The 72089-nt window shown below is 39.4% G+C and overlaps 1 pseudogene; it reads left to right on the forward strand.

Moving 5' to 3' along the window:
* Positions 1–9790: 9790 nt before the first annotated feature.
* On the forward strand, positions 9791–44756 carry LOC115654533 (annotated as a pseudogene).
* Positions 44757–72089: the final 27333 nt, after the last annotated feature.

Genomic DNA, 72089 nt, shown 5'->3' on the forward strand with positions numbered 1-72089 from the left:
GTTATCGCTATTTCTAAGCAACTGACAACAGTGCCAAGATATGTAGCAGAAGAGATTAAATGATAGAGGAGTAATTCTTTGCTCCCTGAAGCAGATTGCAGTGAGGTTTAAGTACAGTCAAACAATCCTTTGGCTTTAAAGCTGAGGCACGTAAAATATTCCACATTAATTATCACAGAGTGAAGGGGACTTTTGTATGTGCTTGCCTAGTTATGTGTTTCTAAAATGCCTATCCTCATTTTGTTTACTGTCTATAGGATCATAAATGCTGTGAAAAACAAGTAATGTAGATATGGATAGGGAATAGGGCTCACATAATCTGTTCATGGAATGGGAATGATACTTGAGATTTGCTTGACAACACTGTAGTCTTCTAATGGGAGTCTTGGCAATATCTCCTAATAGGAAGAGCTATGCAAAATTCAGTGGTATCCACTTGCAGGGGATTGAATTAACATTTTCTTTGTGGTGATTCACATATTTTCTCACCCCCACAGGGTCCACTTTGTGTTTTGAAACTGTCTCATCCAAGTGGCTTTGCATCAAAATTGTAATGTGACCCAGGTTCACTCAGATTGGTCCCATGTTTACTCAAAATGCTTGCAAGCCTTTTGACAAAGCTGAATTGAATTTCTAGCCTGTACTAAAATCTGTCAAGTTTCAAACAACTTCAGATTTTATAACCAATTTCACACAACTCTTCTAATCAGCCCCATGTAATATTTTGCTACATTTTTTTTGTGTTTTTGAATTTTATTATTGGATTGGTTTCTGTGGTTATTCTTGTTCTCCTCCCCTACCCCCCTTCCCGATTGTTTCTCTCCTATTGTGCAGGCTGAAATCCCTGTGTTGTTTGCTATGGTGATTTTATGTTATGGCATCTATGGGGAGGAGTGTTTCTTGGGAATCAAGAAGTCATGGAGATAAGAATCTCCAGCTATCCAAAGTCACAATAAAAACAAGGAAATTGTAGTCTTAGACATAAAACATACAGTATATAAAATTGAAGTGACCAGGCTTGGTACAATACATTTGCACAGAGCTCAATTCATTTCTGGAATAGGTTTGGTCGCAGCAATTCTTTGCCCACTCTTACCCCTCCCCTGCCTTGTATTTCTGTAAATACATCAGACACAACAGGAAGCATATCTTCAGCTGGGGCACATCAACGTAGCTCCATTTATATCAATGGAACTTTGCCAATTAATATCAGTTGAGGTTCTGGCCTTAGGTTCTTATAGAGTCACAGAATTCCTGTCCCTCCAACAGTTGTCGGGGGGGGGGGGACCTGCAGTGTCCTTATATCTCTGATCATCTGGGCTTTTATAGGCAGTATTTGAAGCTCACCCTCAAAACAAAAATTAACAAAGGGTGTCAAGAATAAGATTTTTTAAAATGTATCGGGGGGGGTGAGGATGGGGCTTAATTAGTATTGTAATTCTAAAACATGCAAATGTCTGAAAGCCAGGAATTTCAAATGATACATTAACACCTTTGTCCCCATACCAATCGTCCTTCCCAAATATTGGAAGATCTGCAAATGCTAAATTAAGATATCATGAGCAATCCCAAATCTATTCCTATTCACACCACTCTGTCTAAATTCTAGACAAGGTACAGACATGTCAATAAAAGTACAGCTGGTCATGAAACATTCTAATGAAAACTTTTCTCTGTTTTCTTCAAGATTTGTCAACAAGCACTCATCACAAATTCTATGTTTAGGGCCCTACCAAATTTGTGGCCATGAAAAATGCATCATGAGCCGTTAAATCTGGTCTTTTGTGTGCTTTTACCCTATACTATACAGATTTCATGGGGGAAAACAGCATTTCTCTAATTGTGGGTCCTGACACAAAAGGGAATTGCAGGGGTTGACACAAGGTTATTTGTGGGGGTGGGGTCACGGTTTTGCCATGCTTATTTCTGTGCTGCTGCCTTCAGAGACAGGCAGCCAGAGAGTGGCGGCTGCTGACTGAGGGCCCAGCTCTGCAAGCAGCAGGACAGAAGTAAGTTGCCAATACCATACCATGACACCCTTACTTCTGTGCTGCTGCTGATGGCAGCACTGCTGCCTTCAGAGCTGGGATCCTGGCCAGCAGCTGCTGCTCTTCAGCTGCCCAGCTCTGAAGGCAGCGCCGCCACAAGCAGCTGCTTAGAAGTAGGGGTAGCAGTATCGCAACCACCCACACACAGTAACCTTGTGACCCCCTCCCAACTCCATTTGGGGTCAAGACCCCTACAATTACAATACTGTGAAATTTCAGATTTAAATAGCTGAAATCATGAAATTTATGATTTTTTAAATCCTATGACTGTGAAGTTGACCCAAATGGACTGTGAATTTGGTAGGGCCCTAATTATGTTATACCATAATATTGACCTATTATAGTTTGTACCAGGTTATCCATAAACCTGGCAGATAGGGTCATCTTAAGTCCTATATACTTTTTGGCCTTTCATCTACAGCTCTGAACATCTTAAAATTAATCTTTACAAATGCCTTATTTGAATTTTCTTAAACTTTCCAGAAACATTGTATCCTGACATAAGCTCCCACATATGAAATTTCTGGCAGGTTAGTTTTGGTGAAATCAGGAGGTGGAAACGACTGGGTTTACAATCAAAAGCTAACTTTAGCTCCCACTGTGGCGAAATAAGAATCTCTCTATAATTAGATAAGGTTAAATTGCTTGCTGATGCTCTCAACAAACAGAAGGGAAATATTCGAAGGGATTTTATAAAAGATCCTACAGTGGTCTGGAAGAGTACAGAACACCCAAAAATCCTGGCCAACATTTCATCCACCAGCAAAATAGGCAAAATGTCTAGGTGCTTTCTGAGCTATTGCTCAGTATGTATTACTGCTGTTTGTCTACACCATCATTGACTCCACTCTGGAACCTAACTTATTGATTTGTAAAGCACTTTGGATTACTTTAAATATGAAACAATATTTTAGTTTATAATGATTTAAAGAAGTCTTGCAAGAAGTCTATTCAAAACCTTTTTGCTGAAAGATGCTTTATATGGTACTGCTAAGTGCAGGGCGGTTTCTGAACAACACTGCAGAACACTACAAGTCACATCATTCAAAAGATAAAAAAGTATTTGTGTAAAACATAGAACTACAAGTTAATTAGTCAGCATTGTTGAAGTAGTTCAAACAAACAACTCTGGTTATCCTGACTGCAAAGGAAAGCAATGTTATGAGCTAATTCAAGGGAAACCTACTTAGAGCTGGGCAAGAAACAGTTCTCCCATCCCATGAAAATTTGCAAGATTTCAGAAGTGTTCCCACTCCAAATCAAGACAAAACAGACAACTTTCAAAATTTTGGTGGAAAGCCAGAGAGAGAGAGAGAGACCCAGAATAGTCAATAGCCCAGTGGTCAGGGCACTTCCATGGGATGTGGGAGACACAGACACAAGTCTCTACTTTGCCTGATTCAGAGCAGGAACTTGAATTGGAGTCTCCCACAATCCAGCTGAGCGCCTTAACCACTGGGTTATGCTGGGCTGTGAGTCGGTCTCTCTCTGTCTCCCTCCCCCAACCGCAATTGGAGAATCCTGCTCAGAAACCTTTCCCAACAAAAGTTTGAGCAAAACCATACGTTTCTAAGAAAAGTTTCAGTTTTTACAAGTGGGCATTTTCTGACATCCACTTCCCCCCAAAAAAATCCCAGAAAACTCTACTCTTGATTAAACATCTTGCATCATACTAATAAATTATAATTTCCTCAGAGAAGTTTGTTCTGTAGAAAATGGATAATTTGTTCTGCTATGGTATAATATTACTTCAACAGCACTTATTTATCCCCTGCACAATGTTGATAGATTCACTGACTACTAACCATGAAATATCCCATTTTTAAAGTTTAATGAAAACCTAGATTAATTTTTCCAACATTTGAACCAACAAGTTTGCAGTATGCAAATACAGAAACATGGAAGAAATTCAAATGGAGGGTAGAAACTCCTACTTGTGGGAATGCTTACTTAAACTTTCTGATATAGTCTTCTGTCTTCTTTGCTCCTCATATCATCCTTGATTCATCCTTCCTCTCCTTTCCGATCCCCACCCCACCCCACCCCACCGCAGGTGTTGAAGACCCTGCAGCTCTTTCATAGACCATGGTTCACTGCCTCCTTCTCTCTACACAAGTCTCTCTCACACTAGCCCTCCTTTAGTAGATTTCTCCCACACTACTAATGACTATCTGAAAACAAGTGGAGTTCCTACCCTGGAATGTATCAGAGGGGTAGCCATGTTAGTCTGGGTCTATAAAAGCAACGAGTCCTGTGGTACGTTATAGACTAACAGACGTATTGGAGCATGAGATTTCGTGGATGAATACCCACTTCACTGGATGCACAGACGGAATGGACAGACTCTACACAGATTTGGGCTGATTCTGCCCTCAAACTATTTTAAAACACATTGTGGAAGCTGCTGGAGTTAGACAGGTGTATGTGAGAAGAAAATCAAACCTCCTTTATTTAGTTCACACATATCTCTTTTGTAGTGCTTTGTTTCACTCATAATTCACATAATAATGAAAATGTAAACTTCACACTAAATTTTTGCCCTGAGCTTGGCAGTTCTAAGGATTTCCCTGAAGATACTTCCTTTCCCAGACTCCAGTTCCCCCACTCTGCCACACACCTGCAGTAATTACATAGCACCCTCCGGTATTTTACTGTCTCTGTGACCTGCATGTTTGTTGTTGCAGAGAGCAAAGGAAGTCTTAAATTTTGAAAGGCTTGGGTTTTGCCTAATGTTTAGGTTAAGGTTTTGACTCATCCATACAATTTTCCTAGTGATTCAGTCATCTCTAGAAATAATTTAATCTGATATCTGAATTCACCACCAACCACGCCTTTCTTAAAAACCAGCTATGGGCCTGATCAAAAGCCCATTTAACTAAATTGAAAGATTCCTTTTGATTTCACTGGGATTCAGATCAGGCTCTATAAGACATATAAGGAAATACTAAGCTAATAAATAAATTAAATTAGCTATGCAAACATCTCTTCCACTCCTCCATCAATGGAAAACACTGGAGATATTTATTCATTACAAATATGGTAGCTCTAAACCAAACAGTTTTACCAGAGCATGATCATTGTTTTTAGAAGAGCAATACATTTAGTATGATGGGGACAATAATATACCAATATTCCCATAAAGTAAACAGAATTACCATGTTAAAAACTGCTCAATCAGCTTTTTAAACAATGATCTCTAAGTAATAGAAATTAAGCATCATATATTTTTAGTGTCACATATTTTGATTAACTATTAACTCTCTGTGCAGATTCCAGTGCTAGATTGCAGGGAATAGTATTTTTAATACAACAAATTGCTATGCAGACATTTCACCCATTACATGGAAAGGATTCAATTATTTTGGATTCACACTGCAAATGGTGCAATGAATAATGAATAATTATTTTAACAGTTGGTTGTTTCAATTAATATTTTCATGTTGGCATCATGATGCTGAATCCAAATTCTTTTTCTGTAATGTAAAAACTATAGTTTTATATCCCATTGATCAGCAAATGAAAAAGCTAATTCCCCCTATTTTTCATCATGGAAAAGTTTCCTTATCTTTAGAATGCTAAAGAACATCATCCAGACTATGGCTAATACAATCTAAATTATAAAAAAAACACCACCTCAAATCATAGATGAACAAGAATAACTACAGTGCACCCTCGAAGGAAGAAAACCACAGGTCAAGACAGGAGCCTAAATTTAGGTTCCTAACTCTATATTTAGGTTTTTCAGAGGTGGTGTGAGCAAGCAGTCTGACTAAATTAGGAGCTGTTGAGTCTGAAATTCTGGAAAGTCAGACAATTTATTTATGAGCCCTAAGTTTGGTTTCAGGAGCCTGCCTTTATGCTCCTGTTTTTGACACATCTTAGTCTAACTCAAAGTGATTTACAGTTTTTGTGCTTCAGTACTGGACTTTTGATTGGCCAGTATCTGACCTGCATTCTTTCAAAATTTGGTAAGCTTTAAAAGCTTTTAGTTTGGAGCTCCAACTTTGGCTGAATGGGAATAGTGATTTCACTTAAATGAATCTTTCCCACTTGTGTACATATCCCTATTTCGGAGAACCAGACCTAACTGGCAAATAAATAAATTAAAGGAGATATCCTGTCTCATAGAACTGAAAGGTCATGGAGCCTAGCCCCCTGCCTTTGCTAGCAGGACTAAGTACTGATTTTGCCTTGGATCCCTATACTGCTGCCTCAAGGATTGAACTCACAACTCTTGGTTTAGCAGACCAATGCTCAAACCACCGAGCTAACCCTCCCCCCCCAGGCAATAAGGTTAAATTAAAAAATATATATCTTGTTTAAGTTTGCATTTTTGTTGAGAAGCCTGAGCTCTCAAAGTCACTCTAACTGTACATACATACATATACACACACACGCACGCAGTCTTTTACCACTTAACTTCCCTCATCTGATAATTGAATCGAAATTTGCTTTCCTATTAATTGTTGTATTCTCATTTTTCTAGATTTAGAAGGTTTCTCCCAATAGAATGTACAAGGAACAAGTGTTGAACCCTTTTCCCAAGGACATCTGCCTAGCTCATAGACTCAAGTGATATAACTGGCCATATAACATAATCATTCCGTATAAAACCATAACAATGGCATACATATCCCTGAAAATTCTACTTGACTAAGGTTAATTAAGGGGAAGTTGGAAACATTGCAAGCCAGTCTTATAAAGCTTAGACCTGAATTGTGATTAGATACTGCAGGTGCTGAATCATTGAGCTTCCACAGCTAGCACCCACAAGGCTGAAACCTTTAGATCAATAAAAATCACAGAACTTTGATAAACCTATTAATTTAGGAAATTCAACTAAGTTGAAATATTAACCTAACACTGAGAAAAAAGGCATTCCATTTCCGCTCAGCTTTAATATACAAAGCTCTTTTTCTTGACTACTGTTTCTGCCTGAATTATCTGTAGCACTTGAAAAAAGATCTGAAGCAGGGACTTGGCTGTCCTCCATCTAATACACGATTTCGGAATAACTTTTTACATGATAAAATCATTTCACTGCCTGTAGTGCTACATTAAAAACTTTGCAAACCTAAGATCAATGTTTGAGGAAAACTTGCCACAAAAGTAGTAGTACATATCTGCACACCTAGAAATGATCAAATTAAGAGTATTTTCTCTCATACAATATGTGAATTTGACAGGTTTCAAAATTCATAAACCACTGCTTTTTAACATACATGAGGTATAACTAATACTTCTAATTATTGAAACAGTTCTCAACATTTATACAAATTTAAAATTTGACTGAAACGTTTCTATAAATCACCACTATGACTGGTTTAAATAATTAACAGATCAACAGCTGATCTGCTCCAAATTTCTGGTACTGCAATTATAAGGTAGCTGGAGTTAAAGGTCCAGATTCTATTGCTATTGGAAATACAAAGCATATGAACAAATTTTGCTTATGGTGATTCCCCAAAAGAAGCATCACTAAGTCAGGAACAATATTCAAATATGAGTCAGAATCTTGCTCTATGTAGTAAAACCATTTTAAGCACTTGAGTTCTACAGGACTACTCACACTTGTATAAGGTTACTCACAAGCAAAAGCACTTTCTCTATGAGGCAAAAGGATGTGCTACATAGGCACAACTCCCACATTCACTCAACTTTCTTATTCAAGTGCATACACATTTTGCAAATTATTATAAGAGCATTTAATTAAAAAATATGCAACCCTTAACTTGTGGGGGGAATAAGAAATTGACTTCAATGGGAATTGTACTTTAATAAAGACCATATAATTTCTTCTGTAATATTTTTGTTTGTGAAGGTAGAGAGGAAAAAAAGATGGATACTCATTCCATTTACTTAACTTGGTATACGTTTTCTCCACTAGTGTTAGACAATTTGTATGACAGATAAATTATGTGGCACATTGAAATAACTTCCTGAAGAAATAAATCAGTAAAATACTAAAAAGAATTAATTCTGGTCAGAATGCTAATTTTTAGAACATTACTAGGAGCAATCTAAGAAATAAAAGGGGTTTTAATGTGTCATCTTTCTAATGCAAAAAAAAGAAAAGAAAAAAAAGAGCATGTCTTTATCTAAATACATTTGAAATTTGATCAGCAATTTAGACTGCTAGATATTTTATACTTAGCTGAAATAATTTGGAAATTTTAACATCATCCACTGAAATAAAACAAAGTATATATATTTTTTTATTTCTCTTGAGAATTTTAATAAACCATCAGGAAATGAAGTTGTATTTGCTTAAGCTATTTAATTTTGAATAATACTTAACAGTAAATAGGACTGACTGAATACATTAAAAGAATATTCAGGAACATTTTTGCAAATAAAATGAACCAATTTGTGACCCCTTTTATTCATTATGTGGATGAGCAGTAATTATTTGAAATAATATTGATGGGAAAGTAAAAACACTGTGAATTCTAGTGTGAATAAACATTTGTGAATATTCATATTGGAACTGTCCAGTAATTTTGAGAGACACTTTTTATTATCTGCTCAACAGATTGGACGAGTTCACAAATAATCACAGATAAGCTTCAATCCTGAAAAAAGGCTTACTGGAAAAGTTAAAATAAAACCCCATACCATTAAAATATAATATTCCTGAACCATATTATATTTTTCCTCAATAAACATTCATTTAAAAAAAGCTAACAGTAGTTAACTTCAAAATTACTATGCTATTCCATGCCTTTGAGGTCATACTATCTTATAGAACCAAAATAACCTTTTCTTCATTAAAATAGTCTCACTATCACTTCTTTTCATTTGTGGTGGTTTTCTGTCATCATCAATTAACTTCCTTCTAGCAATGTCCTGCTGAAGTTGTTTAAAATGCACATCTACAGAGGAATCAGCATCATGTCTTCCAGTAGCACTTTTGTACCAATTAAATCTTGGTTTGAGAGTGAGATTGGTTTTGACAATATACATTAAATCACCAGGGCACTTTAATATATAAATTAGATTGTCCTAGTCCCATATAATGAAGTAGCAGATTCTACATTCTCTATCTCTTGAAAGAGTAAATAAACTATCTGCCCAGAACGTGTTATTACTTTAAGTATAATATCCATTCCTCCTCCTGGTCATTTTCCTTTCTTTTCTGGAGCGATAGCGGAAACAACAGGAGCCAACACACAGGCCACATGCAAGGCCAGTCACCAGCTGAGCTTTTTGATCAGAGGGCAGAACTGAGGCCATTGTAATCCCTTAATAGAATTCATTTTGGTAGAGGGTGAAGTGATCCCTGTAATGTATATAGAGTTAAAACTCTGAAAAGTATCTTGAAGATTATATTAATAACACCTCAGCTGGTGTGTTCTAACTACTATGAATCAAACCTCTCTCTATTTACACATTGCTATCTCTCCATGAAAATGGACTGCAAATGGTTACAATTAGTTAAAATTTGCAAAAGTTTCAAAATTGTCAGGAGCATTTAGAATTTTTTTTAAAGTAGTGTTTTGTTCAAAATGACTTCTTGGTTCAAAATTTTAATTAATTGTTACACTTTAAAAAGATATAAAAAATTAAAAAGGTCAAAACCTAACCAAAACCTATCAGTTGACCTGATCCTAAAATTATTTTGGATTATCTGTTCACAATTTTATTTTATTTTAAGATTTTTTTTCATCTTGACTTGGGACAGGAAATTTTTCAAAACCTCAAAAAGTCTTAAGAATGGGAAAACTGGCTCTCAGCCAGCTCTAATGCAGAACTGTAGGGATGAAAAATGTCTTCAGTGCAAAAGATGTGAGGCAGTTCCCACACCTGAGACATTCAGTTTAGGTGACAACTCTGAAGAACAGTCTCAGATTGAGGTGTCAATAGAGGAGTTTTTACAAATTGCTAAAGCAAACAATAAGAAGTCACTAGGATCATATGGTATTCACCCAAGAGTTCTGAAGGAACTCAAACATGAAATTGAAGATCAACTAACCCATGGTATGTAAGCTATCACTTAAATCAGCCTCTGTATCAGATGACTGGAGAGTAGCTAATGTAACACTGATTTTTAAAAAGGCTCCAGGGGTGATCCTGGCAAGTAGAGGCTGGTAAGCCTAACTTCAGTACCAGACAAATTGGTTGAAACTATAGTAAAGAACAGAATTATCAGACACATAGATAAGCCCATTTTGGGGAACAGTCAGCATGACTTTGGTGATGTTTGATTTTCCTAAACTAATCTATTAGAATTCTTTGAGTGAGTCAACAACCATGCAGACAAAAAGATGATCTTGTGGATTTAGTATACTTGGACTTTCAGAAGACTTTTGACAAGGGGGTAGGTTTAGAAGATAAAATAGAAAAAGAGCAAGTTAAAAATACTTAGAAAAGTTAGATGCCTGCAAGTCACCAGCGCCTGATGAAATGCATCCTAGCATACTCAAGGAGTTAATAGAGGAGGTATCTGAGCCTCTGGCTATTCTCTTTGGAAAGTCATGGGAGATGGGAGATATTCCAGAAGACTGGAAATGGGCAAATATAGTGCCCATCTATAAAAAGGGAAATAAAAACAACCCAGGAAACTACAGACCAGTTAGTTTAACTTCTGTGCCAGAGAAGATAATGGAGCAAGTAATTAAAGAAATCATCTGCAAACACTTGGAAGGTGGTAAGGTGATAGGGAATAGCCAGCCAGACAAGAACAAATCTTGTCAAACCAATCTGATAGCTTTCTTTGATAGGATAACGAAACTTGTGAATAAGGGAGAAGCAGTGGATGTGGTATACCTAGACTTTAGTAAGGCATTTGATATGGTCTCGCATGATCTCCTTATCAATAAACTAGGCAAATACAATTTAGATGGGGCTACTATAAGGTGGGTGCATAACTGGATGGATAACTGTACTCAGAGAGTAGTTATTAATGGCTCCCAATCCTGCTGGAAAGGTATAACAAGTGGGGTTCCGCAGGGGTCTGTTTTGGGACTGACTCTGTTCAATATCTTCATCAACGACTTAGATGTTGGCATGGAAGGTACGCTTATTAAGTTTGCGGATGATACCAAACTGGGAGGGATTGCAACTGCTCTGGAGGACAGGGTCAAAATTCAAAATGATCTGAACAAATTGGAGAAATGGTCTGAGGTAAACCGGATGAAGTTCAATAAAGACAAATGCAAAGTGCTCCACTTAGGAAGGAACAATCAGTTTCACACATACAGAATGCGAAGAGATTGTCTAGGAAGGAGTATGGCAGAAAGAGATCTAGGGTCATAGTGGACCACAAGCTAAATATGAGTCAACAGTGTGATACTGTTGCAAAAAAAGCAAACGTGATTCTGGGATGCATTAACAGGTGTGTTGTAAACAAGACACGAGAAGTCATTCTTCCGCTCTACTCTGCGCGGATTAGGCCTCAGCTGGAGTATTGTGTCCAGTTCTGGGCACTGCATTTCAAGAAAGATGTGGAGAAATTGGAGAGGGTTCAGAGAAGAGCAACAAGAATGATTAAAGGTCTTGAGAACATGACCTATGAAGGAAGGCTGAAAGAATTGAGTTTATTTAGTTTGGAAAAGAGAAGACTGAGAGGGGACATGATAACAGTTTTCAGGTATCTAAAAGGGTGTCATCAGGAGGAGGGAGAAAACTTGTTCACCTTAGCCTCTAATGATAGAACAAGAAGCAATGGGCTTAAACTGCAGCAAGGGAGATTTAGGTTGGACATTAGGAAAAAGTTTCTAACTGTCAGGGTAGTTAAACACTGGAATAAATTGCCTAGGGAGGTTGTGGAATCTCCATCTCTGGAGATATTTAAGAGTAGGTTAGATAAATGTCTATCTGGGATGGTCTAGACAGTATTTGGTCCTGCTACGAGGGCAGGGGACTGGACTCGATGACCTCTCAAGGTCCCTTCCAGTCCTAGTGTCTATAAGGTCCCTCACCAAAGACTCTTAAGCAAATTAAGCAGTCAGAGAATAAGAGGGAAACTACTGTCATGGATCGGTAACTGGTTAGAATATAGGAAACAAAGGGTAGGGATAAGTGGTCAGTTTTCACAGTGGAAAAGGTAAACAGCAGGGACCTTTAAGAATCTGTGCTGGGACCAGTAATGTTCAACACATTCATAAATGATCTGAAAAAGCAAGTGCACAGCGAGGCGGAAAAGTTTGCAGACAATACAAAATTACTCTAGATAGTTTAGTCCAAAACTGACTGTGAAGAGTTACAAACGGATCTCATTAAACTGTAGGATTGGGCAAAAAAATGGCAGATGAAATTCAGTGTTGATAAATGCAAAGTAATGCACATTGGAAAATATAATCCCAACTATACATACAAAATGATGGGTTCTAAATAAACTATTACCAGTCAAGAAAGATCTTGGAGTCATCATGGATAGTTTTCTGAAAACATCTGCTCCATATGCAGTGGCAGTCAAAAAGCTAATAATGTTAGGAACCATTAGGAAATGGGTAGATAATAAAAATAAAATATCATAATGTCGCTATATAAATCCATGGTACACCCACACCTTGAATACTGCATGCAGTTCTGGTCACTCCATCTCAAAAAAGATACATTAGAATTGAAAAAAGTATGGTGAAGGGCAACAAAAATGATCAAGGGTATGGAACATCTTCCACATGAGGAGAGATGTAGAAGACTGGAACTGTTCAGCTTAGAAAAGAGAGGACTAAGGGAGGTTATGATGGAGATCTATAAAATCATAAATGGTGTGGAAAAAGTGAATAAAGAAGCATTATTTACTGCTTCACATAAGATCAAGGGGCTATCCAATGAAATTAATAGGGAGCTGGTTTAAAAATAAAAAAAGTACTGCTCCACACAATGAACAGTCGACGAGTGGAACTTGTTAACAGGGAATGCTGTGAAGGCCAAAAGGATAACTGAGTTAAAAAAAAAAAAAGGATATAATAAGTTAATGGAGGTCCATCAATGACTATTTGCCAAGATGATCAAGGACACAACCCCATGCTCTCCGGGTGTGCCTCAGTCTCTGACTGCCAGAAGCTGGGACTGGATGACAGGAGATGTATCACTTGATAATTGCACGGTTCTTTTCATTCCTTCTGAAGCACCTGACACAAGCCACTGTTGGAAGACAAGATAATGGGACTAGATAGACCATTGGTCTCACCCAGTATGGTCATTTTTAGATTCTTAACATTCTTATTCTTTTGAGGTACATAGGGTAATCCAAATTTTCTACTGGCCCTATCAGAGCATTTTAATGATATTCTTGAACATCACTTCAGCATCTTAGTCACACATCCTTCTGTCTACAAATCCATCTGTGATGTATCTTCACCCTTCTTCTCCTACTTAAATGCATACAACCCCATTAATTCTAGTGAACAGAGAGGCTAGGTGTAACTGACAGTAGAAAACGTCTATTTCCCCATTTAAACTTTCTTTCCTCCTCTGACACAGTTATCAGGATGTAATGAAAATGCCCAGTCCTGCAACTGACTGCATACAAGTGCACCCCTGACCCTACACAGAGTCAGCTGCTAAATCCTAAGTACTTACGTCTGTTTCAGACTAGCCTTTATTCATTGTCATTGAAGCCAATGGAATTTGTACAAGTAAAACCTGAGTTTTGGCTCATAATATTTATTTTGAATTCACTAGCGATGTAGCCTGCTTGAAGAAAGAGCATGCCTATATGAAGGGGGCTGGAGGTAGTCCACATTAAATCGAGTTAGTCCCGTGTGAAAATGCCTGCATACACACAATGCAATTCATTACATCACATCAGCTCTGCTCTTATCACGAACTCTGGTATCATCTTTCAAAGTGCAGAAAGTTTGATGCAAATTGAGTTAGTTTAGTCTATTGTTCTTGTGCATTCAATGTTGCAGCACGCTACTTTGGTACTCCTCAACTGCTGTCCCACAATGCTTTTAAGGCATCCATTACAGACCAGTCTGTTTACCTGTATGCCCTCCACTGGGGTCATGTTGACTGGATATCCCCTCCCCCAATTAAAAGCTGAAGCGGTGTCATAATTTCGTTTGCTCATGAATTCATATATATATTAGCACTATTGTGATATTACTCTAAGAGCCTTACAATGTGCCTCGAGCTGCCACTTGGAGCCATGCCAAGGCCATATATCTCTGGGCCATCTGGGGGAAACATCAGTGCAGCAAGTTCTAAGGGCCAGCCACTGCACTAAAGATTTGTTTGTGGACACTGCCAATCAGATGTCCCTGAGGGGGTCACAACCAGTATGTCAACTAGTGCTAGATAAAGAACTAACAGCTCAGGGTAACTTACATTCAAACCAGGGATGCCAAGAGACAGTCCACCTCTGGAAATGTGACCTGTCCATTTTTTGAGAAGCTGGACAAGATTTTGAGCAATTATGCCAAGGAGCTTGTGGATCCTACTACACCACTGGAGGTGCCCTCCTAACTTGATGCCCTTGAGGATGAGCAGCAACACTCATTGAGGACAAACACAAGGAGGGTAGTGAAGAGCTCTCTCCAGAAACTCAAGATCTCTTTGGGACTCAGCACCCAGCCATGTAGGAAGCCAGCTCAATTCCCTGGCAGAAACACAGGAATCAAAAAGACAGATGCTATGCAAGGAACCTCAGCATATAGGTATCTATTGTCACAGTCAATTATTATACTATACTGCTCTGCTACCTTCTGTTATGGCTGCAGCAAGTTTGGAACCCTTTTGTGTCTCCAGCCCCCATCTCCATTCCTCCCTCAGCCTTCTCTGTACACATTTTCAAAATGGCATCTGCTCCAGCCAAGCAATTGGCTTCTCACACTAAAGTTCTGACTATTGACTGTGTTCAAGCCTGTTGTCCGATACTACCAATGTGGTGCTCTGCTGTCTCCTTGTTGATATCACTCAGCTGCGTGCGTGTGTTCCCTCTGTGTGCTGCCCCAGCTCTGCGCAGATAGCTGACACAGCAACCAGAAGAGAACCCCCAATGACCACAGAGTCTAGTAAGGTACGAAGGCAGGTCGGCCAGGTTTATTGCCGTATTGGACGCAACGATAGTTCCCCGTAGATTACTTAGTCTACCAGGCTTACTACTAATACGTGCCCACGGTCAATGGACTCGACTCAGTTAGTGGCGGGACTTTCCACTGGCCCCTAAGCCAGACAAAGACACCGCCCCAGGGATACATTCTTACACACAGGTACAAACAAGTTACACATCACTCCTGACGTATTAAGGTGCAACACTTCTACGCAGCAAGGTACAACCCTTCTACGTAGTAAGGTGCCACCTCTCACCTTGTACATGTTGGTTTGAACAAAACAACTCTATCTATCACATTACCCTCTTGCCTGTCATTGGGATGGGTCAGTCTGTTCCTTGTTATCTGTGTGGAATGTATAAGCATGTTAATGTTCTAATAGTGTTCAGTACCTTTTAGGTACGTATCTTCTTGCAGCATCAGCCCTTTCCTTGCCAGCTTCTGTGAGCAGGGCCTGCGTCTGGCTCACAGCTTAACTTTGCTTTATGTTAGCAAAGTCTTGACCATTACTTTAGTTTAGGCCTCAGGCCTCATACCAGGCCTCTGATACCAATGTTTATATTTTAAGGCCTCCTCTTACTACAAAGCCTATACCACAGAGGGCACATAACTTTCTATTTATTTCCCTCTCCCTTCCTCATATCTGTCTTGCCTGGTGAATGCCTCCCTACTCCCAACCCCATTTGCCCACTCAAAATGATGACCAGCTGTCGAGTGCAGCCAAAACATCTAATCTGCTTCCCCATCCCTTCCCTCGCTTCCCATGGAATAGTCAAATTGTGAAAACATCCAGTGTGTGAAATTCAACGGTATATTGAGATAGGGGTTACAGCAGGAAAAGGAGTTTGGTTGGTATTCTCAGTTTACATGAGGTTGGTGTCGTGTATTTAGTTGTCGCGGTAACAGAATCTTGTGTTGCTATGGCAACCGAGTTAGATTATTAGGGGATAGCCCAGCCAGTTTTGGCTGTTTTTTGGTTAGTTCAGTGAGTGGCAATAACTGGCTGCTTTCAAGGTTTACAACTCTCTGTGTTTCCAGTGATTTCTTCCTAAAACTGTTGCCTCAAGGATATAACAGTCGCCATAGGTATTGCATGCAAGTAAAAGTACTAAGACTATAGCTCCATGCTGAGGTATAAAAGCCCCATAGCACGTTTGCACAGGACAAGAAGTTTACCTCTGGGATAGCAAGGTGATGCAGCCCTTAGTGGTTTTTCACAGGCTTGCACAGAGAAAGACGTTATGAAGCCTTAACTACTCCCAATCAGTGCAGAACCCAATCTAATTTTCTCTGCACTTTTAACATATTTACAGGGGAGAAAAAGCAGAATATAAGATTGAGAAATTGTTCACTTCTGGCATGGACATTATATGGTGTAGTTGCTTGATCACAACCCCCAGTATAGCTGACAATTCCCTTCCATTCCTGCAGCACTTCTAGGGGTTGCAGGGGTGTCATCTCAAGTGAATAACCTCACCAGGGCTCTGACTGGTCTGCCTTTTGCTTTTTTAAATAAGGCTATTCTCTGCCTCCTAGTTACCTACCTCAGTGTAACATCATTGAGAGTCAGGACAGCCTAAAAGGGATGCAGGGGAGATTATTATCCAGCTCAGCACCAGGTGCCTCTTGCTAACCCCTCTGATACCATACAAGCACCTCCAAGGTACAGCAAAAGTGCAAAGCCAAACCAGGAACATAACTCCCAACTCCCACAATGGCAAACCCAAACAGCTTATACTGCACAGACAAAAATCCCATTCTAGCCCTCCTTATGCACACAACACTTATGGTCTCTGAGGTTCCCTCATGACTGGGAATAATCTCAGGGCGGGAAATCATAAATACATGCCAAAAATGCTATAGTAATTTGTCTGCAATATGAACACTGTCTATTTGTTTTATTACCCCAGCCATGGTACCTGCAGAGGCCAGACCCTCAAGGACAGGGCCTTTAAAAATAGCTGAGTGGCCAACTAACTTGAGATGGAAGAAGTGGAAAACTCAGGATGGAATGTTCACAGACTACATTTCAGACTCCCTCAGAAAAATTGAAAACAATGGAGGAGCGCAGATTGATTTTGTTCCTACATGCTCATGCTATTCTTTTGTAACCCTCCTTAGCAATTTGTCCATGTTCCACTTTTTGTAGGATTCCTTTTTGATCTCGAGGTCATTTAAGAGCTCCCAATGGACCATGTTAGCCTCTAACTGTTCTTCCTATCTTTCCTTTGCTTCAGGATAGTTTGAAATTGTGCCTTTAATATTATCCCCTTGAGAAACAGCCAGCTGTCCTGAACTCCTTTATCTCTTAGATTTTCTTCCGAGGGGCAGCTTACCTAGCTATTTCTTTGAGTTTGTTAAAGTTTGCTTTAACTGAAGTCTGCTAGCTAACATGTGTCAATTCACTATGAACTAAACTCCCTGCACAGACAAGGCCAAAGTTTCTCTTTCTTGTATCAGTGAGTTTGGGAGCCTTGGGGCAGCGGAGGTTTATACAAACAGTTATAGTATCTGGCTGTCATGAACATATCCTAGTTGGTAATTCATTGCTATCATCTATTTCCTGGAATCATTTGCAGACACCAGCTGTCAATGGGACTTTTACACTTAGCCATAAGAAACAAAGGCATCTAGACACCAGATTCCTTGCAGCTTTCCTTGGCATTCATCATAATACTTTCTGAAAAGAAATGTATCCAATTAGGCTTTTTTTGGTAAAATTGTTTCAGATAATTTTATATGTTGCAGAGATTTCTTCCCTCCACCCCCACGTTCCCTCTTTTTCTTTTATGTGACTGAGGATATTGTCCAGATATTCAATCGTGTTTATTGGTGCTTGACAGTAGGCTATGAGTTTTCAAATAAAACTCCCAAGACAGAGATTGACATCAGAACCACTTGACACACAGATTTCTAAATAGTGCAGGACAGAGTAAATTGGTAAGAAAATAGCAATACAATCATAGTGCTGCTTAGACAATTCTTGAAAAATCTGGTTATCATACATACGTATGCAAGACTATTTATTTAGGGCTACTCTGTACAACTGAATCTTTGAGGGAACACTTGCTTGGAATCCCATTTACATCAGTTGCATTGTATGAGCATCGGGTAGATTCAGATGCAGGATCTAGTCTTATTTAAACCATTTTTTTCAAGCTTCAGTGCCTAAAAAAAGTTAGGTTCCTTAACCTACAGACACCTAAATAGAATGGCCCGATTTTCAAGTGCACTGGGCAAAAACGTGTCCCATTGATTACAATGTGATTTATAAGTATTCAGAAGTTTTTTTACAGGGAGGATAAAGCCTCTTCACACCAATTTAATTTCAGTCATGAAGACTATTGGTCTCCTTTTAGCAAACGCACCTGTCATAAAATCTCTGTGCACATACACTTACTGTAATATATATTCTGGAAAAAACAAAAATTGTAACAGCAAGCCAGACCTGAATCAACCCTTATCCACACACTACATCAGACAAACATTTAAATTGTAATGGACACAGTAGAATGTGCGTAAAGGTAATTTGGGGAAAAAAGCATTCGGAGACTGAGTGCTTGCTTCTCCATCCAATCCTCTCTCTCTCTCCTTCTGAACCTTTGTATGTTTTTCTAGGATAATGATGATTACAGATTATCTATGTAACACCCAAAATTAGCTAGGTACTGACATACAGAAAGATACACTACCTCCCCTAAACGCATGCAGTCTAAGGCTCCGATCCTGTGATGCTATATATCATTACAGACCTCTGTGCCCACGTGAAGTCTCAATGGACTTCAGCAGGACCATGCTAACAAACCACATTGCAGACTCAGGGCCTAAACAGACAAAACAGGTGACAGGAGGAGGAACAAATATAATATGCAAGTAAAGTGATCAAGGTGATGGTAGGCACATGTCATGCTACTTCTATTTTTCTTAAGAGTATAAACATTAAATTTTTTCAGGCAATGATGCAGAAGCAATTTTTAGGAAATGTTTGAATGAAGGGAGAATGGAGGGTTGGCAAGCTCATTTCAGCATGAAACAAGAGATGGAGATGTCTGCAGGAGACACAGATAAAAGGGGTAGTAAAGAATATGGATGTACTCTAACAAGAAAATCCATGTTTTATAATGTAAATATTTAAACCTGCTGTAGAACTACTCTGGTGTTGTTAATCATTACTTGTTATAATTTGGTTGCAGACGACAGTTTGGTATTATATGCATGAGTACAGCTCTTCTACTCCTACTTGAGGGAGTATTTTATCCATTGTATTATATTTGCCTTCTGGTTGAGCTATGTATCAATTTAATGTTTGTAACTGAAAAATAAAGATACAATAAGAAGAAAATTCAAACACAAACACTCATATTGGACCAAAAATCACCCAGCTGTATCCACACTGGAGTCTTGGAGACCCCTAGTATATCAAAACTGGAGAAAAATTAAAGGATGCATTTAAAACTGACTTTATTGTAACCAGTGAACTATAAAACTATGAACAAGTTAAAACTTTCCTATATTCAGAAGCATGCTACACATTGCTTGTGTTGGGGTGTAATGGACTTGATGATCAAACATTTTAAAGAAAGCTACTTGCTATCTAAGTGCAAGGTCTAACTAAGCCCATGTTTAGACAATGACAATATAAAGCAACAGTAATAACAGAAAAGACACAAACACAGCAAAGTGGTAGTAAATGGCCTATAACTTTGAACAAATGGAGCAAATAGATGACATATGTTCCAAACATACAAAGTTATTACACTTCGCACATTTGTGAGAGTTTTTCTGGTTCCTTCCCTAGAACAGATGTAACAGATGTAATATCTTCCCTGTTTCTTACGCTCTGGATCAATATATTTTACCCTCCTTGTGTTTAACTCCCAAAAAGAGCAATAGAAGGTATGTCCTTAGTGAGAAGAAAACAAACAATTGGGCCTAACTCTGCTGTCACCTACATATGTGCAAATCCATTGACATCAAAGAATTTTCACATATACAAAAGAAAATAGATTTTGGTCTAACAGTAGAGTTAAATTGTCTAAGTCCCTGCATGGTAGTATGACCAGATAGCAAATGTGAAAAATCAGGATAGGGTTGGGATATAATAGGTGCTTATACAAGAAGAAGCCCCAAATATCAGGACTGTCTCTATAAAATAGGGGCATCTGGTCACCCTAACTTCATGGCTGACAAAAGTATGGGAGGACAAGATGCCTCATACCTCCAGACCCCCTTTTATGCCTTTGATCATGGCCCAGTCACAGCTTGGTTGAGGAGACGAGCCACTAAGCTACGTTTACAGTGCTGTCAGTCACAGCTTCCCCACAGAAGCAGGTAGAAATCCAGGCATTGTCACATCCTGTCACCATCAACATATATTAGCAGTACTAGCCAAGTGCCAACAGAATATATCCTGCATTCTTTTATCACCACAGGAGGAATTCTGGTTGAATCCTCATGCACTCACCCACTCCCTCAATGAGTTGTCCCAATTAAGTCTTTAATTTCTATATATTTATTTTATAGAATGCAACAGAGCTCATCAAGAATGTACATCTTCTGAAAAACTGTTTACAAGTTACATTTTTTCATCATAAATTTTTAAACTCAATTTCAGGAAGCTATTTTTACAACGTGTATATTTTGTTGCTTTTTGCTGAAAGGGATCTATGGATAAAAATTTTATGCAGCATCCTCCAAGAGGAAAACAAAAAAGGACAGCATTAGCCATTTGTGCCCAGGCTGGCCCCAGGGTTAGGGTCTGCATCATAGGAGGAAGAGGAAATACTCCTAACATTGTTTCTGGAATCTACTACTTGCTGACCTTAAAGAACTAAGTGAAATACAAGCTGCTATTCCTACTCTCACCATAGGAGTTACCAAAGGCAAGGTTGCAGGATTGGCTTTATAGAGATTTACAGGACTAGAATAAGAGACGTAATCAGGAACAGCAGAAGCAGACCACCCCTCATATCTCTTGATATCCAATGTAGTTCAAGGGGATCCTTTTAGTTTTGCTTCAATTCAAAAAGTTCTGGGGCTCCTTTACATTTTTTTTTTACAAAAGTATAAGGATGTGTCATCTAATGACTAAAAGCCAAGAATCTGAAATGAAGTAAAACATCTTATTGCTGCATGTTAGAAAGTACCTCTTTTCTCCCCATGACTGTCATGCCTATCCAAAAATCTCTCTCAGGTTTCAAACTGCCTTAAACTTTCTGCTAAACTCACAGCAGTGTTCAAATCTTCTGAGTTCTCAGGATTCTCCAAAGTTTGAGGGAAATGCATTCTGGGACACATCTGACCATGGAAATCCTGGAGAGCGATTATTCTAAACCCAGCAGAAAGTCAAAAACCTGAAGTCTCCTCCTATAGAAATCCTAAGTAAGAGACTTTTTGAAGTCAGGGAGGGAATGTTTGGTTTAGTTTAAGATATAGTTGTGGAGAGAACAGAGAAAGGGAGGGAAACAGGAAGGAAAAAAAGATAAAGCTGTTAATTTGGAAGAACGGATGTGCAAGAATGGAACATGGAGAAGAAGACATTTAGGAAAAGAGGACAGACACTCCACCAGATGCTGACCAGTACTATTATTCACTGATCAGACTTATAGCAGTGTTCTGGAATCTAGTGCTTGCTGAGTTTACTAACTAAGTGAAATACAAGCTGCTCTATTCCTACTCTCTCCCAACAGGAGCTGCCAAAGGCAGTGATGCAGAATTGGCTTTACAGAGATTCAGAGGAATAGAATAAAAGAGATGGATTTTAAAATATATCTAATGTTTTAAAAGAACTTTGGTACCTCAATGATCTTGTACTACCTTCTTTCAGAGAATACATGCAGGGCATTTTCAATTACTTTAATTGTGTGTCATGGTTATTGATGCACTAAACCCTGCCAGACATTCCATAACATTATCTTTAATCACCAGCATTTTCTTATCTACATTCAATGTAGAACTATTCTCAGTTATTTTATTGGGTAAAAAAAAGAAAGAAATATTGCTTTTAGATTAAAAGTTAAGAAGAGGAAAGACTCAATTTCCCTCATCATCATCATATACTTATCATGGTAGCATTATTTAAGCTTTTTATTTAAGTCTTTTGGAATACTGTTAGAGGTTCATATCCTTGAATTTTCTTCACTACTCTGCATTACTAAGGGCCATGAAGCCTAGAATTCAACAGTCATGTGGCAAAGAAAAGAGCATTAACCTGTGCTATTAGCTACCTTTATCATCAGTTGTAACTGGGACAAAAAGATTACTTTTGCTAAACAAATGATTCATTGTTTCTCAAAAAAAAAAAAAAAGAGTTCTGGAAAGATGGGGTCAAATAATTCTCTGCCAGTGCTCATTAGTATAGGCCCACTGAAGTCACTGTTTTACTCTTGCAAATGACACAATTAATTGTGGGTGGAATTTTGCTCTCACAATTGATTCTGGATGCAGTTACAGCAATGTATGTAAGAACTGCCATACTGGGTCAGAGCAAAGGTCCATCTAGCCCAGTATCCTGTTGTGAAGGAGCAGAGAAGTAGCTGCCAGGCACAGCAGGGTTCAGGTAGCCCTGCCCCATTATATCTGCAGCCAATGCCAGGCCTGAAAAGGCCAGGCCTGGGAGAAAAGAAGGAGCCTGGTTCAGTCAGGGGCTGACTGGCGAAGAGGCAGGAGTTCTCTGTGTGTCTGCCTGAAGGCACAGACGCAACTTGCCTGCCAACTCAGCCACTGGAAGCAAATAAGTCTTCCCCTGCCAAAGGGAATCTACCGCCAAACCCCAATGGTGGAGAAACTAGACTAGCAGGGCCATGCTCCAAACTAAAGGACTTATGTAAGGAGCAGCTCAGACAACAGGCCTGATGGCTGCCCCTGCCCCCATATGGCTGGGAGGAAGATCCATCTCCCCTGTCTACTGGCCCAGGACTCTGAGCCAGGACCTGAGAAAAGAGGGCAGGTCCCCCCACTCCAGCCGCTAAGAATCGATCTAGCTGCTAGGCTTCTTAGCCACTGAAGGCCCTATCACAACTATCTTCCAACATCGTCCAATGCCAAGTGTCCCAGAGGGAATGAACAGCACAGACAATCAACAAGTAATCCATCCCCTGTCACTCATTCCCAGCTTCTAGCATACAGAGGCTAGGGACACCATCCTTGCCCATCCTGGCTAATAGCCATTGATGGACCTATCCTCCATGAACTTGTCTTGTTCTTTTTTGAAACCTGTTATAGTCTTGGGCTTCACAACATCCTCTGGCAAGGAGTTCCACAGGTTGACTGTGTGTTGTGTGAAAAAAAACTACTTTTGTTTATTTTAAATCTGCTGCCTATTAATTTCATTTGGTGACCCCTAGTTCTTATGTTATGAGAAGGAGTAAACAACACTTCCTTATTTACTTTCTCCACAACACTCATGATTTTATAGATCTCGATCATATCCCTCCTGAGTTGTCTCTTTCCAAGCTGAAAAATCCCAGTCTTATTAATCTCTCTTCATATGGCTGCTGTTCCAGACCCCTAATCGTTTTTTCCCCTCTTTTCTGAACCTTTTCCCAATTCCATGTAGGATGTCTAGGCACCTGATTGCATCTGTGTTTTGTCTAATTAAATATAATTGAAATTAAGTGCATTTATAAATAACTGAAGAGGATAAAAGGAAGCCATGGCTGAAAAGCAAACCATGAGGGGTTATATAGACCCTCCAAGGGAATGGAGACTAAAGTGGATGCCTACAGACAAATTGTTTTTACAACTTGTCTGGGTAAAATTATGGAGATAATGGTGAACAAAAGATTGGTTTCCAAATCGGCAATTGGTGGCATTACAGATAAGGTGCAGAGTGGCTTTAGGAGGGGAAGATGCACCATTGACCCTACTGTTAAATTGGAAACTGAAGTACAAAAAAGCATGAGAAACAAACGTTTCCTGATAGCTGTCTTTCTAGATACTGAAAAACCATATGACGTGGAGAGAAGGCTTATTGTGCAAAGTAAATTATAAGGAATAAGAAGAAGAATGGATGGATGGAGAAGCTTTTCTGAGTAAAAGGACAAGGAAGGTCAGAGTTGGGACTATTATGTCATTCATATATATATATATATAATATTAAACATGGTACTCTGCAGGGAAGTGTTATCAGTCCAACATTATTTGATATTATGATAAAGGATTTTTCAAAATGAATAAGTGCTAGGGTAGATGTCATTCTATTTGCAGATGATTATGCTCTACAGGTTAGGAGCAGGAATAATGAGGGGTCAGAAAAAGGAATCAACAAAGCATTACAGGAGACTGGGGAAATGCATGGGGTTTCAAGCTCTCCATTGCTAAATCCAAAGGATTGATCATCACAAAAAGGAAAGCTACAAAGGACTGTAAACTATCCGTATGGAGAACAAATTCCTAGGATAACATTAGAGACTAAATTACTTTGGAAAGATCATACAGACTATGTTAAAGATAAATGCAAAGTAAGGATCAACCTGCTTAAAAGTATTACAGGGACTAATTGCAGAAGTGGATAAGAAAACACTACTGATGGTACATAGAGCCTTAATCAGGCCAATTGTCAACTACAGCTGCCAAGCTTTTGGGTCAGCATCAAATTCAGAACTTAAAAAAGTCAGATTTAATACAAGCACAGGAACTACAAGTTGTGAGTGGTACAGATATTACCCATATGTGTGCTACAAATAGCTGCTGATGAACTGCCAGTAACAGTATGAATGAAACTACTGGACCTAACTTCAGGGCCAAAGTTAATGGGAATTGCAATGACCACCCAGAAGCTGCAGTGATTTTTGGGGTCTCACAATCAGGCTTTATGGCAATGAAAAGGATTTCTTCACATGGTGAAGTGATTTAATCAATGAAATTATATTTCTAAAAACAGAGTTAGCACAGATGGGAATACGCTTGAGTAAACAGGAATTCAAAAATCGAATAAAGAAAAAATTAAAAGAGGAATGGTAAAAAATTTGGAGTAAAAAGAGAGCGAGATTTCTGAACTTTGCTCTAGAATTGAGGATGATGACATACTTCAGTGCCCAGATTGGAAAAATGAAAGGGAATTGTTTAGAATACTAACTGGCCATTGTGGTTTAAACAAAAATCTTTTTTGAATAAACAGATGGACTATGTGCATACTAATATAAAATAAACAAATGATAGTCTTTTATGTCTGGGTAAGGGTTTGAAAGAGAAAGGGAAAAACTTTGATGAATTTAAATGACTGAAGATAACAAAAGTTACATTATGTTATCTAATAAAAATATTGGGAAAGTGGACTAGTGTTAGAAATCTAGTGTTACATTACCTGAAAGACACGTGACAGGAAAGGAGAATATAAACAGCTAGGTATTTAGGAATTATAATTGGTGGTAGCCATAGACTACTCATTCAACTCTGTTTCATCATGAAGGAAAAAGAAAAAGGAAAGAAAAGAAAGAACATGGTGGCTGCTAGAGAGACAGAGACACAATGAATGGCTCCAGAGCGGCAGAGCAGAGGACACTGCCCAGATGAACTAGTTCTCTGCCAGAAAAGAACACAGAAGATTACCAGGCAGAAGGTACCTTCACGGCCCTGAGGTAGGAAGCAGCCCAGAGAAGGAGTTGGAGATTTAAAGAAACAAGTTCCAGGGTCTCTGGGCTGGGACCCGAACAAGAGGGCAGTCCTGGGTCTAACTAGCACTCTTACATGGATGTGAGCAAAGACTGCCAAGAACCCTGACCAGGATGGCCACAAAACAAATATTGCATTTTGTCTTTGTATTTCTGCCCTGCTGAAGAGAGAAGGGAAGAAACCTTCTTTGGAGCAGCATTGGAAAAGGGACTAGGATAGGCCCTGAGTCAAAGGCCCTGAGTCAAACTCCAGGGTCTACTGAGTGAAGGTTCACTAAAAGGACAAGCAGAATCTTGAATTGTGCCAGACTTCTTTCTGTCCCAAGAGAGGAGAGACAAGTAACGCATCCAGAGAACTGGAGTTACAGATGAAGATTGCTAAATATAGGTTCCATCCCTGAACAAACTAAGAGAAACTGAGGCAGGTACAACCCAAGTTCCATAGCAGACCACCAGAGGGTGATATAAGGTTGAAGTCGCTCAGTTACATGGGCCCTTTATCTTCAAACCAATATTGTAGAAGAATTTGATACAGTCACTTTTCAGAACAGGAAAACAGTGGGACTTGGTCATTTAGCATAGAGATCAATTCACTGCTGCTAGCACATGGAGTACTAATTGTATCTGTCTGCCCTAGCAAATGGAAGGCAGGTGATGTTTGTATTGCCTTTCTCTCCTGAAAGTTTGGATAATTTTAAATTGTAGCTGGCACACCATAGGAACTCTGCTAGTAGAGGCTGCCATGGAGATGCATTGATCAGGACATACAGGTGAATGAAAACATACACAATGATGGATTCAAGTGGCAACAGGCTACAACTTTATTAGCTTAATGCTATAGCACATCTCCACTCTCACATACTAGGCATTTAACTGGGAGCAATGTTGGGGCTACAGGGCTCCCATCATATAACCAGTAACTCAGAATAGCTGCTTCTCAGTGACCCTGCCAGCAGGTAGGGGATCTTGGGGGACAACTACTGAACTGATGGGGTGCAAAATAAACTTTTTTAAGAAAATGCAAAAATAGGGAAAATTCAATAGTGAGGGGTGTGGGGTTTGTTAAGGTAGACAATTGGGTAGGGGTTTCTTTTAGTAAATAGTATAGGGGGTTTCAATAGTCGGGTACAATACAGTTGGTAACCAATTAACACTGAAGTATAAATGTAACAGGTAGCTAAAAATTTCTATGTAAATTTCTATGTCACAGCAGCATATAACCAACTAACAGTTATGGGTAAAATGTGTTAAATAACCAACAACTCTAGGTTAAAATGTGTCACAGTGGTGTAAATGTAAAATGTGAGGTGTGTCAGAGAGAAAAAGGGTAACCAATGGGGTTTTATGCTAGATTCAGTAATACAACTGAGGTTTGGCAGCAGTAGGAGCGGGGTGAACACGTGGGGGAAGGGATTAAAAGAGAGAGAGAGAGAGAGAGAAAGGCAGTGGTAGAGGGGATGGGGGAAGAGGAGCACGTGTGGAGCAGAGACCAAAGCCAGAGGCACTGCGGAGGGAGATTTAAACTCAGGGAGACACAGAGAGCAGACAGGCTGCAAGTTTAAACAGCAGAGAGACTGCAACGAGTGACTGGGGAGCTCGGGGGGAGACACGGGCAAGCTTGCAGCGGGGGGTTAGGGCAGCGGGAAGACAGACTTAACCACAATTATACAGAACAGAGCAAAATCTTATTTATGATCTAACTTAACCAAGACTACACAAATTAGCAAGTAACAGAACACAATGCAACAATTCTTTTTTAAACCTAACTTACAGAGCACAATACAAACAATTCTTTAAATCTAACTTAACCACAGCTATGCAAAATGAAATTACAACTTATCTAGACTAAGAACCTGATTCTAATAGGTGCACCTTACACTATGCCAATTCTTTGATCAGGACGGGGAGCAGTTCCAGAGGGCAGAGTGGTGTGTGCCCAGGGTACAGCCCCCGGAGGGGGGGTTGGCTGCAGCAGTGGGGTGGCTGCAAGCCAGCAGCCTAGGATACAGTCCAGGAAGGTACAGCTTAGCAGCAGCACAGGCTTATTTTTAGGCTGCGGAGCAAGAAACAGATTACAGATACAGACCAAAGAGTTAGCTTGGGTCTGTCTGCTGGGGAAACAAGGCCAGCAGCTAGGACAGGGGGAGTCTGCAAGAGGGAGTTCTTACCAATCTCCAGGACAGCAGCAAGCACAGAGGCAGGAACAGCAGTAGCATCGGAGGATGGAGAGAGGACTCAATTTGCTTACAATAATCAGGAGATCTCCAGGCACAAATTCGTTGTTCGTGGAAGGGGAGTTTAAAAACGGGGGTATGCTCAAAAACAAATGAGAGCAGGGAGAGGGCCTCCCAAAGACCCCTAGCTGATCAGAGCAGGTGGCAAAGCAAGGACCTTCTCCGAGGTCTGATCAGAAAATGTCCGGCTTTAAAGGCAAACTCAGGCAGTTTCCCACCAGTACTTTTGATTGGCTCCTCTTGATACAGGGGAGGAGAGAAGGCAGGGAAAGGCTGCAGGTAAGCATAGGCATGCCTGGGCATGTTCTGAGCCACAGGTATGACTCATATGCTTAATTAGTTGGCCACTTCAGGTCTTGCATTTCTAGGCAGCGCCCCCTACACTGAGCCCGGGACTGAACAAAGGAGCCAAACAAAGAAGCAAGAAACCCCCTCCCTAGGCAGAGCAATGGCTCCAGTTAGTCTGTACAAGCCATTCCTATGAATAGGGCTGTGACTTTAGTTAGCACAATGGCCGGGAGGGGCGGCCACACAGGACAAACAGAAAGGAATGCAGCAGGGGGGACAGCTGTAACAGACACTCAGCCTGCCCCTAGGACTCAGTGAATCAGGGCTGGCCCACAACATTTTGACACCTGAGGCGGGGAGCTCAAATGACACCCCCATGCCCCTTGCTTGGGCCAAAACTTTGAAAGGTTTCAGTTCTGCCTTCTTCCTATTCTACTCCTACCCCAAAAAAGGAGAACTAACAACTTAAAATGCCTTGTTCAAAAATTTTAAATAACACTTAACTTTCAAACGCCTGAACAGCAAATGTAACTTTTCTTGTCTGCATAGTGTAAACTGTCATTTTTATCTCTTTGAATAATCAAAGTGGTGCTTTCCGTGCCTTCTTGGTTGCAAAGATTTGAACTGCATCCTGAAGGTCCACAGTCTGGGCCAGCTCGTCCTCTATAGAGATGCTTGCAAGGCTGACCAGACTCTCCTGTGTCATTGTGTGGAGCACAGATATGTTTTTATTAACTTCATCTTGGAGAAGCTGCATTCTCCACTGGCAACTATTACAGGAAGTGTTAGAAGTATGTGCAGAGCAACAAAAGCATTTGGAAAGAGAGTGGTCACCTTATTTGTGCACATATATTCCAGAACAGCCTTTGGAGTTGATCCTGCTGAAATGTATCGTGAAAGGGCTTTCAGTTCATCATCTAAATCACTCGCATCAATATCGTGCATGTCATCATGTGTCAACACTGTCTCTAGTGCCCTGCATTGCTGGGGTAGGTCTTCTTCAGGTATAGTGAGGAGTTTTGGAATATTATACAACATCTCAAATATACTGCTGTGTTCCTTGAGCTGCATGAAATGTTCTTCAACTGACTCTATTGCACAATCTAGCACCTGGTTTTCTATCTAAGCAGGAAGGAAGTCTCCTGAGATACACAGACACAAATGTTCACGGTGAACCTTCTGGCCCCAGTGAGGACGTGAGTGGTGAGAAGATGCCTGATCTTTCAGTTAGAGTGCAGGTGACCTGGCAGTTAATGCACCATCCATATCTCCATCTCATATGTAGCCATGCACATTCCTGAAGAAAAGTGTAGGTCAAAGAAGACTGTGGTGGAGATGCAAGAAACAGCTGCTGCTGAATTTAGTTCCTTAAATCTAGATGATCCAGGACTGTGGACCCACTTGAGCAGTAACCTGAGGGACTTCCTTATACTGCATGGACCACAGCAAGTGAAAACCTTCATGTTCCCCAAAGACAATGAAAATATAAATTTCCATCCAACACATTACTGAAATCCCTAATGATGAGAAAGTGGAGAGGTCGTGGCTTATGTACTAAAAACCCCAGAATGCTGCATACTGTTTTTGTTGCAAGCTCTTCCAGTCTAATATTCCAGCCACATTGGGTTCTACAGGAATAAAGGACTGGAAAAATCTGGCTAGAAATCTGGCATGCCATGAGAAGGCAGCAAATCATCAGAGAGCATTCAATAGGTGGAAAGAGCTTGAGATGAAACTAAGGTTAAAGGCCACCACAGATGATCAGCTTCAAGAGAAGATTGCAGCAGAGTCTCTTTGCTAGCAAAATGTTCTGAAAAGGCTCATCACCATTGTGAGAATGCTTACTGCCCGAAACCTAGCACTGAGTGGCACTTCAGATCAGCTGTATGTGCCAAACAATGGAAACTTCCGTAAAATTGTGGAGCTGATGGCTGAGTTTCATGCTGTATTCCAGGAGCATCTAAGAAGAGTCATCACCCAAGAAACGTACACACACCACTACCTGAGAAAAAAATTCAAAATGAGATCCTACAGTTACTGGCAACAAAGGTCAAACAGAAGATTGTGGCAGATCTGAAGTCAGCAAGATATTACTTTTTTATTCTGGACTGAACACCTGACAACAGTCATACGGAACAAATAACTTTAATGGTGCATTTTATAACAACAGAACCTGTTGTAAATGTCCCTGCAATGGTGACTGTCAGAGAGCATTTTCTACAATTTATTGACATTGATGATACTACAGGAACTGGTATGACAAATGTGCTTCTTAAAAAGCTGGGAGATGCGAGAATTGCGATAGCTGACATGAGAGGTTAGGGTTACGATAATGGCGCCAGCATGAGAGGAAAGAACAGAGGAGTGAAGTCATGGATCCGAGCGTTAAAACTTCAAGCTTTTTTTGTCCCAGGCAGTTCTCATTCATTGAACTTGGTGGTCAGTGATGCAGCATCAGATTCTAGTGAGGCTGCTGATATTTTTAATGTAATTCAAAGCATCTATGTATTTTTCTCTGCATCAACTCATTGATGGCAAATTTTGAAGCATCATCTGGGAACATCCTCTCTGACACTGAAACCGCTGAGTGCCACATGGTGGGAAAGTCGAGTGGAGGTAATAAAGCCTATCAAACACCAAATTGGGAAGATAGATGATGCCATAGTTGCCATTAGGGAGGATAATGCTGTGACAGGAACTGTTCATGGGATAACAGTGGCAGAGGGAAATGGAATCACCAGAAATATACATAATTTCAAATTTCTGTGTGGCTTAGTGTTATGGCATGACGTACTGTTTTGAAATAAATGTTGTAAGCAAGAGACTCCGAGGTGTTGACCTAGATATATCTGGAGCAGTGGAACAACAGGACAAAGCAAAGTCATACCTACGATCTTACCGGTCAGATACGGGATTTCAAAACATTCTGTGCTGGCTAGATGCAAGCCCCTCAGAAGAATGGAGATTGTAATGACACAAGGGACCAGCCATCTCTCCCCAGGCAGACTTTCTTGCTTGAAGCCATGCACCTTAGATTTGTCCAATCTCATAAACGATTTTATCACCATCTCTATTTCAGAGCAGCTGAAGGTAGAAAACTGCACATTTCACAAGCTAGTTAAACTGAAGTTTGTAGTAGAGGTATCATGTCATATAAACGGGGAAGAAGGAGCATGTAACAGCATATATGAATGAGAGAGAAAAAAGAAACATGTCCGTAGTTGTAGATGCACCATTTAAATGCCAGTGTATGCAGACTACTTTTGACCTAGCAAGCTTTCCACATGACTGTGTAACACTAAACAGTTCTTGCAGGAGAAGAGGTGGCTTTGAGCAGTGGTTCTTTGCCTCTATACCATCCAGCCCTACTATTATGAAAGCACATGAGATCAGGCATTTTTATGTTACTGTTGACTTCCTCAATGTTCTTGATGTGACTGACTACTCATGTTCGACATTGCAGCACTTAAACATAATGGAGGAAAAATCCTAGAACAAGAATTACTTCCTGAAGCCTAAGAAGATAGTTCAGTGCCGAAGCCTGTTGAGAGCAGAGCTGAGCGCAGATGCTGAGAGCAGAGCTGCATAGAGCTGCTTAGGCACAGCAAATGGGCAGAGGTTAGACTATCAAGGGAGACACAATCCTGGCACTGTCAACAATTCCTGAAATTCTAAAATACTACTGTATATACCATTATAATAGATTTATCCCAACACTTTCCAGTGAGATGGAGGAGCTTTCTGTGTGCACAGCATATCAAGCTCTGGAAAGACTGACCCAAAATGAAACTGGAGAATGACCTCTGAGTTCCAAAAAATTGTTTAGGAGTATAAACAGGGAGGTGTGGGAAAGCTCACACTGACACTGTTGATGCTTCATCTCTTCTGTGCATAGAATGTCAGTCTTAAGTGTTATTAATCTGCAGTTTCATTTGTTTTGTTTTGTTTTTTAAAATCCAACCAAAACAACTGGTTAAAAACTTAAAAGAAAAAAAGAAGATTCTATAGCAATCTGTATGCTTAGTTATTGTCCACAAGTTTGTGTTTTTCAAAATTCTTTTTCTCAGTTCATTAACACTTCTGAATCGTCTTTCATCTGAATATTTATATCAATTTCTTTTGAAGGGGAGAGGGAAGGGGAAGAAAAGGAATGATATTGCTATTGTTTGTGAATGTGTTTGGCTAGCCAAGCCATCCCTAGATACAGTGCAGAAGAACAGAGTAGAATATAAAATAGTGCGTATACCTCAAAAATCTATGGAGTACACCCTGTTCAAGCAATACTACCCAATTTAAACCTTGGCTAGAAGTAAGAAGCATTATGCCACATCTTCTATGATTATTATTAAAAGGCAAGTACGTCAGATCTCATCATTGTATCAATGGGATTGCTATCTAGAACAAGAAGAACATCACACTACATTTATATAGACTGCAAAGTACTGTGGGACCTTTTGGTAACTATATATACACAGATTAATTTCACTCTCCTCTGGGTTGGCATACAGCATCGATTTAACAGCACACTGAAACATTAAACAGTTTCAAGTATCAGAGGGGTAGCCGTGTTAGTCTGGATCTGTAAAAGCAGCAAAGAATCCTGTGGCACCTTATAGACTAACAGACGTTTTGGAGCATGAGCTTTCGTGGGTGAATACCCACTTCTTCAGATGCAACTGAAGAAGTGGGTATTCACCCACGAAAGCTCATGCTCCAAAACGTCTGTTAGTCTATAAGGTACCACAGGATTCTTTGCTGATTAAACAGTTTAGGGCAGGAAATGAGGATTACTTTGTTCAACTGCAAGGGAGTTTCAAGTAGGCAAAATGTAATCACCAAAATTAGAACCTGGCTATGACACAGAGGCTAATGCCCCAGCTTTTATTTGTGATTCATGTAGGGTGTGACTTCCTAGAAGGTGTTTTACCGGTTATACATCTTTTATTCTCTAAATGGAGGAAAATACCTTACTGTACTATGATAGGCAAAGTTTGCTAGGTGAGACATGTAAAAGCAAAATCGTGAAGCCCAAGGTGAATTTCTGAAATGCTGCATTTTACTATGACAGGAATTAAGGACAGAGACTCTCTATTTTATCCGAAAGACCAATAATAGGAAAATATCTTCCCTTTAGCACTTGCAGATGAGTAAATATACCCACAGAATTTCTGTTACCGTACAATACAACTGACCTAAGTCTTTTCATCTGTAAGATCTTACTGAAAAAATAATAATATTTAACCAATATTTAATTCAATTTTACCCTTAAAACAGGAGATGGTACATAGGGACTGGAGCTACCACTGAATTCACATGGGGATATGCTTGAGCCCATCTGGTGCTGCACTGAGGTCAAGGGGTTACATTGGCTGCAGGAGTTTGCCTGCTTGGATCCGGTTGTAGGATAACAGCCTAAGGGTATGTCTATACTGCAACAAAACACCTGAGGGTGCCCATGTCAGCTGACTTGGGCTCACGGGGCTTTGGGCTACAAAACTGACTGATTTTTGAGTCCTGTGTGGAGCAATGGGGTGTATAAAACAATCCACCCAATCAGATTTAATAATCCGAAACAAAAAGAGCCAGTATTGTGCAATTAGCCAGTTCTCCACAGACCATATTTTGAAAATGACACTAGGAAATTCCAAATCTCTATTTGCCATGTCTGTCTTGTACACATTATAAAATTCTGTAATTATTAAGAAAAATAAAAGGTCAGCTATGATGTACAGAAAAGAATTCAGGTCTAATATCAGGAGAGAACTAACGAACTATTTTAAATGGGAAGATATAGAACATAACTGAATCTCCATGGAAGTTAAATATGAAACAAAAGGTGCTACTAATGGCTTGCACATTAGGGGTTACTGATGTATAAGCACTCAGGAGGAAACGACTCTCCATAGAAAAAGCTAAAGATGCCATGCAGGAACTCGCATCCAGAGCATTGTTAACAGTATTCTGTGAGTTAAGTCTTCTTTCTCTGCTAGTTGATGCTCCGAGATTCTTTTGTGTTTGTAAGAGGGGATGGGACTCACTAGGACCTCCCAAGTCCCACTGTCCTACATTTACCCCCTCTACTCCCCCAGTGGCTGCACTTGGGGGAGTTCTCTGGGGCAATTGCTCCCTTGCAGAGGGCTGGTTCTTCCTTTGCTTTTCCCCTTGCAAGAGAGAAGGGTCTGGCTGGAAGTGTGGTCAGCCTCTCAGACAGCCCCTTTATGTGACTTTATGGGAGGGGTGGGCAAACTTTTTGGCCCAAGGGACATATCTGGCTGGGGAAATTGCATGTAGGGCCATGAATGTAAGACTGGGGCAGGGGGTTGGATGCAGGAGGGAGTGTGGGGTGTGTGTGTGGGGTGGTGCAGTATGCAGGAAGGGGCTCAGGGCAAGGGGTTGGGGCAAAGGAGAGATCTGGGGTGTAAGAGGGGGCTCAGGGCAGGGGCTTGGGGTGTAGGGTGCAGGAGGAGTTCGGAGTGTGGGCTCCGGCCTGGCACTGCTTACTTGGAGTGGCTCCGGTGTGGCAGCGGTGTGCACCAGGGCCAGGGCAGGCTCCCTGCCTGCCCTGGCCCCGTGCCGCTCACAGAAGTGGCCAGCACCATGTCCCTGCAACCCCTGGTGGAGGGGGAGCAGAGGGCTCTGCATGCTGCCCTTGCCTGTGGGTACCTGCCCCGAAATTCCCATTGGCTGCAGTTCCCTGTTCCTGGCCAATGGGAGCTGTGGGGGGCAGTGCCTGTAGGAGAAGGCAGTGCACAGAGCCCTCTGCCCCCACCCTACCCCCCAGGGCTGCAGTGACATGGTGCCAGCCACTTCCAGGAGCAGTGCAGGTCCCATGGCACCATGGGAGTGGCAATCCCATGGGCCGGACCAAAGCCCTGGTGGGCCAGATCTGACCCGTAGTTTGCTCACCCCTGCTTTATGGGCTCAGTCTCTCAAAATCTATTGCCTCATCACAGGATTTACATCCTATCCTCTTCCCCGAGTACGTTAACTGTCAACTGGGGTGGCTCCAGAAGCAGTGTGTTCCATACCAGTCTCCTCCTCAACTGGCCCACCTCTATTACTAGCAGTCTCTGCATAGAGCAGCTTTCTTCCTGGTCACTGCCCTTTCCTAGGGTAGGCTTCACCTTTTAAGCCCCTCTTCCTCCAAGATGAGCAAGCTATGCAGGTGTGCCTCGTTAGCACAGCACAGACCCAGAAGGGCCCCTTAGCCTCCTCCTAGCCCTAGTCTCCTCTTTTCATAGTGTTATAGTGTTATAGTGTTATATAGTATAGTGTTATACAAAGCAGTTCACTAAAGGAGAGCAGATGTCCAGATTTACCTATCACAACCACGTGGTCTCAGTGAGCAGACGTGGGCTAGGGGTTTCCTGCGGATTGAGGGAAGAAAAAGGACAAAGTTTATTAACTTGTATGAGGTTCTATAGAGACAATGGCAAAAGACAGCTGATTCTCCGGACAGAGCAGCAGAGGTGCCTTGTCTTTTCTTAGATTGCTGCAAGAAGTAGTTATCTGTGCACTGTTTGTTATAGCCATACATGGTGAGGGGGTTAGTGATGGTGGTAACATACATCCATATATATATAGGTGTGTCTGTATGTATAGTTTTCGTATTGATATGTATGAAAGCACGTAAATTAATCTCTGTATAAGTTCTTTGTTTTGAGAAATTGCTGGTAATCTTTGAGTCTTCTTAGCATGCCATATGTATCAGGTATTGCTACGGTAACCTAAAGTCTCCCAAGAACTATCAACACCATATTGTAGACTGGAGTTTCTGTTTCAGTCTGTTCAGACTGACAAGGCACTGACCTTTCCATCATATGCATTTTCTAATTATATGAAAAACTGTAAGCAGCTGTGAAGAAAGTTTGTAGATGGAAAACAACTCCAGTTAGGAGCTGAGGAAGAGTATGAAGAGAGAAAAAAATGACAAAACAAGCATAAAACAGAGATTTAGCAAATATATAGCTCTCTCTGATGAAAAATATTGGAAGTCTGACTGGCAGCACACAAAGAAGTCATTGAAAGGAACAATGTATGAAACTCCTCTCACTAAAAAGTGTGAGCATTGCATGATAAAAAATATATAAAAATCACTCACCAAGGACAGTTATATTATGTCAGCAAACACATACTAATAATAGCAAATGAGTTTTTTAGTATAGTTGTAAATATTGATACAAATCGAGAGTTATGGAAAGAGTAGGAAGCATATTCCACAGATAAAAACAATACTTTAAAAAAGCTCTTTGCTCCTACACTCTCAAGGTTATAGAATGGTCAAGAGGCTTATGAGATCTGGAGGGTAATATGACTAGACAGAAGTATTAGCAGCATGAATTCAGAAGTAAAACAAGCGATAGTTTCCCAAAGTTTGATGATTAATTGACCTATCTGAACCTAGATCTCCACATACCTCCTCTGCAGCAAGCCAGATCTGTAACAGTTGGGAAGGGAAGATGGCACATTGACCAGCTTCTTTGCTTTAGTGCTGTCAGGCAGCTAATGTTAAATTCATAATCTCTCTCTTGCCTGCAGCCCAACCCCACATTTCCAGAGGCCATCACCTCCCACCCACCCCCTCTCCCACCCTCACACACAGTCTCTGGCACTGGGGGAGAGAGGCAAAGCAAGGTGCATTTCATTGCTCAGCAGGGAGAAGGGGTGTGACGTTGCACTCCATATGCTTTATGAAAATATGCTTATGAATGTGAATATGATGTAACTGGACTATGCTTCATGCAAAAGGTCTCTTGTAAGATATCATTACAAAGCTTATGATCTATTGAGTGTGTTCATCCTATTTGTTTAAACATATTATTTCTAAGTCTGGAGTTATTATAATAATATATAAACTTGTATTATTGATGTAAACATATTAAGTGGAAGCCATTAAGGATGCTTCAGAATCAATAAACTGTAAATGGCTCTGTTCCAAACCTTCCTGTGTGTGTGGGCCAGCCTAGGAAGAATGGAGGTTGGGGTCTCACATGACATGTGACCACATGATACTGGAATCCATCTTAAATCTTGTACTTTTCCATTTAAAGGAGGGGTTGGGGCCAAGCATAGACAGATTCCCGCCTTGTGCCATAGCTATAAAAGGGAGTGGAGCAGGACAAAGAGGCCAGACTAGGAAGGCATCTACTCTGTGAAAGAAGCTTATTGAAACATCTCTGAGGGTGAGATATAACCTGTAATCAGTTTCTTAATGTATTAGGCTTAGATTTGCGTGTTTTTGCTTTATTTTGCTTGGTGACTTACTTTGTTCTGTCTGTTGTTACGTGAAACCAGTTAAATCCTACTTTTTATACTTAATAAAATCACTTTTGTTTATTAATGAACTCAGAGTAAGTGATTAATGCTTGGGGGAGCAAACAGCTCTGTATATCTCTCTATCAGTGTTATAGAGAGTGGACAATTTATGACTTTACCCTGTATAAGCTTTATACAGAGTAAAATGTATTTATTTGGGGTTTGGATCCCATGGGGAGCTGGGTGCTGGAGAGGTAACCTGCTGAGCTGTTTTTGGTTAAAGTCTGCAGCTTTGGGGGCATGGCACAGACCCTGAGTCTTTGTTGTAGCAAGCTAACATGTCTGGCTCAACAAGGCAGGGTTCTGGAGTCCCAAGCTGGCAGGGCTCAGAGGTAATTTGAGCACATCAAGTGACAGTCCCATTGAGGTCTCTGTGACCAAACCCATCACAGGGGTTTCTCAGCAATCTCTCTCTCACCTTCCCTGCAATTGTCCAGAGAATTTCACCACATTCTCATTTTGCAAATGTAACTATCCAGTAGGGGAGGAGAATTCTTGGCAGTTCTCTTCTACCAGATACCACTAGATCATATCTCCTGCAATCTTTGAGTGGGAGCTCTATGCATGGGAGCAGATCCCAATTGCCTACTTATGCCTGACTCAGGAACAGCTAGTCTAGTTGTGAATCACTGTTGCACATACAAGAAAAAACTGATTAATGACTCACTTATTTAGGCCTGGTTTATAGCAGATATAATTAGGTCTGAACCTGAACCAGAAGATCAGGGTCTATGCATTCTATGAACGGACCAAGACTCATGGGGCCAGTTGGAATCTGAGTCTTGTTTTTTGTAACCTCTAAGTTTGAGGGGCAAAAGCATTTCCAAACAATAGGCCATTCTTGGTCTATCTTTATCAGAAGTTAAAACAAGTTGCCACACTTCAGGGCTGAGTGTTCTTGCATGTGTTTAAAATTCCCTCCCTCCCCCAAGAAGAGTTAAAACTGAGGATATGTTAGAATTCAAACAGTTAAAATGGATGACATTATGTTAAATCAGTCATTTTATTTTGTTGGTTTTCAGGAGAAGATTTCTTTCAAAGCATTAGGAGTTATGGTTTTCTAAATAAATTTGCCAAGCTCATGTAACCCAATGTTGATTGTACATTACATGTTCTTCTCTGTGATGATTCACAGAGGATATGAATTATTATAGCTAGAGCTGGGTGAAACTTTTCAGCTGATTATTGTTGTGGGTGAGGTTTTTGTTTTGTTTCATTTGTTTGTTGTTTCTTTCCCCCCTTCAGATTTGTATTAACCAAAACACTTTATGAATCTGTGTGGCTTTTGCGGTTACTTCAGTCATTAAAAAAACCTGGAAAAAGATTTCCAAAAGAACCTAAAAGTTTCATTTTTTATTCTAAATGATTTGTTTAGAAATTTACTTTATTTTTTATTAAAAACTTATAAAGCTTGAAATCTGAACATCTTTTGTTCAACCCAAAATGAATTTTTTTTAAAATTTTCCATTAGCCACAAATTAAAAAAAAAATTGTTACAGATCGATCCAAAATGCTGACTCTGTTGAAATCAATGAGAGTTTTGCCATTGACTTCAATAAGACCAGGAATTCACAGTCAGTGTTGGCCTAACTCCATTCTCATCGATGTCATTGAATGAGTTTGAAAATCCCATCTAAAAATGTTATCACCATTTTAAAAGTAAAGTCACTAAGTAGCTAGGGCCCCGTTCTACCACACTTACGCATACTGAGTGGTATCTTGCTCTGTAATTAGACACAATGAAGAAAATGTGAGTACTTGTAGAGTAAGCTATTACTCATGAACAGTAAGGATGGTGGAATCTTTTAATCATCTTTTAATCATCACCCACTTTTTCCACTGAATAATAAAATCCACTAGTCTTTTATATCTGTAAACCTGAAACAGGTCAAGTAAAATGTACATATTGGGTATGCCATAGGGATCATATCACAAAACCACTATCATATTTGGCAATGCCTGATTGGAACCAGGGGACTGTCAGCCTGATAGACGTGTTGGATTAGAATTGCAAGTATGTTACAGGTCAGGTCATTACCAGCCTGAATTAGATAAGGCTTTAGCAAATTCAATCAGTCTCCCACTTCTAAAAGAAATCTTATCTAGTTCTCTATGGAAGGCTGATAGGAAAAGATGGGCTAGTGTTTGAAAATGTTTTCTAAGATTATGGTATGGTAACAACAATTGTAGTTAGAAAAAATATTTGACATAAGTATGACTGACTGTGTGACATAGATAGAGAAATGAGATGAATTGGACTCGGATGTTCATCCTCATTATTACTCTTCAGAGACAACGCTTTAGGAATTCAAGGGGGTAAAAAAGGCATTGCTTTACTGAGGCTCCACCCACGCTAGTGTTTTAATTTAAATACATTAATTATACATTTCTTTTTGAATATCTCACTGCACAAATGTTAAATAATTTAGATATTTGTTTTCAGTATTTGGTTCCAGGAAATGAACATCTCTTATGTGTTTGTTAGAGGGATTTTTTCCCTTGTCTCTCATGTAAGCATCCATAATATCTTATTCATGTCATGAGATTATATTCAGCTGATAATGGTTTATACTGTCACACACAACCCTTGTGAATCTTTACTGGGATTCTGAAATAGCTTCAAGCAGAAATATTCTGTTCCTTAAGTTTTCTATTGAGGAAAATGTTGAGATGCATACAATCAAATAATAGCTAGGTTATAGGATCTCCGGTTATTAAAGACCAAAAGGTACCAAGTTACTTCTAAATGAGCTTTAAAAATGTTGTGCATAATGCCAATATCCATTTGCTTGCAGGTCTGAATTCAGAATTATATCAAATAAAAATATCAAAGATACTAAAAACAAAGTTTAGATAAAGTAATACTGGGGCTTGTATTAATGTTATTTTTCTAGGAAATGTAACTATTTGAATTGTTCATGTCCTGAAAATGTCTTAAAGAATTCTAAAGGTGACCTGCAAAAGAAAAGCAATTGAGCTTGTGTCCTGCATTGCTACTTTATGATGTAAAGGGTTCCTCCAGCCCATCAGCTTGTATTTTACATTAGAAATTCATGTCTTGCCTACTATAGAAAACAAGAGGATTATGACATCACAGCCACCAATTAAATGAAACCTAACTAACTGAGAGGGGAAGTGATTATTCATTCAGACTGTTTAGAACTCTCTTCTTTGTTGTTAACATTTATTCTATTTTTAAACTTTTAATTAAATAGAAAGCATTTTTCTTTGCTGTGAATTTAGTTAAACCCCTGTCTAGATCAGGGTTTCTTTCACTATGCTACACTGGTATAATTCCCCTTTGAAGATTTGTTGCACTGACATAAAGAATGGAAGATGGGGAGGATCAGCAAGGAAGGCTACCTCTTGGAGGTGAGAAAGCAGAGGTATAAAGTGAGAACTGCTAAAAGAAATTAAAACCAATAGTAAAAGGTTCTACAGACATACACATAAAAAGAAAACAAGGAAAGAACAAGTGTGACTGCTAAGCACTGAAGATGGGGTGGAGATTGAAGATAATCTAGGCATGGTCCAATACCTAAACAAATAGTTTACCTCATTTTTTAATAAGGGTAAGGAAGAATTTAGGGGTAGTGGCTGTGGCTAATGGAAACAAGGATATGAAAGTAGAATTGACCATGTCTGAGGTAGAAGTCAAACTCAAACATCTTAATGGGACTAAATATTAAAGGAACTGGCATATGAAATTGCAAGCCCAATAGTAAGGATTTTTAATGAATCTGTAAATTTGGCGGTCATACCCTCTGACTGGAGAATTGCTAATTAGTACCTATTTTTAAGAAAGGGAAAAAAGGTCATCTGGGACCTACCTGTTAGTTTGACTTTAATTGTATGTAAGGTCTTGGAACAAATTTTGAAAGAGAAAGTAGTTAAGGACATAAAGGTAAACGATAATTGGGATAAAATGCAACATGGTTTTACAAAAGGTAGATCATGCCAGACCAACCTGATCTTCTTTGAGAAGATGTCTAAAACAATAAGTTAAAGGAAATGCAGAAGATCTAATTTACCCGGATTTCATTTTTAAATGTTTTTCTATCACCTTAAAATATCAGAACTGGGATGAGAAATGTTTTACTGCTTTCATCTTTGGGTAGCTAGTTTTATTCATGGCAATATTTAAAATGATACAATTAGAGGCAGTTCTCCAATCTCAGATGTTCAGGTTTACAGTAACAAATTTAGGAAACCAAGATTGTTCTGAATATTTTTCCACCTACTCTTTACTCCTATATTTATACATCGTTTCTGTCTCATTGGTTTGTGCATTGCTCCTCTACTAGATATTTTGTAAGCAGGTAGTACATCTGCTTTATCATTTCATTTCATCTGGTCACTTAGCTTTGCACTATTTGATAACCTAGATGCAGTTGCACTGAGGTCCTTTATCATGTGCTAGGTATTCTTTGCTTTTCTTATATCCTTTTATTTATTTTGGTTTTATTAAATGTCATCTATTACAATTGCATCATTTACCCTTAGGTGTTTCAATTATTTATGAACATGAAAGATTTGCAGTGTTTCACAATAGATGGTTTCCATTCACCATCTAAACAACTTTGTATATGAACAGAATCATCCTGTTTAATTTTAAGAGCACTTTCCTAGAGCTCTCTTTTTACAGGGTATGATTTCTGCCTGTTTTCTTTTATTAATCACTTCATAGGAGTTTTTTTTGTCTTTTATTAAGACAATTGTATTGAACAAAGTGTTATGGATTTGTAATGACCTCATCAATGTTTGAACTGCTAATTAAAATCTCATAAGAAATGTTAGATACTGAAATAGAGATGCTCTCCAGTAGCTTCTAAATAGTATGAATTGTCTTCTAGACCAGTGGTTCCCAACCAGGTATCCAGTGCCCCCTGTGGGGCTCTGAGGAGGTTTCAGGGGGTACGCCATACTAATTCAGAGAGCAGGGCTGGTGTTAGACTTGTTTGGACCCAGGACAGAAACCTGAAACCCGAGCCCTGACACCCAGAACTGAAGCCCAAGCCAAAGCCCTGCTGCCCAGGGTTGAAGCTGAAGCCTGAGCAACTTAGCTTCGCAGGGCTGCCTGTTGTGTCGGGCCCCAGGCTATTCTGCTTGCTACACCTAATGCTGGCCCTGGCTTTTAACACACTGGATATGCACACTGGTGAGCTTGAGCCAGTTCGCACTGGTTCACACGAACCAGTTGTTAAATTTTGAAGCAGTTTTAGAACTGGTTGTTAAAAATTGTTATGAAAACAAATGTTATAAAATGATCTTAAAATCAAATAATCTTAATCTTATAAAATGGTGTACAAAATAAACTTCAAATGCAAAGGGATGTTAAATTCTAGCAGTTAAAGAGCCATTTCTATAACAGATAGGTCAAGATTTATATTGCTATGTGCGTGTGTGTCTAACGTTGTCACAGACTGCGACTTGGTTGCATCCAAGTTCGTCCTGACACTAGACAATCATCTAGTTTAATATTTTATTAACAGGGGTCACACTTGCCTTGTTCATGCACTTGCTCAACTGTTTTCTATACAATTCAACATGACCAGTGAGTCATAGTCAATCTGTTTCCAGTAAATTGCATGTGATATTTCAGTGTGTAATACTAACTGGACTGTTATTCAAAGATTAAAGTTATCTATTCAATATTATTTACCCTTCATAATGAAATGCCAGAAAAGCATTAGTGATTGGTTTTCCAATAAAATGACAAAATCGTTAGTCAGTAGTTCTAGTACTGAAAATAGCTATTTAAATATTGAAAACGCTGATGACAATAATTTTGGCGATGAAAATATCTTAAATGTTGAATCATTTGAAAATGTGTCTGCAATGGAAGAGCATTTACATGATTGTGAAAATTTAGTACCCTATTGTTGGACTTCTGAGCAGGCACAATGTTTTTTAAAGAAATATAACGGCGTGATAATTGAAGGCAAAAAACTTGGCTGTTCCTACTGTGCAAATACAGCACATTAGGGGGTCCTTGGAGGAAAATCTGTTGCCATTCCGAAGAAATGTGTAAAGTGTACTATTAAAGCATCAGGAAGCTTCATTAAGAAAAAAATGAACGAACATTTCGAATCAAGCTCTCATTTGAGAATTATAAATATTTTAAATGAATCTAAAAAAGAACCTCTCACTACAGTGATTGATGAACTTACTGAAAAAAAAAATATCGCAATAACCTATCAACATAGTTTACAGCTTAGTAAAAAGAAACTGACCAATGTCAAATATGGAGGATGAAGTAGAGCTACAAATTAAAAATGAAACCAATTTAGGGAACTGCCTACATTCTTGATTTTCGGCCATCAGAATCATACAGCATATTGCTGAATTAATAAGAAAACAAATTTTTAGTAAAATCATCTAAAACAATTCAAAGATTTGTATTATTATTGATGAAGCTTCTACAATTTCAAGTAAAACTGTGCTTGTAATTCTTATAAAATGTGAATTACAAGATTCTTCACCAATAATTTTTCTCAATTTAGTGGAATTAGAATCAACAAAAGCGGAAAATATTTATAATGCTTTGAGAAATACGTTAACCAATACAGGAGTTGACACAGAATATTTAAGGAAAAATTTAATCGGATTGTGTTCTGATGGCGCAAGCACCATGCTTGGACATAAATCTGGAATTGCTACAAGACTGATTCAAGATTTTCCAAACATTATAATTTGGCATTGTTTGAATCATCGGCTACAACTGGCTTTAGATGACGCTATAAAATATGTCAATGAAATAAGCCATGTCAAGATTTTTTTGGACAAGATTTATGCAATTTTTCATCAGTCAAATAAAAGTTAGTTTGAACTTAAAAAAGTTACTGAAGAACTATATACTGAAATCATCAAAATAGTTTTTGGTCCACGGTGGGTTTCTTATAGCCTTAGAACTGTCAAAGCGGTCTGGAGAGCTTATCCAGCTCTTTATATTTATTTTTCCAAAATTAAGAAATTTTCTGGCATGGAAAAAAGATTGAAAAACAAAGAATTTTTAAAAGACTTGGCATTAATGATTGACATTTTGGATGAACTTTCATTATTATCAAATGCACTGCAAACGAGACAATTGAGTTTAACAAAGGCAGATAAGCTATCAAACGAACGATTTATTTTTTCATACAATTAAAAGATAATTTTAGTATACACAAAAATAAAATAAATGAAATGATAGAAAGTGATGCTTTTAAATGCACAGAGTTTGCAGATAATGTAAGGTTTAAAACACTGCCATGAGACAAAGTAATAGAGTGTACTATTGGAAAAATGAAGGCAAGATCATCAAACGAAAATCACATTAACTATAAAGAAGATAATTTAGGTCATTCTAGTAATACACCAAAAATAGTTGAATTATTCAATGTTACGGATCCCACTTCATGGAATATTGAAGAAGTCAAGTTACCTTGGAAATTAGAAGAAGAAAAAGTGCATGAATTAAATAAATTCATAAAACGTGCAGTCAATTTAAATGATTTTCGTAACTATGTAGAGAATAACATTCAATCAAAAAATCTTCCTGATCTGGAAATAATAAGGAAAGCAAAGCTAATTATGAACACAATTGCAATTAGTTCTGCGGAAGCAGAAAGAGCTTTTTTGTTGATGAATATTATTTGTATTGATAACAATTAAACATATCTCAAGCTTTATAACCATCAATTTGTTGGGAAAACCACTAAGTTCCTGGAACCCAATACCATATATTAAATCATGGATGAGAAGTCATCGATCTGCATTAGATACCAGAGTTCGTGTATCTAACACCAAAGATTATGGAGAAGATCAAGAAGCCATTTGGAATTTACTATCTAATTAGTAATAAATAATGTACTTAAATATTCTTTAAAATATTGTTTGTTGCATTGTATACTTCAACATGTATATATTACACTTTTTATTTTTAAAAACTTAAGTAGTTCACATGTAATATTCTAAAATACAAAAATACACATTTCATACTCATACATTTCTTCTTTATATTTTCTTCTTTTCAGATGTATTTTAAATTCATTTAATAAAGCAATACTTTGCTTCTATTGTAATAGGTAAAAATGTTTTTGGTTTTTTTTATTGTTAAGTATGACTCCCAATGACTCAATGCATTGCCACTTCTTATGGAGAAAGGTATAAAAAATACATACTGTGGGATATCCCTTAAATCAGAACTTTTTATAGGGAACCAGTTGTTAAGATTTTGGCAGCTCATCACTGGATATGCAGAAAAACAGTTGTTGTCGCAAAGGTGGGCTGTGGAATTTTTTAAGGCATGTTGGGAGGGCCTCAGAAAGAAAAAGGGTGCAAACCCCTGTTCTAGACCAAACCATCTGCTTGTAGATTTCTTGGTGATATTGTGGTAGATTTCAATTGTCACTCTCATATAAAGCTGTGAAATCATTCATTTAAGGCCAGGTTATGAACCTCTTACTTTCATTGGCATGCAACTGCTCACACAAGTATTCCAGGTGATTTCAATGGGACAATTCATGAAAGAGTGATTGCTCACAAATTTGAGAAAAGAACTCATAATCTGACCCTAAAAACCTGTCAACCACTGATTTGATTTTACCAAAATTTCACTTAGCATGAAAGATGATATTCAATTACAGCTTTAAACCTCTTTCTAAAAATATGTAAGTCAAATTCTCCTTTACATGTTGTAGGTACATTGTTCTGATTTAACTGTATCAAAACAAGAAAACACTACTTTTTCTACAGTTTCTGAGCCACAATGGTTGCATGCTGATTGTCCTATTATATCAGGAAGAGTTCAAATCATATCCCCTTTTGCCAGTGAGTAGTATCCCTTTTATTCTCCTCTTCCACAGGTCACACTCTAGGCTTTTGTTTATCTCTGATGTTTGCAGTTTTACTAGCAGTAATTCCTGAAACATTCACTAGTAATAGTAAGTATTCTGTCTTCTTCAGATTACAATCATTAAAGATATCATCGATCATACACACTCTATATTCCATCCAAAGAGGGCAGTAGTACAAACATGCATTGCCAGAGAAGAGGCAAACAAACATGGCTTGTTATTACATAGATGCTTAACCAAAGAATTGAACAATTCAGCAATCCTGACATTGCCTGTAACTCAGCCAAACATGCACCCAAACAAATCTTTCAGTACTAGAGCTGTGTGAATAATTTATTCAGTTTTCAGAACTGCTAGAGGGGAAAAATCACTAAACTGAAACAATTATTTTTCAGTCAATCCAAAACTGAAATATTTTGAAATTTTCAGTAAATCAAAAAAATTCTGTTTCAGTTTAAACAAAATGCTTCTTTCAACCCAAACCATCCTGTTTCATTTCTGGGAACAAACGGCTAGATTCATAAAACCTCAGAGGTAGAAGGAAATATTTAAATAGTCATGGGGTCAAAAAGTAAGTGACTCTATAGACCGGTATTTAGGGCACTCATCTGGGAAAGGGAGACTAGGGTTCAAGTCCCAGCACCAGTGAATATTTAAGTGTTTCATATAAAGGTGGAATAGCTTTAACAGGAGAGACTGAAAGAGTCCATCTAGAATCCCTACTAGCCCAGTGGTTAGGGCACTCTCCTGTGAGGTGGGAGTCCAAAGTCCCTTCTCTATATCAGGCACAGTGTAGACTTTTAACCATGCCTCCAGTACTGTGACTGAGTGCTCTAATCGCTGGTCTATTAGAACAGGAGTACTTGTGGTACCTTAGAGACTAACATATTTATTTGAACATAAGCTTTTCTGAGCCTCAGCCCACTTCATTGGATTCACAGAATGGAACATATACTGAGGAGATATATGTGCACATACAGAGAACATGAAAAGATGGGAGCTGCCCTGCCAACTCTAAGAGGCTAATTAATTAAGATGAGCAATTTTCAATAGGAGAAAAAAACTTTTGTAGTGATAATCAGGTCTATTAGAGTGGCAGACAAACACCTTATGAATGACACTTATGTTCCTGTCCAAAAAAAAAAAATCAACACTTCATTGCAGACACACCTAAATGATCCATTTTGACCTGTCCATTTTTTCCCTGAAACAATTTGCTGAAATGCACCTGAATGCAGAAATTATTTCAGTCAACCTGAATCTGCATTCATTATCTAGTCAGCACCTTAGGCAGGGGTGGCTCCAGGCCCCAGCATGCCAAGCGCGTGCTTGGGGCGGCATGCCGCAGGGGGCGCTCTGCCAGTTGCCGAGAGGGCAGCAGGCAGGACTCCAGTGGACCTCCCACAGGCATGCCTGCGGAGGGTCCGCCGGTCCCACGGCTTCGGTGGAACCGCGGGACCAGCGGACCCTCTGCAGGCACGGCTGCAGGAAGTCCACCTGAGCCGCGGGACCGGCGACCGTCAGAGTGCCCCCCGCGGCATGCCACCGTGCTTGGGGAGGCGAAATGTTTAGAGCCGCTCCTGATCTTAGGCTAACCTAGCTGGACTAAATCACCTGGAGCCTGATCCAGTTCTCTCTGAAGCCACTGGGAGTTTTCCAATTACTTTTATGGGAGTAGGATTGGACTCCTAGTATTTACTAGCTGGAATTGTTTAGAACTGTTTGATTACTATTAGATGAGGTGGGTTTACTGCAAGAGAGAGCAAAACAAAACAGTAAGTGACTTTAAATCTTTCCATCCCCTAACAATATTGCTGCAGAGTTTAGTTCTTTTTAAAACAAAAACACATGTAGATATCCAACTCCATGGGTAGCAACCAGCTTTGACTCAGTGAAAAAACACACTGAGTGTTGTTTAACAATTCCCATAACAAGTTATCAGTCATTTCTTCTGAATTCCCTGCCTGTTTCTATAGATCATCCCAAAAGACAAACTGTACTGATGGTCTCATGTTTTAACCTTCTTCTACTTACTCTCTAACTTTGAATTTCACTTCCTATTAGGAAAAAATAATTATTGGTGGCACTGCAGTACACATGAGCAGTTGTGATAAGATAGACTTAATCATCTACTTTATTCTGGTTACCATATATCCCGTAGAGGCAGTTGCAGATTAGAATGACAGAAAAATACTACACACATGAACTGATGGTATGGATGAATAAAAAGGTGGTTTGGGGATTATCTTTTCAACATGGTAAAGACTTTAAATATTTGATAAATGATAGTAGTATCCATATTCTCTGACTCTGTAGTGTTCCCAGAAAGAGTACTCTTTTTGAAAGGACCAAAATGAAAGAGGGTCTTCATTAGAGTTGGTCAAAACTCAGAATTTGCAGTTCGCAAGAAAATTTTGACATTTCAAAATTTGGTTTAATTCAGATTTAGACTCTTGAGGGGTAACCATTAATTAGACCCCATTACTCTGTACGTATAGTTGGCATTATGTTTTCCAATGTGAATTACTTTGCACTTATCAACATAGAATTTCATCTGCCATTTTGTTGTCCGGTCACAGAGTTTTGTGATACCGCTTTGTAACTCCTCAGTCAGTTTTGAAGATAGTCATTGTGAGTTATTGTGTATCATCTGAAAATTTTGCCACCTCACTGTTCACCCCCTTTTCCAGATCATTTAGGCATATGTTAAATAGCATAGGTCTCAGCACAGAAACTTGGGAGCCTTTTTTAAAAAATTGATGTTACATTAGTTAGCCTCCAATCATCTACTACAGAGGCTGATTTAAGCAATACGTATGAAACTGCAGAACTATTTACCGTGGTTTGTAACCCGAGTTCCTTCAGAACTCTTGGGTGAATACCATCAGATCCTGGTGACTTATTCCTGTTTAATTTAGCAATTTGTTCCAAAACCTCCTCTATTGACACCTAATTCTGGCACAGTTCCTCAGATTTATCACCTAAAAAGAATAGCTCAAGAGTGGGACCTTCCCAATATCCTCTGTGGTGAAGACCTACTCAAAGAATTCATTTAGTTTCACCACAACTGCCTCATCTTTTTTGACTGTTCTTTTAGTACCTCCATCATCCAGTGACCCACTGACTGTTTGGCATGGTTCCTGCTTCTGATGTACTTAAATATGGGGTGTTTTCTTCTTGTTTCTTTTTGTGTGCTTAGCTAGTTACTCTTCAAATTCTTTCTTGAGCTGTCTTATACTTTCACACTCAACTTGCCAGAGTATAAGCACCTTTCTATTTTCTTTAGTGTGATCTGACTTTCAATTTTTAAAGGATGCTTTTTTACCTCAAACCATATCTTTTACTCTACTGTTTAGGCATCTTTTTGGGTCCTCTAACTGACTTTGTTTATTTTCTGTATACATTAATTTGAGCCTCTATTATGATGCTTTTAAATAGACTTCATGCATTTGATCCCTGAGACTGTTCCTTTTAATTTCCATTTAACTTGGTTCCTCATTTTTGTGTAGAACCCTTTTAGACATTAAATGCTACTGAGGTGGGTTTCTTTGGCATTTCCCCCCATACAGGAATATTACATTTAATAATATTATGGTTGCTATTACTGAACACCTCTCCTATCGTCGGTTCCAAGTTAAGCTGCTTCAAGAAGCAGTCATTTATGGTGCCTAAAAATTTTATCTCTGCATCTCTTCCTGGGGTACTTTGTACCTAGTCAGTGTGACCATAGTTGAAATCCTCCATTATTATTGTGTTTTTGCTTTTGTAGTCTTTCTAATCTTCCCGACCATTTCACGGTCAACATCATCATCTTGGTTTGGTGGTCAGTAGTATATTACTATTGCTATCCTATTTTTTATCTTTATTATTTTCATATTTTCATATAAAATAGAAAGACAATGAAACAAAACAGATACAAATACATGCACAAGATGGAAGTCACATATAAACAACACAATTCAATGTTCATTATTTGTAAAACCTGGGAAAAATAAAAAAACCTAAACCCACAGAGGTCATGCAGGGCATCAGGTATTAAAGTAACTAAACAGATAAATGAGAACATAACCTGTGAGTATCAGGAACTAATATATACTAAACTGCAAAAGCATGCAGTAGTTTCATGTGTGACCAGACATCCTCATATTTTTTCCAAGCATTTCTGTTAGACAGTGTCATTTTTCCATTAATGCAGTAGTAGAGAGCTAACTAAGCCAGGGTGTTTATGAGGGAAGAATTGCAGATTTCCATTTTCTCAAAATAACTCTTTTGGCCACTAAAATAGTTACTACAATCCATTTCTTAATGTAAACTGTTAATACCAGCTCATCCAGCACCCCTAAGATATGCAAGCTTGGAGAAGGAAAGATTTTGAGAGCGCACAAATATGGTTTTCCAGAACACATGCATTTTTGACAGGTATAAAGGATGTGTAAAAGAATGGCCCTTCTCCCCTCTACAACAGTGTTAAATTTAACACTGTGGTCACTATTATTGAGTGGTTCAGGTACACTTCACCTCTAAGACCAGATCCTATGTTCCATTTAGGGCTAAATCAAGAATTGCCTCTCCCCTTGTGGGTTCCAGGAATAGCTGCTCCAAGAAGCAGTCATTAATGGTGTCTAGAAATTTTATCTCTACATTCCATCCTGAGGTGGCATGTACCCAGTCAATATGGGGATAGCTGAAATCCCCAGTTATTATTGTGTTTTCTGCTTTTATAGCCTCTCCAATCTCTGAGCATTTCACAATCACGGTCACCATCCTGGTCAGGTGGTTCAATAGTATATTGTTACTGCTATACTCTTAAATATATGGAGATATACTATCTCATAGAACTGAAAGGGACCCTGAAAGGTCATTGAGTCAGCCCCCTGCCTTCACTAGCAGGACCAAAGACTGATTTTTCCCCAGATCCCTAGGTGGCCCCCTCAAGGATTGAACTCATAACCCTGGGTTTAGGAGGCCAATACTCAAACCACTGAGATATTCCTCACTCCAAGCATGGAATTTCTTTCCATAGAAATTTTATGGTGCAGTTTGATTCATTTAAAATTTTTATTATATTTGACTTTCTTTCATATATAGTGTCACTGCCCCACTAGCACAACTTACTCTGTCATTCTTATATATTTTGTATCCTGGTATTACTATGTCACATTTATTATATTGATTCTAACAAGTCTCCATGATGCCTGTTACAGAAATATCCTCATCTAAGCACAGGTACTCTAGCTCACCCATCTCAGTATTTAGATGTCTAGCATTTGTACATAAGCACTTGTACATTTTGTCAACATTCAGTTACTTGCCTTAATGTTTTGTATTTAAACGGCACTTTTATGTTTGGCTGTCCCTCACTCGCACTGGTCTGTACTTCATCAACTTCTTTCCTACCTTCCTTACTATGATAGGGTTCCCCCTTTTAAAAAAAATTCATCCTAAAGTATGTCTCTGCTTGAACCATGTGTTCCTCCACACCTGTCGGCTTTTCACCCAGCCCTTAGTTTAAAAAACCCTCTACAGGCTTTTTAACTTTACGTGCCAGGATTCTTGTTCCATTTTGATTTAGGTGGAACCCATCCTTTCTTTATAGACTTATTTTCCTAAAGGTTCCTAATAAACATAAAACCATCTTCCCCACACCATTGTCTTAGCCACACACTGAGATTCTGCAATTCTACGTGTCTTTCTGGCCCTGCATTTGGAACTGGAACCTTTTCAGAGAATGCTACCATGGAGGTTCTGGACTTTAATTTCTTACCTAGATGATTTTGTCTCCAGTACCTCTCTCCTACCTTTGCCCATATCATTGGTACCTACATGTACAATAATCAGCAGTGTCTAGTGAGATCTGCAGCCTTCACATCCAGCAAGCAATTTACCATGTGGATCTCCCAGTCATCACAAAGCAACTAGTTATATTTCTAATAATCAAATCATCCATTAATAGTACCTTACTCTTCCTCTTGGGTTCCCTCCCCAAGAAGGGTATCCTCAGTGCAAGAGGATACCATAGCATCATCTGGAAGGAAAGTCCCAACTATGGGACTGTTTCCCTCCACACCAGCTTGATGTTCTTCTTCCCTGAGACTTTTGTCCTTCTTAACAACACAGAGGTTATCAGACTGGGGGTGGGACCACTCTTCTGCATCCTTGAAAGTCTCCTCTATGGACTAATTTTGTCTAAATAATAAGATGGGTGAACTAGAGTGCCTTGTGATAAAGGAGGATATTGATATAATAGGCATCACAGAAACCTGGTGGACTGAGAGCAATCAATGGGACACAATCATTCTGAGGTACAAAATATATCGGAAGGACAGAACAGGTCATGCGGCGGGGGGGGTGGCACTATATGTGAAAGAAAATGTAGATTCAAATGAAGTAAAAATCTTAAGTGAATCCACATGTTCCATAGAATCTCTATGAATAGAAATTTCATGCTCTAATAAAAATATAACATTAGAGATCTATTATCAATTATAGACCACCTGACCAGGCCAGTAATAGTGATGATGAAATGCTAAGGGACATTAGAGAGGCTATCAAAATTAAGAACCCAATTGTCATAAACAGATAGTTAATGGTTAATGTCTCTTTTACTGTAAAGAGTTAAGAAGCTCAGTAAACCTGGCTGACACCTGACCAGAGGACCAATTGGGGGACAAGATACTTTCAAATCTCGGTGGAGGGAAGTCTTTGTTTGTGTTGTTTGTTTTGTTCGTTGTTCACTCTTGGGGCTAAGAGGGACCAGACATGCACCCCAGGTTTCCCCAATCTTTCTGAAACAGTCTCTCCTGTTCAAAATAGTAAGTACTAGCTAGAAAAGGCAGATTAGTCTTATGTTTGTTTTCTTAACTTGTGAATGTGTATTTTGCTGGAAGGAGTTTTACCTCTGTTTGCTGTAACTTTTAATCTCAGGCTAAGGGGAGGAAGTCCCTCTAGTCTATATGAGCTGAATACCCTGTAAACATTTTCCATCCTAATTTTACAGAGATAATTTTTACTTTTTCTTTCTTTAATTAAAAGCTTTCTTTTTTAAGAACCTGATTGATTTTTTCCCCTCGTTTAAGACCCAAGAGGATTGGGTCTGAACTCACCAGGCTTTCGTGGGGGGATAGGAGGGGGGGGGAAGGTTAATTCCTCTCTGTTTTAAGATCCAAGGAGTTTGGATCAGTGGAGCCTCTCATGGTAGCTCAGGGAGGGGAAAGTCTGGAAGGGGAAAAGGAGGGGGAATGCTTTATTTCTCCTGGTTTTAAGACCCAAGAGGTTCGGGTCTTGGGTTCCCCAGGGAAGGTTTTGGGGGAACAGAAAGTGTGCCAAACACTATATTTTGGCTGGTGACAGCACTATCAGATCTCAGCTAGGAATTAAGCTTAGAAGTGTCCATGCAGGTCCCCACTTTTGGACGCTAAAGTTCAAACTGGGGGAAAAATACCTTGACACCAGTAATAATGGGGAATTTCAATTATCCCCATATTGACTGGGAACATTTCACTTCAGGATGAAATGCAGATATAAAATTTCTCGATACTTTAAATGATTGCTTCATGGAGCAGCTGGTAAGAGAACCCACAAGCAGAGAGGCAACTCTAGATTTAATTCTGAGTGGAGCGCAGGAGCTGGTCCAAGAGGTAACTATAGCAGAACCGCTTGGAAATAATGACCATAATACAATAGCATTCAACATCCCTATGGTGAGAAGAACATCTCAACAGCCCAACACTGTGGCATTTAATTTCAAAAGGGGGAACCATGCAAAAATGAGGGGGTTAGTTAAAAAGAAGTTAAAAGGTACAGTGACTAGAGGGAAATCCCTGCAAGCTGCATGGGTGCTTTTTAAAGATATCATAAAAGAGGCCCAACTTCAATGTATACCCCAAATTAAGAAAGAATTAAAGAGAGCCACCGTGGCTTAACAACCAAGTAAAAGAAGCAGTGAGAGATAAAAAGACTTCCTTTAAAAAGTGGAACTCAAATCCTAGTGAGGCAAATAGAAAGGAGCATTAACACTGCCAAATTAAGTGCAAGAGTATAATAAGAAAAGCCAAAGAGGAGTGTGAAGAACGGCTAGCCAAAAACTCCATAGGTAATAACAAAATGTTGTTTAAGTACATCAGAAGCAGGAAGTCTGCTAAACAACCAGTGGGACCCCTTGATGATCGAGATACAAAAGAAGCACTTAAAGATGATAAAGTGCAGAGAAACTAAATGGATTCTTTGCTTCAGTCTTCATGGATGAGGATGTTAGGGAGATTCCCAAACCTGAGCTGACTTTTGTAGGTGACAAATCTGAGGAACTGTCACAGATTGAAGTGTCATTAGAGGAGGTTTTGGAATTAATTGATAAACTCAACATTAACAAGTCACCAAGACCAGATGGCATTCACCCAAGTGTTCTGAAAGAACTCAAATGTGAAGTTGCGGAACTATTAAATAAGATTTGTAACCTGTCCTTTAAATCGGCTTCGGTACCCAATGACTGGAAGTTAGCTAATGTAAAGCCAATATTTAAAAAGGGCTCTAGGGGTGATCCCGGCAATTACAGACCGGTAAGTCTAACTTCAGTACCGGGCAAATTAGTCGAAACAATAGTTAGGAATAAAATTGTCAGACACGTAGAAAAACAAACTGTTGAGCAATAGTCAACATGGTTTCTGTAAAGGGAAATCATGTCTTACTAATCTATTAGAGTTCTTTGAAGGCGTCAACAAACATGTGGACAAGGGGGATCCAGTGGACATAGTATACTTAGATTTCCAGAAAGCCTTTGACAAGGTCCGTCACCAAAGGCTGTTATGTAAATTAAGCTGTCATGGGATAAAAGGGAAGGTCCTTTCATGGACTGAGAACTGGTTAAAAGACAGGGAACAAAGGGTAGGAATTAATGGCAAATTCTCAGAATGGAGAGGGGTAGCTAGTGTTCCCCAAGGGTCAGTCCTCTCACCAATCCTATTCAATTTATTCATAAATGATCTTGAGAAAGGGGTAAATAGTGAGGTGACAAAGTTTGCAGATGATACTAAACTTCTCAAGATAGTTAAGACCAAAGCAGACTGTGAAGACCTTCTAAAAGATCTCCCAAAACTAAGTGATTGGGCAACAAAATGGCAAATGAAATTTAATGTGGATAAATGTGAAGTAATGCACATTGGAAAAAATAACCCCAACTATACATACAGTATGATGGGGGTTAATTTAGCTACAACGAGTCAGGAAAAAGATCTTGGAGTCATCGTGGATAGCTCTCTGAAGAGTGTGCAGAGGCGAACAAAAAAGCAAACAGGATGTTAGGAATCATTAAAAAGAGGATAGAGAATAAGACTGAGAATATATTACTGCCCTTATATAAATCCATGGTATGCCCACATCTCAAATATTGTGTACAGATGTGGTCTCCTCACCTCAAAAAAAATATACTGGCACTAGAAAAGGTTCAGAAAAGGGCAACTAAAATGATTAGGGGTTTGGACAGGGTTCCATATGAGGAAAAATTAAAGAGGCTAGGACTCTTCAGCTTGGAAAAGAGGAAACTACGGGGGGATATGATAGAGGTATATAAAATCATGTGTGATGTGGAAAAAGTGGATAAGGAAAAGTTATTTACTTATTCCCATAATACAGGAACTAGGGGTCATCAAATTAATTTAATAGGCAGCAGGTTTAAAACAAATAAAAGGAAGTTCTTCTTCACGCAGCGCACAGTCAACTTGTGGAACTTCTTACCTGAGGAGGTTGTGAAGGCTAGGACTATAACAGCGTTTAAAAGAGAACTGGATAAATTTATGATGGTTAAGTCCATAAATGGCTATTAGCCAGGATGGGTAAAGAATGGTGTCCCTAGCCTCTGTTTGTCAGAGGATGGAGAAGGATGGGAGGATCAATGCCTGTTAGGTTCACTCCCTCTAGGGCACCTGGCACTGGCCACTGTTGGTAGACAGATACTGGGCTAGATGGACCTTTGGTCTGACCCAATATGGCCGTTCTTATATTTTTATGCTCTTAGCTCTTCCAGTTCAGACACTCTAGCCTCAAGAGCCTGTACTCTCTTTCTCTAAGGGCATCTTGCATGACACATCTTGCCCACACACTTCAGGATCAGGGATCTAGACTCTTGTACAGAACTGGGAATATTAAAGCAGGTAAATATCTTTTTTTTCTACAAAGCTATGAATAGAGACACAGTAACATGGAGATGTAGCTCAGTCTGTAAAATAATCAGAATTAAAAGGTCATTTGACAACAGATTTCACTAGGAATAATATAGTAATAACTTTCAGCACATGTGTGTTTGCAGAATCAGGGCTTTAGTTAGCTAGTTGATTAAATCCCAGGGTATTACTTCTGTTCTCTGATTGTATGATTTATGCCACTAAACAATCACAGCATGAATTTCAAATGGTATGTTTGAGTGTAGAATATGCTATGTGCATTGGGTAAATATGGTATGTATGCAGTTCATAAAATAACATAAACACTGTTAAAATATGTGCCACTATTCTTTTGAATATTTTACAAACGTATGTATGTTTGTTTTTAACAGAGTTCAGACCCCACTGTATAGTAACTGCTGAGAAGTTATGAATTTTTTTCATTATGAGCACTATGATACGATACAAAATAAACGTTCTATGTATATACTAATAGTTTGCATGTATAATTTAAAAAAAAATCAATTATAGAGATTAAACATACTTAAATGTATCTGAGGCTTTGTGCCATCACTAAAGAAAATCTAGAATACTGCAATTTTCTTGGGTATGTACCTCAATCAATTTTTTGCAATGGAATTTTAAATGGATAAGGAAGGAGAGGAACTATGAAATATCAGGCATTCATGTCTGCAGAGGACTGGAGGAGATGGTTAAAGCCAACTGGGGGGAAATAAATAACAAGATTAATTCTATTAGAAGCTATTGAATCTGCCTCATCTGGGAAAAGGGACTATAATAAACATGAAATCCACTACAGAATTTTATTGCATTTTATAACTGCAACCTTTGGTTAGAAACAGTTTAGTAAAACTGCATATATATTTTTTCTTTCCTTGGAGTGGGAACAAAATACACCCATCAATGACAATGTTAACCTTCTGAAGAAAGTGAGGTTTAAAACATTCCAATTTTATCAACTTTTACTGACATTGGCCCTATGGTTGGAAATAAAGAAAACTTATCCCAACACAGTTCTCAGTGGAGACTTTCTGCTTAAGTCTACACAGAGCACTGTGGCAGGATAGGCTAGACTTCCAGGAAAAACATTGTTTCCCTTTAGTCCACTTAACTCTTGGGGCAAAAGCTCCTGGGGGAAACTCTCATGGTTTTAGGTCCCTTCTTTGTTTTAAGGCTTGTCCTCTTGCCTTCCTTATCTATCACGCTTCTATTGATTATGGAGATCATTAGCCAGTTTTCAGTCTCTCAACTTTAATATAAGCATCCTGTGACCGAAAGCACCTCTGTACTTACATTCTACACATTATTGTAATCCTTTTACAAAATAAGCCTTGTGAGGTATCATTTGAAAACTAATAACTCACTGGTCAACAATATCATGGTGATGTGTATGTAACATGTGTATGTAACAGCAGGGAGAAGAAATGGCAGATGGAGCAAATTTGCATTTCAGCAAACTCATGTGAGAAGAGAGAATGGAGTCTCCTTCACCAACACATTCCATGTCACTTCCTTTACTGTTTGAACAAACAGTAACCCTCAGAAGAATCCACTTCAAAGGTTAACAAGACTATAAAAGAAAGGGGCAGAAAACCTCAAGCTCTCTCTCTCTCCTCTACATCAGAAGACAAAGGAATCAGCCCTTTGACTTAGTGAGGAGGTCCTGACTTGAGAATTTGGTCAACCATGAACATTTGGCACGAGTTTTACCTTGAACCAAATCTAGCTTGTTTATCTTCTAAAAAGCTTTTTCTTTCTCTTGTAACCATTTCTGACTTTAATACCTGATACCTGAATTCATTTAAAAGCCTATCTTATTTTGTTAATAAACTTGTTTTACTTTTTAATCTAAACCAATCCAGTACTATGGTTAAACTGAACTCCAGTTAAAGTAGCAAACTGTTGAATATTGACCTTTACAGGGGCAATGGACCTTTAATGTCTGAACTGTCCAGGAAAGGGCTGGATGGTGCAGAACACACATTTTGGGGAAAATTTAGGACTGGAGGTGTGTTGGGGCCACCCTGCAAGAAACCAAGGCTGGTGAAAGCCAGATTATGACTGGAATGTTGCTGACAGAATACTGGGGTCAGAGCTTCTGGACCAGGGCCGTAGCTATACACAGACACTGAAGGTGTGACCTGCACACTTGTAGGCTATTTGAGAGTGGCCCAGGTCAAGAGCTACAACAATAAAGCATTATAAGGGACCCTGGCTTACAGGGCAGACAGTGACAACTACTCGCTGATTGGGATTGCATCCCAGAATATGTCACATCCATTTAAAATGTAGTTAAAAAAACACAAATAGTAAGGGTGCCGCTCCCACATCATTGAAGTAAATGGAAGTTGTTCTAAACTTCAGTAAAAGAGATTGTGGGAAGGAGATGACTCTAAGTATTTCACCTATAGGTTACATAATTCCTTTAATCTGTGCACAGAAACGTCATTGTTTAAAACAGTAGTAGATACAGAACAAGTATAACAACAAAAATGACCCAATGATATTTAGCTTCCTCACACTGCTGCTAGACTATCATTTTTAGCAAGATAGTGGACTAGAGCAAGTGACTCAAATTCTATATTAAATTAAATTCTTATGTTTAAATAAATATTCACAGTTTAAACGAGGGTACAAAATTGTTTAACTGTCTGAGCTACATTCTCAGGATTATTTGCAAAGCAAAGTGGCTTTTCAGAAACCAAAGTGTTTGAGGGTTATAAAAATGGCTTTAATATTACACATAAAACCATGTTGAACTAAACTAGCAGTAGACTTTCTTGTCCCGGTACATCACCAGACTGCATCCCCTGCATCCTCAAGGCAGGAGGAATTTGTTTAGACTGGTTGGAAAATAGGGCAGTGACTTTTTGACAGTCTCCTCCCCACCTTGGGAATTGGGAAGGGGTGGGCAAGATGGCTGATTCAGGTAAATCATTGACCCCTGCACACCTAGAAGAGAGTATGTACATCCTGCTTCTCCAACCTGTACTCATTCCACAGAGTGTCCAGTTCCCTGATAAACCAGAACTGGGAAGTGGATTTAAGAGAAGGCATCTTGTAAAATAAGCCTGTGAAAAATGGGGTTGGAGCAGAGGTGAAAGTAAGCGGGTATGGGCTGGTATGGAAGACCGGTAAGAAAAGGAGACTGGCTGAGGGAGGGAGAAGCCTGCCCCCTGCATAAGAATAGTTTAAACTCAGCTGTTCCCTGAGTGGTTCAGCCCTCAGGGTTACGAGTGGTTTCTGGCATCCTTGTTAATTTCACTCACAGTAGCTGGGGGGAGTGTGAAGGGTGTGTTTGACCGTGGCAGGGGCAATCCTTGTCTGCCCCAGGATGTGGGGATCTTGTCTCCAATAATATACACAACAAATACAAGCATTTGGCTGCACAGCTTAAATCCGAAGCTAATAAAAGCAGGTGGAGGGGGGAAACTCACTGTCACATTGATTTCTTATCTCCTCCCTCCCCCTCCTCTAACCAGGCTGCAGACAAGGCTCTGCATTCCTCCCTTCCCACCCCCAGCATGGGTTCTCCTCTAGGCTCTAGCTTGCAGTAGGGAGATTGGCTGAGATGCTTGCAATTGGACCATATGGGTAAGAAATGTAAATTACTTTCACCTCTGCCCAAAGCCAGGGCTCCCAGCCGCCTCTGCAGCTGGTAGCTCCAGGAGTGATTTAAAGGGCCTGGCTCCTAGCTTCAGCTGAATCCCCGAGCCCTTTAAATCCTGATTTAAAAGCTCCTGGATTTAAAGGCCCCATCTCTTCTGATAGAGGCCATGCCTCTTCTGGTTGAGGCCCCTCCCCCTCCGCAGGACTCTGGAGTACTGGCAAGTCCTTTAAGTTACTTTCACCCCTGAGTTGGAGTGCATATTGTCTAGCACAGTGAAGAGGTAATGCCTTTTCCCTAATCTTTTAACTCTCAGACAAGGGAAAGATGGTGGAGTCGAGCAATGGGTTAGGACCAGATGTGGAAGACTGCCATCCAGGAAATGATTAAGAATGGAACCATGATCCACACTGTAAAAATCATTGCTGGTTAATTTCCAGGAGCATTAAGTAATAATATTGAGGCCTAATTAAACCACATCCCTTCTATCTTGTTTTTCTTTCCACATATTCAGGCAAAGTTAAAAATCACCAGTTTACTAGCTGTAAACACCTTCCATAAGAGTTTCACACACCGATGATTTTGCTATTTCGATACCATTTCTAACACTCATATGATCTGATGATCAACAGGACAACTGAAGAACAGATTATTGTTTGTACATACAATGTCTAAGGCTGCAAATTTGTCCCAGAGGTCACGGAAGTCACAGATTTTATGACGTTCTGTGATCTCCGTGACTTCTGCAGTGACTGGTACACCTGGTCCAGGGCAGCTCAGGCAGCCCCTGCACCAGTTGCATCAACCACTGCTGGGGCAATCACAGGCCACCGCGCCCCATTCCCCCAGCAGCAGGACTTGGTGGGGGCAGGAGGTTGGGGCACAGGACAGGGTGAGATGGGCTTTGAGCAGCGCTTGCCTCAGGGGGCTCCTGGGAAGTGGTGACATCCCCCTCGCTCAACTCCTAAGCGGAGGCCTGGCCAGGCAGCTCTGTGCACAGCCTCCACCTGCAGGCTCCCATTGGCCATAGTTCCTGGCCAAAGGAAACGCAAAGCCAGCACTCCAGGCGGAGGCAGCGTGCAGAGCTGCCTGGCCAAGCCTCCACTTAGGAGCTGAGTGAGGGGGATGCCCTCACTTTCAGGGTGGCGCGGAGACAGGTAGGGAGCCTGCTGGCCATGCCAACCCCCTCCCTCTGCACCAGCAGGCATCCCGGCCGGACCGTGCGCCACCTCCTGCCCCCCTCACCAGCACCAGCGGGGGTCCCAGCCAGGCTGTGTGCTGCCCCCCCACCCACACACACACACCCGTTTCCCAGCTCCAGTGGGAATCCCGGATCCCCCCCTCCCCAAGATTAAGTCAGGGGTATATAATAGAAGTTATGGATAGGACATAGGCTGTGATTTTTTGTTTACTGCCTGTGACCTGTCCATTACTTTTACTAAAAATACCCATGACTAAAGTATAGCCTTAACAATGACTAACCAAGGCCTAATGTACAGAGCACAAAAAAATTCATTTAACAATACTATATTTGGTCAGGAATAACTATCTTTATGGAATGCAAATAGTGCCTACAGCTTTTTGTAATCCTATAAATTCAATATAGACTTTGCTCAGAAATTAAGTACTATAGCGGGGGACTAAAGGATTTCTCATTCTCTAGTGTTTCATATTTTATTAATTTTACCAAGGTTCTCAGCAGTTTAGCTTCTTATCAAGCAACTGCAGAAATATGTGGCTTCACAGTTGTCTAATGCCTCCAAGTTTCATGCAGCAGTCAAAGGTAAGTGTTTATTGCAACAAGGACCAGTATTCTAAATGTATTTTGAAAACCAAGAATCACATACTGAGGAGTATTAAGTAATTATCTCTAAAGCAAACAAGGAATTTCTCTGTGGGTTTGGAAGTTGAACATTCTGTTTTATATCAAAAGGTGAAGTAGTTTTAAAACTGTTCATACACGCACTTCCAGACATTTAAAATGAATTTGACTATACCTTGCAACTTAAAATAGTATTATTCAGAGGTCTTCTGCCTTCCTATACTACAGATGATAGTAAAAGCAATTAAAGATAAATTTGCTGTGAGATTTTAGTAATTAACTGATGTTTATACATTTAGATGAAACATTCACACCTCTTGAGAAAGCGTAAACTTCCAAAAGACTGCAGAATATTGATTGAGCTCAAAAAACCTGGAATAGAAAAACTTATTTTTTCTCAATTCTCCTATTATGTCCCAATCCTGCAAAGATTTAGGCACAGTTATAACTTCACACACTTATTGATATTAATAAGGCTACTCACAGCACAAAGTTACTCATGTGTAAGTGTTTTCAGGTTCAGGGCCTTAAAATGCTTTTCCCAGTGCATAAACCTCTCTCTACACAACTAATAAGTTGTCTTACTATGTAGCTAAGGAAGTTATATTAAACCAAAGGAATGGGCAAAAGATAGATTACATTGAGGGGGTCACAGGAAAATATTCATGAGGGTGTAAACAATAGATAAAGGCATGGATCATTTTAATAAAGCCTTTTCTCATATCTTTTAACAGAGGTAAAATTACGTTTCACAGAAAAAAAAAACCCTTAAAACCGGAAGTTTACATGTAACAGGAACATTTATTTAGGTGCAGTAATTCTGGTACAAAATTTGTATCCATACATTTGCTACAGGGGTTTTTAGATAACATTAGCTGGAAAAAAAATTAGAGTACTCTTAAATGGGACATTTTCTTCCACAGTTTTCTAATTTTCATCTGTCAGAGTCCCTCGGGAAAATGACGTTAAAAATTCTAATGTTAATTTCCCCCACTAACAGCAAAAAGGAGAAATATCAGGCTATAAAGGCAATATTTAGCTTTGAAAGCTATTCTTTCCTGAACTGAGATTCGTTCAGTTATTCAGGAGCCAGCTTTTGATATTTGCAACAGCTATGATGTGCAGAATTATTCAGGTCTAGTGATTATTTTCAAAAATAGTTCTTCCACTCTAGCATTTACATTGCACATCACAGGGTAATTCTTCCCCAGATTTACTAGTCACAGGTGTCTGGGTTTTGACCTGCTATCTAATTCCCTATTAGGATGGCATTCCTGAAACAATTTGCAGAGTTCAACTTCTGTGCAATTTTGATAGACCATCACAAGTAAATTGTATAGAAAGGGAAAATTTCCCTTAAAGTAAGTTTGTGTGAAAACCTGTAACTTTCTAACCTTGCTGCTAGTCTATAGCATCTCTTTTTTATCATTTTCTCCTCTTTTCTAATATTTTAAGATTATTTATGTTTAAAACATATCATACATCCCTCTTTTTCTTAGAACTGTGATATCTCTTGCATCATTCAATAACTTATTTCTCAATCACTTCGAAGTAGCTGTGCTTAACATCACTTTTCAACTAAATACTATTGGCGCATTTTCATTTTGCTTGGAACTAGTCGTCACAGCACTGAATATTTCTTTTTCTTGAAAAAAAAACTCCATGTTTTTCTGTTTAATGCACTTTATTTAGACTTTGAGATAAAGATGTAATATGGTAAGTAATGCTGAAAAGCATTTGACTTTTCAACAGCCCATCAGTTGAAAACCCTCTGCATCTGAAAATACTCTTAGGTCTAATTTCCTCCACTTAGCGGAGGACAGTCAACATTACAAGAGAAACTCAGAAGAGCAACATGTTCTGAAATACTTATCTCCGATGCAGAGCTCATTCTTTCAAAATGGTTTCTTGAAAATCTAGGTTTTAAAATTAAAAAGGTAAAGAATGACTAGTGACTGAATGCCTCCATTTTGTAGTATTCAGCTTCAAAACTTTAAAGGAATTTGATTGGTCAACAAATGGGAGCTCAGCATTTTCTGAAAAACAGATCGCTTTGGCAAGTCTTGAGTTAAACCCACCTAACTGGAGGCATCCAGAATCCCTAGTTACTTATGGAAATCCTGGTCTAAGTGAATCTATCTATCCACTGAGCCAATATCACTACAAACTTCCTAATTATTAAAATAGCACCTGGCTTTTGTACTGCACTTTTCATGAGCAGAACTCAAACCACTTTATAAAACCAATTATTATCATGATCCCCATTCCCCAGGGTCACCCATAATGATGATTTTAGTGATTAGGATACCTATCCAGAAAGCATCCAAACTCACAGTGGACAGGCTACCAAATAGCCATGAAATGTTAATGACTTTTGGTCACTCTTGCCCTCACTTTTTCACAGCTTCCCATTTCTTTTCTTTACGTATAATTTTAAAAATTAAGCAGTGGAAATCAACTTTCATTGTGAGATTAGTATCTTAAACTTACAAAAGGTCAAGTGGGTTTTGAGTTACAGTAGAAGAAAAGTTTAGCAAATACTCAAATCACTCTTCATTTCCTTGGTTTGTCAAAGAAATACCTGAACAAATCTCATTTTCCTGGGAAAATAAGAAATATTGAAAGACTATTTCCTACCAAAATCATTTCCAACAGTTATGAGTTTTTTCAAATTCTGCGTGTTTAGGATGTTGTATGTAGTCAAAAACTAAGCTATGAAAGTTGGTTAAATAGAAAATTACAATAATGATTAAGAAATTGCGTAGGGCCATAACAGGCCTTCAGTCTACTCAGGCCACTCCCACTGCTACGTGTATTGTGCCAACCATGATCCCGGAATTCAAAGAGGGATCAGGTAGACACAAACATTTGGGAGAAAAGAGACTGAACAGGAAACTTCACTAAGGTTTTGGGACAATCTGTACGTCACGGAAGGCATCAGAGTTCCAGCACAGCTATAGTTAGGACTCTATCAAATTCATGGCCATAAAAAACGTGTCACAGACCGTGAATTCTGGTTCCTCTCCGTGAAATCTGGTCTTTTGTGTGCTTTTACCCTATACTATACAGATTTCCTTGGGGAGACCAGTGTTTCTCAAACTAGGGGTCCTGACCCAAAAGGGAATTGCGGGGGGGGGGGGTCACAAGGCTATTTTAGGGTGATTGCAGTATTGCCACCCTTTGGCACTGCCTTCAGAGCTGGGTGGCCAGAAAGTGTCAGCTGCTGACTGATGGCCCGGCTCTGAAGATAGCAGCGCAGAAGTAAGAGTGGCAGTACCATACCAGGCCATCCTTACTTCTGTGCTGCTGCTGGCGGTGGCACTGCCTTCAGAGCTGGGATCCTGGATAGCAGCCGCTGCTCTTTAGCTGCTCAGCTCTGAAGGCAGTACCACCAGCAGCAGCAGCAGCGCAGAAACAAGAGTAGCAGTACTGCAACCTCTCCTACAATAAACTTTTGGAATCCCCCCTCCCCCCAACTCCTTTTTGGGTCAGAACCCCTACAATTACAACACTGTGAAATTTCAGATTTAAATAGCTGAAATCATGAAATGTATTTTTTTAATATCCTATGACCATGAAATAGAGCAAAATAGACCATGAATATGGTAGGGCCCTAGCTATAGTTATGCATAAAAAAAATTAAAGTTTAAACAGGGGAAATAGTTAAACCAAAGGGATTTATTTCAACAGAAAATACGTCACTGTTGTAGACAGATTTTTTTTTTTAAATGGAGACAAAGTGAATTATAGTACCTTGGGATCAGATAGCAGCCCTTACTACTTAGATGGCTCTCATCAGCATAGTATAGAAGCTTATCAAGACAACAAGGCTTCCAGCCAAGGACAACTGCCTATTGGATTTTTCATTTTACTTTCACCAAGTTTTCCTTGCCTCTTTTAACTTAAAACTGGTACTTGATCAAAATAATTGGGCCTGTAGGAAGAAGGATAATTGTGCTGAATACATTTCAGGCAGGAGTCCATTACCATAGGTTACTCAGTAGGGACTTCTCTCAACAACTGTGTCAGACACAAAATTGTAATGGGATACTAAGCTTAATCAAGAATCTTCTGTATGTTTTTTCTCCATGTTGAATATCTTTATGGAGTATCTGTATGTTTTGCACAGAGCCAAGCGCACAGGGAGCCCCTACGGAGCTGATCTGCCTTGTGTAGCATAGAGATGGATTGTTGCACATGTGCTGAACCTCCATTAAAGTCAAATACATACTTGAATGTGTTTCAGAATTGGGGTTACAAGTGTTGTCATGCACACAAATGAGTTTAAAATAGGAGAAGACAGAAGGTTAAAGGAGTAAATTCTGCTTGTAAAAATTTACCAATTACACATATCAACCTTTACTTTTTTGTTTTTCTAAAAAAATACTTTTATACATTGTTACCAGATTTGCCTGTTACTTTGGAGTACACTCATTTATTAGGGTTACTCTTCTGGGAGGGGGGTTCTGTAATTCTATCAATGTACTGCTTGGGTCACTTCTGTTTTCATACAAAGCTCTGCTTCTCCCTTCTGCAAGTTCCCTCCCAGTGGAGCTATCCTGCAGGACCTAGGTTCCCCAGGGCTGGATTCCTCCAACCCCAGAATCAGATGAACACACACAAACAGAGCAAGTCTGAGTGGACCGAGTCAATCAGCATTCCCAAGCTGACCCCTTATATGTCCCTGGACTCAGCAGGCTGGGTCAAGCAGCACTTCCAAGCTGCCACTCTCTTATGCCACAGGTTCAGCACGTCCCTATTCCCACTTTCACATTACAATTGTTCTGGTAGTAACCCACTTGATGAGCAAACCCCACAGGACTTTTGGGCACTACAGCAACCTTTAGGTTAGATAAGAGGAACGTTGCTGCAGAGCAAATGGGGAAGCCAAAAACACAAGAGATTGTGTGTGTGTGAGAGAGAGAAAGAGAGAGGCAACCAGTTTAATCATAAAAGTTATTTTATTGCCAGGTAATAACCATATAAGGAGAGCCAAACAAACAAAACAGTAGCAATATTAAATCTAGCTTAAATTTGATTACAAATGTCAGGTTTAGAAAACCATACCTGATCACACAAGTCAGGGTTAGAAAGCTATACCTACAACAGAAAGAGAGAGGGTGGGTGGGAGAGTTGGATTCTCACCACTCCGTGAAGCTTGAACCAGTTGGGGTTGACAGGTGGTGGTGGTGGTGGCAGCTGAGGGTCCAGAGTTCTGGAGACAGGCAGAGCCCCCAGCACAATCAGTCAGGAGAAGATGAAGTCCCAATGGAACTGATGCAGGTTTTGGATCCAGGCATCAGAACACTTACTTGAACATAGGTAGGGGTTTTTGTAGGGAAACAACAATGCTTCAAGGGAGAACACTAGATTTGTTTATGGGTAAACTGATGGCTCAAGGAAGTATACCAAAGTTGTTTTGTTCAGGTTAGACAATAGGAACTGATCATTCCTGGCTCTGGGTGGTGTTCCTTCAAGGGAGCTCACAATGCATTTAGGCAGCCTCAATATTTTGGATACCAATAAAGGATTTACTACTAGAATTTTCTGATAACTACTGAGCTGGGTGTGTGCAGGCGTGGGTTCATTAATATCTGGAACAGAGATTCCCCCATCATGCAGTGCTTCCCTGCTTCCCAGAGATCAGTGTGGTTCTTGCCTTGGAATCTCAGTTCTCCATTCAGTATCCTAATGGAGATGCCTCCCTGTCCCATCGTCAATGCAAATGAGGCGAGGGGACTTGCCGTAATCCTGTCACCCTTGTCTGGAGGGGTTTAATTGTGTGTCTCACTGTCTTTTCCCGGGTTTTTTTTATATTTTTCGTCTGATCAGTTTTGGTTCAAGCAGAGGCTGTGGGGGGAGGGTCCTTTGTGAGTCAGACAGGTTGGATTCTGTACCCTGGTTTCCCAAGAACACATACTTGACAGGTAACAACATTTCATTCTCTTTTTGATTGGGGAAAATATTGAATGAGCATTTCCTAACAAATCATTTCTAAAACTTCTTGTCATGTCTGAGATTGTGGGTTTCATCACAGTGTCAACCTACTAGATTAAAAGGTAAAACATCCCAAATAATATGACTAATTTAATAAATAGTTCTCTCTTATCATTAATGTCTCCCATAAGACCTCCAGGGAAAAAAAATCAGATCTGAAATTGTTAAATTTGGCATCTTTGTTCTCTGTCCAGGAACATTTTTTGGAAAGTTTGATAGGATCATTTTGGCTCATCTTCAAGAACAAGGGGTGGGTTGGGGGCTTAAATTGCAATTTTATATATGCAGTGTTGCTGTATCTGTGTTGGTCCGCGGACAGTAGGGAGACATGGTGGGTGAGATATCTTTTTATTGAACCAAACTTCTGATGGTGAAAAAGTCAAGCTTTGGAGCTTGTACATAGCTCTTCTTCAGGTACTCAGCATGTCACAGCTAAATACAAGGTGAATGGTCCTTGGAGATGTGTTAACCACTTATGCGAAACAATCTGTTCCATCTTGTAAACAAATGATATTCTGAGTACATTTCCCAGACCTGAAAAAGAGTTCTGTGTAAGCTCCAAAGCTTGTCTTTCTCACCAATAGATATCTCACAACTTTATTATGAACAACTGTAGCATGCTATTAGTAAAAATTGATTGGGTATAGAGAGGAGCACAAACATAGCTTTCAATAATTTGGTAGAATTTGGCTGCCATTTGCCAAATTTATAAAGTATTCTTTCTAATACTCTGTGTGCATGTCAACAAGGTTTTGTGAAGTAATCTAATATTTGCCATTTTCTATGTATTTTGCTTGTGTCTGCAACTCAGGTGTTCATCAACACTGCTGTATTTTTTTTTAAATTAATATCTATGTCAGGGATGAAGTAGTTCTTTAAGGGGATCCTCCTCCAGCCTACAATCTTCCTCGAGTCCCCTTCTGCTTGATTTCCTGCTACTGTGAAACAATACATATTCTCATACCGACATCATTTCTTGTACATATCATGTAGTACAGATTGTTCTGCTGCAGTCCAGCACACAATTAAAGATGAAGCAATTACTTTGTTTATTCACTTGTCTCAATACAAAATGAAATCCCATACACCATTCTTTAAAAGAACATTAAGGTTGCTAAGTGAATCACTCCAAAGACAAGAAGTGACTTCAGCAGCCTCCTTTCTAAGGGTGAGGTTTTAACCTAGAAGTCAGACCTGTAACTTCTTTAGAGATTAAAACTGTTGCCTTACAAGTGAATCAGAATTAACATTGTCAAAGATGAATGGCAATGCAAAACTAAAAACAAACTAATTTTCTCGTCATACTACTTCTTTACAATGTTTAAAAGATTGTTTGTTTTAATTCTGCTTGATTTGGTTTACATTAGTAATAGCAAGTCTTCACTTTACTGCAGGACACTGGAAACTATGGAGAGCCTGAAGTTACATCATCCAAGTCTGAAACTGTTTAGAAATCAGAACCTCCTCCCTATGCAGCTGTGAAAGGAAGAGGTGCTGTTCAGGTTATATTACTATTCAAGTCCTCCAAATATGTTGTTGAGGTTCTACAGAAAAGAGTAAAGTGAGGACTTAATATTTCAAAAGTAAAATAATCAGGAAAACAAAAACCCTCAAATATTTATACATCACAAAGGAGATGCATTTTTTGGCTCCAACATTGACCTTTAAAATAGCATCCCTTAGCAAAGTCTAGGCTTCAAATGGTTTCTTAGTTTTTTTTTCTCCCTCAACTTTTCATTTTACCTGATGGCACATGTATTAAATTTATTCAATATGCTAATGCAGCACATTCAATTATGCACCAGAAATAGAAAGTTCCTGAGAGCTAATGTGGGCATGGGTTTTCAAATCTGCAAATTATACTGACCTATTTTGTTCATAAATGTTGACATCAGAACTTTAGTGTGCATGTTAAAGTCTCATTAAAAGATGTATTCATCTGCCTCAGAGTGTATATTACCGCAGCAATCTCTTTGTAACCTCATTAACTTGATTCAGTTAAGACTACAGCATCTCTAGTGATGCTGAGAATTCCATTTTACTATATGAATAGCTATTTCAATTTCTTACATTAAAAGTTCTGGGGTTTGGCAATGTGCTTCAGAACTGCTTTATGTTTCCTTCCTATGATCCAATGCACTGTCTATATTGCCTATAGATCTACCTGACAGGGTGTCACGAGTGGAATAAGGACTTTTTTTTTTAATTTACTCTGACAAGCAAACTCCTGGAACAATGGCAACTGGAAGCAATTACAAGATCATTTATATATATTTTACACCTTCAAGTTCTCTTTACTTCCTACTACTCTACATTGAATCACTTGGATTATGATTTGGTGTGCTAGTGTATTTGGGAAAGTTGCTTGTCTATGGGATTCATTACACATTGGAGTAGGCACCTACGTGTAAAACAGACAGCTCAGAATCTCCTACCGTTTGCAGAAGTTGGACTTTATCATTTAATTCCACAAAGAGAACCTGATCAGCAAGCTACCAGGCAACGACAATAACTATAGCTGGTAACCCGATGCTGAGTCATAAAAAGTTTTCATAGAAATGTATCAGTTTTGATGAAAAATCTTTCATTGGGAAGGTTTCGCAGGTCCAGAATAGCCAATAGACTGGTGGTTAGGTCACTCACAGGAAATGCAGGAGCTGCAAGTTCAAGTCCCTGCAACACACAAAACAAGAAGAGACCAAAATCCAGACAAAGATCTGGAATGAAGCATTTATTGACAATACTTCTGACCTCAACTGCATTTTTCCTTCAGGAGATTGGAGGTGCCAAACTGAACCTAAAGTTCTTTCTGATAAATTCAAGTCTGGCTGTAAATAACACTAGCACAACCTATGACCCAGTCACTAACAAGGCATTATACGTATAACAAGTCACAGAGAGCTATACAAATTCATAGTTTAGTTAAGGTAAATAAATACCCCAGTTAAATGGTACTCTGTGGCGCTTAATCCTACTAGTTCAGGGATTGGCAACCTATGGCACACAGCCCGCCAGGGTAAGCACCCTGGCAGGCCGGGCCAGTTTGTTTACCTGCCATGTGCACAGGTTTGGCCAATCTTGGCTACACTGGCTGCGGTTAGCCGCTCCAGGCCAATGGGGGCAGCGGGAAGCAGCGGCTAGTACATCCCTTGGCCCGCGTCACTTCCCACAGCCCCCATTGGCCTGAAGCGGTGAACCGCGGCCTATGGGAGCTGTGATCAGCTGAACCTGCAGACATGGCAGGTAAACAAACCAGCCTGGACTGCCAGGGTGCTTAGGCTGGTGGGCCACATGTCAAAGGTTGCCTATCCCTGTATTAGTGCATCAGAGTGATGCCCAACAAACAAAACAATATAAACACACCTCAGATAGGTATATCCCCAAGAAGTAAGGCATATGTCAAACTATCCATGCATGTATGTATTAAATATATATATATATACTTACACAGACAAGTGTGTTTGTATAAGGTCAGGATTGTGATGCATGGCCAGAAAGGGTTAAGCAGCTTACAGGCTAATTGACTCAGATTCAACCTTTAGGTACATATTGGTAGATAATGTTTGTGTTTTTGTGTGTTTACATATTTATGGTTAGAGGTTAACATTGGCAATGGAGCAGTCGCTGTCTATGTTGCATTCTGTTAATTCAGACATCAAAAGGAAATATTAACATTTAAATTAACTGTAAACATAGTGATATCACTGTATTCATCTCTCTTTGAAATGTATAGCACAACACCTGTGAATGGTGGAAAACAGGCAATTGCCTTATGTTAATCCCTGTAGCTAATTATCAGTAATGCTTAGGAAACAGGTCAAATTCAAAACTCCATGACTGCCCATTGTTTGCCTAAGGACTCCAACCTGTCAGGAGAAGGCCTTGAACTGTATAAAAACCCCTTGGGTCCTGAGTTTTTTCTTTTAATCGCGGGTCTGCTTGATGCTTCATGCAGGGGAAGCTTAAGTCAAAAGACTGACATCTCCGGTCCCATCCAGATCACTCTGAATATGAACCTATGGAATAATTCCAAAAGAACTCTTTGCAACTACAAAGTTCACCATCTCTACTAGGAATCTGATCTGCACTTGTCTCTGAGCATACACACATACCTTCACAACAGACAATAAGCAGCAGAAGAAATGAAGA

This window comes from Gopherus evgoodei, chromosome 7, assembly GCF_007399415.2.
Source record: "Gopherus evgoodei ecotype Sinaloan lineage chromosome 7, rGopEvg1_v1.p, whole genome shotgun sequence".
NCBI lineage: Eukaryota > Metazoa > Chordata > Testudines > Testudinidae > Gopherus > Gopherus evgoodei.